At 52.4% G+C, this 67691-nt stretch overlaps 6 protein-coding genes across 9 annotated transcripts in view; all 6 read right to left on the reverse strand.

Moving 5' to 3' along the window:
- Positions 1-10497: 10497 nt before the first annotated feature.
- On the reverse strand, positions 10498-30141 carry HOXD4 (homeobox D4). The gene is made up of 5 exons (XM_059704005.1): positions 29489-30141; positions 19032-19057; positions 16705-16811; positions 14599-16069; positions 10498-14050 (listed from the first exon to the last, which is right to left on the reverse strand). The coding sequence occupies exons 4-5, from the start codon at positions 15023-15025 to the stop codon at positions 13722-13724; spliced, it is 756 nt and encodes a 251-aa protein (XP_059559988.1). The 5' UTR covers positions 15026-16069; positions 16705-16811; positions 19032-19057; positions 29489-30141; the 3' UTR covers positions 10498-13721.
- A 3889-nt stretch (positions 30142-34030) lies between these two features.
- On the reverse strand, positions 34031-36980 carry HOXD8 (homeobox D8). 2 transcript variants are annotated; one of them, XM_059704004.1, is made up of 2 exons: positions 35875-36980; positions 34031-35497 (listed from the first exon to the last, which is right to left on the reverse strand). In XM_059704004.1, exons 1-2 carry the CDS (start codon positions 36422-36424, stop codon positions 35217-35219), a joined length of 831 nt encoding a protein of 276 aa, XP_059559987.1. In that variant the 5' UTR covers positions 36425-36980; the 3' UTR covers positions 34031-35216. The 2 variants fall into 2 exon arrangements, with proteins under 2 accessions (XP_059559987.1, XP_059559986.1); XM_059704003.1 differs by having other exon boundaries at positions 34031-35500; positions 35875-36974.
- A 4873-nt stretch (positions 36981-41853) lies between these two features.
- HOXD9 (homeobox D9) lies at positions 41854-44473 on the reverse strand. The gene is made up of 2 exons (XM_059704008.1): positions 43156-44473; positions 41854-42811 (listed from the first exon to the last, which is right to left on the reverse strand). Exons 1-2 carry the CDS (start codon positions 43928-43930, stop codon positions 42570-42572), a joined length of 1017 nt encoding a protein of 338 aa, XP_059559991.1. The 5' UTR covers positions 43931-44473; the 3' UTR covers positions 41854-42569.
- Positions 44474-46814: 2341 nt separating this feature from the next.
- HOXD10 (homeobox D10) lies at positions 46815-50884 on the reverse strand. The gene is made up of 2 exons (XM_059704007.1): positions 49120-50884; positions 46815-47781 (listed from the first exon to the last, which is right to left on the reverse strand). The coding sequence occupies exons 1-2, from the start codon at positions 50072-50074 to the stop codon at positions 47504-47506; spliced, it is 1233 nt and encodes a 410-aa protein (XP_059559990.1). The 5' UTR covers positions 50075-50884; the 3' UTR covers positions 46815-47503.
- On the reverse strand, positions 47643-60152 carry HOXD11 (homeobox D11). 2 transcript variants are annotated; one of them, XR_009453808.1, is made up of 3 exons: positions 58587-60152; positions 57401-57856; positions 47643-47781 (listed from the first exon to the last, which is right to left on the reverse strand). XR_009453808.1 is itself a non-coding variant. In XM_059704009.1 (2 exons), the coding sequence occupies exons 1-2, from the start codon at positions 59362-59364 to the stop codon at positions 57621-57623; spliced, it is 1014 nt and encodes a 337-aa protein (XP_059559992.1). In that variant the 5' UTR covers positions 59365-60152; the 3' UTR covers positions 55811-57620. The 2 variants fall into 2 exon arrangements, 1 of the variants encoding a protein (XP_059559992.1); XM_059704009.1 differs by lacking the exon at positions 47643-47781 and having other exon boundaries at positions 55811-57856.
- A 4526-nt stretch (positions 60153-64678) lies between these two features.
- Positions 64679-67691, reverse strand: part of HOXD12 (homeobox D12) — a 3767-nt gene continuing 754 nt past the window's right edge. The window contains exons 1-2 of one of the 2 annotated variants that reach the window (XM_059704010.1): positions 66212-67691; positions 64679-66065 (exon numbers count right to left, since the gene is read on the reverse strand). The exon at positions 66212-67691 is cut by the window's right edge and continues 716 nt beyond it. In XM_059704010.1, the coding sequence (XP_059559993.1) occupies positions 65827-66065; positions 66212-66785 (813 nt within the window). In that variant the 5' untranslated portion in view covers positions 66786-67691 and the 3' untranslated portion in view covers positions 64679-65826. The remainder of the gene's footprint in view (positions 66066-66211) is intronic. The other variant, XR_009453809.1, reaches the window with a different exon arrangement.

Here is a 67691-nt window from a genome sequence, read left to right on the forward strand (position 1 = left end):
GAATACTAGGATGTTATGTCTTAGGAATTGTTTCTATTATTGTTATTAAATGTATGTAATTAGGATATCTATCCAACAAAGATGGTCTTAATCTTTCTTTCAGTTCATTTCCTATATTATCCTCTGACTCTTAAAGTTACTGAATACCAAGTAGACAGCTACCTCCTCATCCTGTGACTAGTATTTACATGTGTATACTCCCAGGCAAAAGTGCCAGGTACTCTGGGTTTCCTTAAGTTTTGGTACTTTCCTGGGATCCTGCTTCCAGTCTTAAACTTTGGGCCCTCTGGATGTCAAAATGGTCACATTTGACACTGAGACCACCAGAATCACTGCTGCTTCTGTCCTTCCACTTACAACTGTGGAAGCAAAACATCCCCCTCTTGCCTCCTACGTTGACCAAGTTTATCTTGCTAGGTGGACCAGTCATACTAAACCGCGTCTTTGAGAACTGACCAGGTCTTTGAAACAGATGGCTTTACATATATATATTTGCTCCTATGGCATATTCCTAGAAAACACTGTGTACAGACGTCAAAAGTGCAAACACTGGGCAGCTCCGTGAGTAACCACAGGGTCTGTTCTCTGTTTTCATTATATTAAGGAATTTCAAGGCCCACACAATGATGATTGGCCACCCTAAGGCCCATTTCCCCCAGAAGCTAGGGCAGTAGGCTTCTCATAAATGGGAAGGACTTACCCCTCCCACCACCACCACCAAAAATTATGTAGTGCCCTCCTAAAACAGAACCTGAGAATATTGTTACAAAACTGTTAAAAAAAAGAAAAAAGAAAAGAAAGAAAAAAAAAGCTTATTTCTTTCCAGAAATCCCTGCTCCTTGTGAACTCTGCTTGAACCTAAAAAGCAGGAATGGGTCATAAATCACTTGGACAATGGTCAACTGTTCAGTGGCTCATCTTTTCGATCACCCCCCCCCTTTTTTTTTCTTTAAGGCTTTCTTTTCTCGCCCTTTGGTATCTCTGCTCATTTGGGCTCCGGGACCCAAATGCCTTGGGGTGAAGACAAGCCCTGTAGGGGGAGGGGCAGTCTTCCAAGTCCTCAGCTGCCCTTTCCTCTCACTCCTCCTCCCCTTCAGCTCCAGGACCAGGGAACCAGGCCGGGCAGCCTCCCCAGAACCCTGCCTGCGCCATCCTCGGCCCCTCCGGGGAAAGGAGCGCCAAATGGGGGTCTGGCTTGTCCTTTCTCGAGGTCCCAGGGAATTGCCCAACTTAGTCCAGAGGCCCAACCACAGGCGGGGCTCCCGGGTCCCCAGCGGGAAGGACAGCAGCCTCTGAGCGCCCACCACCGCTCCCCCAGGCCGGGCTGCTTTGTCCCGCCGCGCCCACCGCGCCTCCGAAACAGCTGAATCCAGATACTTGCTCACTGCACTTAATTCTGCCCGAGATCAATACCTAATATGATACCGAATAAATAAAAGGCGCTCACAGCGGCCAGGGGACGGGGTTATTAAGCAGCTGGAGCTCTCACGGTGCATATCAATGCACCTGTCATTGTGGTTTGTAACAAAATTTATGACTGCGAGCGCGGCGGCAGTAAACGCTTCAGTAAGGGAAGAAAAGAAAAACACTTCCCCAGGCCCGGCACTTTTCAGAAGTGGAAAACAGTCTCCGCGTAGGAGGAAGCGCAGCAAAAGAATGCCCTACTCCGCACTTTTCCCGGCCCGCGCCCGGAGCAGGGCGATTATATAAAGTGGCCGGTGCCGCCTCTCGGAGCAGCTCTGCCGGGCGGCCAGACGCGGGCGGGGAAGCGCGCAGCCTCTCCGGGCGAAGACCTGCTGCCCGCCGCGGCCCGGGACGCCAGGAGCCTCGCGGACCGGACCGCGCGGAGGCCGGCCGGGCGCTGGCGGGCCCACGGCGGCCCAGGAAAGGCCGAGGGGCTTGGGAAGGGAGGGGGCGGCCGTCTCTGGGCTGTGGCTAGCGCTCAGCGGTCGTAAATCACGGATGGGTAGAGTGGGTCCGTGAAGTTGAAAGAGAAAGGGGAGGTGATGGTGTGCTGGTTGCTTTTGTTAGTCTCAATTTTTTCTAGGTTCGAGTTGCGTCTCCTCTCCCTGTTTTGCCTAAACCAGGGCCTTGGGAGCCCACAGATCTCGTTCTGGCAGACAGGACTCTTGCTGGGTATCCCCGTAATTCACTGGAACTGAGCGATGATTCTTCCTTCCTGTGGGCCTTGCTACTTCGGGATTTTGTAGCTACTCCTTTTCAGGTTTGCCGGGGAGGGGATATATTTACCACAAAGCTTTCTGTCCAAGTTCTCCTGATCTCTCAGCCCGAGCCTCTTCTGACCTACGGGGAGCCCTGGATGGACCTTCTAAATCACTCTTATTTAGCCCAGATAACTTGGCATGTAATACACCCTGCATTTAAGGCACTGGGCTCACCCCATTAAAGCGCCATAAATATGAAGGCCGATGATCCGTTATCATGTAACGGGCTGCAGTTCACACTGAGGTGATCCACTTCAAAGCCGCCCTTTTGTTTTGTCTTGATGTATGAATCCTGAGATGGCTACTTTGAGTTGCTGGACAGATGGAAATGTAGTGGAAATTATTTTTTTAAGTCATGCCACTCACCACGATTGTGTATATGAGTGTGAGTGTGTGTGTGTGTGTGTGTGTGTGTATGTGTGTTCTCAAATTTTGTCTCTAACTCTTTCTGTAGGCTCTTCGGGTTTCTTTTGATAGTCTGTTCAGGTGGATCTGGAACAAAATGGAAAACTCTCAGTGGCCGTTGGTTCTTACAAACACCTACATGTCCCCCCTTAAGGGTGTCATAATCAATGTGACTATTGTAAAAGGTGCCTGCAGCCATTCCAGGTGCCTTCTATCAGGCAGAAAAGAAACTCCTTGGCTCCTGGTGAGCGAGTAGCCTTTAACACTGAAATCTTTGGCTGGATGGGAGAAGGGGGATTTGGGCCTGAGGGAAGGACCACACCCTTGGGCAGGGGGTGTACCAAGTGGGTCAGAGGTGCAGGGAAACCAGTCCCTCTCCTTCTGCTCCAACCAAGCTTTAAATGCTCCAGGTTTCCCAACCCCCCCGGCCAAGCCCGCCTTCTAAGAGCAAGAGAGGGGGACTGTACAGAACTGGAGCTGAAGGGAGGCTACTACAACAGACACAGCACCAGAAAAGGACGGTGAATATGTAGATGGGCCTGGGTGAGTCCCAGTCAACAGCTGCCACAGCAGCTCCAGTGAAGAGAGTACTGGACACTGTTTCTCCGTTTATACGTTGATGCTTTCCCCGAGTTTATTTTATTCCAGTAAGTACCAACCACCCTTCTGGTCTGGGCTGCAAACCGACTAAGAAACAAACACCCCTTCCACCCTCACCCCCAAACAGACGGTGCTGAACACCACTGCTAGGCATTCAGCAGGTACCTGCCCCCGTCAGGTGAAAGTAGAGACAATCCCCCCTCTTGCATCTGCCCTGTGCAATTTGTCGACTCACTAGTTTGCAAACACTAAACCGCACTGGGAAAGTCCCACACAAAGCATTTCGGGCCCTTCTAAAGACCAGATCGCAAAGCCATAAGCCTTTGAAGTGACCTTTGGCTCACGCGGTAATAACTCACCCTTAATGAACACCCAACGGAAGCGCCTCGAAGAAATCCCGGCCTGGTAGAGATCCTAACATCACGCCTGGACTTCAGCTTCCCAGCCGGCTGGGATCCAGGGGGTCCTCTCCGCTGGGCCAGCCAGAGGGCTACGCGATGGAGGCGCAATGCACTCGGCCCACCGACCGGACCGGACCAGAGAATCCCAAAGCTGCTTTATAGGATACATTCACGTGGGCAGACGTCAGCTTTTGCTGCTTGATTGTTTTTTGTTTTTTATTGTCTTTTAAAAAGGGTTCCTTAAAAGTAGGAGGGCTAAATTGGGAGGCCACCCCAGCCACGATCTCCGGATGCAGGTAGCTAGATTTTGTTTCCCAGCCACGGAGGAACAGGGTAAGTTTGCTCCTGGGCGTTCAGGGGTGCGCTTTGCTCTCTGGGTGCAAGAGGCTTGAGGAAAGTAAAGAGGACCCTAAGGCAGCCAAAGGTGGGCAGCCCAGAGCCCCCACCGCCTTCTCCTGCGCTCCCTCCCCAAACCACCCACCATGCAGCACCAGCGGACTTCAGACCCTGCTTGTCCAGAACTGCAGGCTTAACACGGCTGGCTCTGGGCCACCAGCTCAAGTACCCTTTCCACAGCCAGAAACTGGGGGAGCGGGGGAGGGAACTCCATCTGAGAGCTGTCATTGAGGAGCTAGTCCCAGGCAGGCCTGGCCCTATACCCCATCCCTCACCAGTACCACGGAAAAGACTTTAGGATCGGGAGCCTTTACAATAGGGTGCGGATTATTGAAATTTTCGGGAAGTTATAAGTGAGTGCTCCATGGGGCCAAATGAAATGCTGCTTGTCGTAATTGGATTCAGCTGACTAAGTTGGCAGGCGCGCAGCTCCAAGGCAGCAAGCGAAGAAAAATGTCCAGTGACTTTAAGTTCTGATGGAGCCAACCACAGGCAATTGACAAAACAACTTTACTCCTCTCCTCTCAAGGCAATGCCTCTACAAGTTGGTCCCCCTCCCGCTGGTGTCCAGTCACAACCTGGATGAAGGGAGTGCTTGCTTTCTGGGTCCCTTTCTACAGAAGCCCCGTCTGGGACCTGGCCCCGTGGCTTCCCAGGAGCATGGAGCCCTTCACTCGGACTCAGATCGCTGCTTACTCAGGCTCTGGCCCCTGGGAAAGACCCTGGATGGATTGTCCTGTCCTCCCCCAGCCAGCAGCCACACGACATAGTAAACAAAAGGATGGATGGGATGCTGGAGTCAAAATACAATTTAGCTTTCATTCCTGGTTCTTTGGGGAGAAGGACCCAGAAGCCCTAAACCTTTTCTTTGCCACTCTTGCAGTCAAAACCTTAGATTAGTGAGGGGAATGTGGAGGAGCCTCCCAAACTCTTCTGGGTAAGTTTGGGGGTTCTCTTGAATTTGGGGAGATAATCTTGAGTGACACGTTCACCTTCCAAGAAAAATAATAAGCCAAGAGCAAGAGATAAAGGCGTCTGTATGTGGAGCTAGCTCCCAGAACAATGCAGGGAGCTGGCTGGCCACGGAGTTTATTTTAAATACATATAAATCAACCTGCCTGCGCCCAACCGGGCAGCCCAAGACACGGAATTAATATGATGCTCCATCTTACTTTGGCAGTGACAGTGTAAAAAAAGTTTCTTTTTATTCATTTTCAGCCCATTCTCATAACTGCACTTTTACCCCCAAAATACTTCCTTCAACCCCAACCCCCTCACTGACCCTCTCTTCAAACTGCCACTTTCCTTTCCCCCACCCCACGCCACCACCACCACCCTCCAAGTCTGTCAAGGTAGTGTGTCCTCCTAACCTTTGGGTAGGCGGGGAGCATTCCCACAAAGCGCGCCTTGTTACGATTAATCACCCGTCCTCGATGTATATGTAGAAGTGTATCTAGGTCTACGCGGGCTGCCTCACCAATTGGCAATAATCAAGATCACAGATTACACAAAATAAATCATATTTAGTATCCCGTTCAGGGCAGCAAGCAGCCCGGTGCCCAAAGATTTTCATTTTGTCATGCAATTGCTTACCTGGATCCCAATTTATCATAAACCCGGTGTCCTCGGCCTCAGAGCAGGCGCCAGTGGGGGGCAGAGCTAGCCTTCCCCCTTTGTCTGCAGACAACACTGTCCCAACCCTGGTCTTGCGTGCTCGCTGACGCGGCCATATACCCAGGCACACGGAATTCCCGGTAGAACGGAACCAGGCTGAGGTTCAACTACCAATAAACGCAGGAGGAACGAGTTCTTAGTCCCCGAGCTGGCTTCGCTTGCACTGCGCACCCATCGGTCCTCCCGCCAGCTTGTCTGCTCCCAGGCCCAGAGCAGTGGCTACCCGCGCCTCCACCCACTCCTGGGTTCCTGCCCAGCCCTCCCAGGCCCCCCAGAGCTGGGGGTTTGTTTTGCTTTCAGAATATGGTCCTTTCTGTATTTGGAGAGAGCCCCGGAAACCCCCTCATAGTCCACAAATACAGACGCTGCCTTCAAATGCGAGCATATTTGTTCACGTGACCCAGAGAGAAGATTGTACTGATTGAGGCTGAAACTTTCACACCATCCAGCCCCAGAGCCAGCCAGGCCTGGGGTCTGAGAGGAGGGGCAGGAGGCGTGGGATCCGGGCCCCTTCCCTGGGGCAGACACGGGTGGGTTAGAGTTTGAAGGAAAGCTCCCACCCATCTCGCTGCTCAGGAGAGACCTAGTCCCAGCTTGGCTGATGACAGTGGATTGGGGGCGCTGGGAGTCTCTCCTCCCACGACCTCTGACCCTGGGCTGGCCTTCCACAAGAAGGGATAGAAATTTAGGGCCTGTCTTAGAGACCTCTCGGAGGGCGGCTGTGGTGCATTAGATGTTGTGGGTTCCCTTGGCTCCCCATATGGTCTGCGCCGAGTTGCCCGCATTCTCACGCTCCCACCGCTCTCCCCTTTCCTGGGCGAGGCGATTACGTGGTGGCACAGCACAGGGTGAGGCCTTAAGGTATGAAGGAGCCTATAGCTCACAGACCAGCCCGTCACCTCACCACAACCACCAGATCACCACTGCTTGGGGCCTTGGCTCTGCTCGCAGACGCGGCAGACGAGCTGCCACTTCTGAGCCAGAACAGGCGCATACTCAGCCGGCCGGGATCCGGCGCAGCCTCCCCTTTACACCTTGCTCTCTCCACCCAGGTCCTGCGCGGCCAAAGCAGGCCACGGATTACCGTGACCTGTGCGCCTCCGGATCCAGGCAGGGCCAGTGGATTCCGCAGGAATGGCGACTGTCAGGCCGTGTCTTCCCGCTTCCTGCGGCGCCTCCCAGAAGGCGCGGGCCAGATGGGAGAGGAGGGCACTTAGGTTTTAGGAATATGAAATCAGGACAGGTTCTCGGCTCTCTTCTGGTGGTCGGGTGAAATGTATGGTAACAATTCTGCCTGTGGTCAGAAGAGTTAAGCTCCCCGCTGGCCAGGAGCCTGCGGCTGGCTTCTAGCTCCTGCCTCCCCGCGAGCCCCCTCGCCGTCCCCAGCCTGGCCCACACCACAGAATCCCACCCCATACGGCGTCTCCAGACATTTCTTGAAGTCTCGCTTTCCGGCCAGCTCTGCTTCTCAGCGGCAATGGGCACCGGCGCCGCCGCCGTTTGCAAGGTCTCCGAAGAGCCAGGAATAAAGGGGGTAAGGTCCTCCACACCCCCATTCCAGAGGCCTGGGAAAGTTCCACAGGGCAGGTCGAGGCTCCAGCCCCCAGGCATGCCAGCCGGCCCCTCCTTTTGTTCACCTGGCGGGGCCTGGCTGGAGGCCCACTCCGGACCCCTTTTGGAGCCAGACCGTGGGTGCCCCATTCCACCCCCGCCCAGAGGACCCCGCCCCCTAGCCGGCCACCGGGGCGCAGCGGCTGAAGCAAGTGTTAATCTCCAGCCAAAGAAGGGGCCCCTTTGCGGGGAATTTGTCTCCAGGAAAGGATCTAAGCCTTCCTCAATCGGAGCATATGTTCATAGAGCAATAAACCGGAAAGATTTACAGTCCTCGCCCGGCCCCCAACAGCCTCGCACCCTTTCAGGAATTACTTACGATGATTTATCACACCAACCCGGGCAATTGTCACACTGATAAAATAGCCCGGGCCGGTGCCCGCCAAGCCGGGGCCTTGGGAGGCTGTTGGCTGCCAGGCTGCCAGCGGGACTAGGGAGGTTTTTTGTGTGTGTTGGGGGGGCGGGGGGAGTTCCTCTCCCGGCCTACCAGGAGTTGTGGAGGTGGGTTAGAGTGGGTGGGGTTGGGGTGGGAGGGGAGCCAATTCTCATTGATAAAAAAGTGAGCAACTCAGAGAATGCACCCGGAATCTGCACTGGAGTCGCTTGCAAAGCACATAAACATTTGTCATCTTTGAATAATTGAATTAATGTGTTATTGTTTGAATGTATAATTCATAAGGGAGGAAACTTTGTCTCTGTCTGATGGGGAAATATACATACACCAAAAAAGAAATCAAAACACACCCAATCCCCAAACAACCACCAAACGCAGCCAGCCTCTCCACACGGAAATTACCTTCAAAGCCACCGAGAGGGAAGGGAGGAGGTAAATAAAGAGGCTGTCCTCCCGGGCATCCTGGCAGGATTTGGGGATTTTCGAGCTAGAAGAGAAAAGTGTGCTGCCCACAGCCCGAATATCCCGCAAGCTGGGGGTGGGATGGGAGCGGAGTGGGTCTGGGAGCCTCCTTGGTGTGTGGAAGGAAAAGGCTGAAATGAGAGCACGCAGGAGGTGCAGCCTTTGCATCTGCCCTGGCCTGTCCTGCGCACCCCTTCCCCGGATTTCCACTCACCCAGGGTCTCCCACGTCTGAGGCAGGGACTCCTCCCCCCCCCCCGCCTTTCTTTTATATCTTCCCCAAAACTTATAAATACAAAAATAAAGGGGAAGAAGGCAAAACTCCTTGCTGGGATGACAGAAGCAGCAGAGCCTCGCTGGGGAGGGAGGGCAGTGGGAGAATCAACTCGGAAATCATTATCTGTTGGTTAAAACCTGCCTGGGGTAAAATTTCAACTCGATTTTATAGCCTCCTATTATGACGCGAAGAAAAATTTACGACCCTCGCTTGAAAAGAGGGCTGGGGCCTTTTCTCACCGGTTTAAGAATAGGCGGCAGATGCCGTGACAGCGACTATTGTTCCCGGTAGACACAGGCGACCGGGCAACTTCGGCCGCGCGCGCGCCCGGCGCATCCCCCAGCCCGGCGGGCTTTACAGCCCCTGTTGTCTCCCTGCAGCCCCAGCACCCTCGCCCCGAGTTCCTTCTCTCTCTCTCTCTCTCTCTCTCTCTCTCTCTCTCTCTCTCTCTCTCTCTCTCTCTCTCTCTCTCTCTCGGTCATTTTTCATAAGTGCAAACCTTTGCTGAACCAAAGGTCACCATCCAAGCCACTAACAACTCGCCAGCACGCAGTTCCACATCAAGAAGCAAAGGCAACTATTTGTCAGCGGCCCTGACAGCTAAATTCATTAAGGATTTAAATCTGAAGAAATAAAAGTCGCCAAAATATTTACCTGCCGGCTGCGCTCCCGCGCCCTCCACTGGGCCCGGGTGGAGGCCGGGGCGCCGCGCGGGGGGCCCCTGGGCGGGTGATATTCTTGGGATCCCTGCACTTTCCAAGTCGGAGAGAGCCCTTTGCGTGGCAGATTAATGACGACTCCGTGTTTCTTAAGGGACGCGCTGAATTAATTATTTCGCCAATCACGTGGTCGGGACTTGTAGAAATCTATTCTTATCATCTTCCTCGCACTTTGAAAATTCTCCGGGTTATGAAAGGCCCTCCCCCAGCTGCCAGCGAGCCGGGGCCGCCAGCCCGGCGTGGGGGGCAGGGAGGGCTCCCCAACATGGCGGGCGGCGGGAGGCGCCGGCTGCCTGCCGAGGGGCCGAGTGACTGTACTGTACTCCAGCGGGCTCGGCTGTGGACTCGCTTCCTCCTCGTCCCAGCCCGCGACTCAACACACAGCCCTGTTGATGTATTGGTGGGCACAGGAGGAGCCATTAGCCAGAAGACAGGCAAAGGACAATCATAGAATGTGCCTGAATATTTAAACTTCTGTCTGCGCACTTATAAATACACATGTCCACGCGTCTGGGGCGAGCGCTTCCATATATTAAGGACACATGTCTGATTTTACGCATTCTGCTCATTTCCTGTCTCAAGCAAGTCCCCCCACCCCATCTACTTTGCAACTGCTGTCTTCACCCCTTTTCTAGGAGAGGCAAAAAACGTAAAAAAGCCCTCCTGATAAAAATAGCGCAGGCCACTTGGATAGTGGGGAGTGTTTATTGTCCTCTGGAAGGCGGAGGGGGGGCTGGGGGTAAGGAGGGGCAAGTGCTAGAGGCCCCACCAGGGTTGAGTCCCACCAGAAAAGTAGAAGGAGCCCAAGACTGGGGGCCCGAGGGGTCAGTCCCAGCTTGGCCCAGAACCCAACACCATACACCCTCTCTTAGAGTTGGGGGTGGGGTGGGGTGGGGTGGGGGTATCTCTCACCCCCGCCCCCCTGTCACAAACAGAGGCTGAAGAGGTCTGGGGCTGATTGGGGCCACGAAGAAAGCCAATCTGGAGCATCCTTTTAGGCCAGTAACTTATTTTCCTTTCAAAAAATGATGTCCACCACCCAGCAGCCTGAATTCAACCCCAGACTTCCCAATGTTCACAAAATATGGTGGCCAAATTGGCAGTATGTATGTATGGGGGAGGGTGTAATGATAGAATTGCTAAGTCTTACACAGTTTAACCTTCATATGCCAAGCACATTTCAGAAAATAAAAAAAAATAGTTATATTGAATGTTAGCTGTCAGAAGACTTAATGAAGAATGCTTCTGTGGAGGCACCAAACAGGAGGGAGATTTCGCTATACCTTTTATTTCAAATATAGATCAATGAATTACATCAAAACTACAGGCAACAATTAGTATAAATAATACTTTAATCAATGGCAGCAGAACATTGGTCAATTCTATTTAAAAAGCATCTTGTGTGAACAAACACATGGGCTTACTGACAATGTCATCTCCCAACAAAAGGCTGCAATGGACAAAGTGAGGTGGGAGTTCCAAGAGCAGTGTCCTCAGCAAATACTTCATTCCCCCTAGTCACAACCCCAACACAGCTTTAAAAAACACCACCACCAACACAAACACTTCTGGCTCATATTTGGGGGAACAAAGTGGAAACAAATAAAAGCAAATGGGCACTGAGCCTTTCTACATCTAGCTTTCTCTAGAGCACGTTCCCAGATGGAAACTCATTTCCTTCCCTGCCCTAGGTGGTTGGGGTGGGGGGGTGGGGGTCCTGCTTCTTCCCTGCCCCACTCCTGTGGGCCCAAATGGGTGCTGAGGTCCAGTTAGGACCTCAGGGTCGTGGGCTGCCCTCTGGGCCATCCAAGCTAAATTAACATTTCAAAAGGCAATTCCTGGAAGCTGAGAAGGAGCGCTGAGGACTTATAAACAAAGAAGTTGTTTCTCTGATTAAGTTACTTTCCTAAGTAATGGGGCTATGTTTGAGAATGAGCTTGGATTTTCTTCATCAAAACTTTCCTCTTGGCTTTATATTGGGACGGGGGTGAAGGTGTTTAAGTAGTTTTGGCATTTGGCCTAAAGCTGGGTTAAGTAACCTGAACTTTTGGGAAAGGGGGAATCTATAAATAATCTCTACAGTATATAGGGGTAGGCAAAAGTAGGTTTACAGGTGTAAGTGTGAGGAATAGAATTTATTCTTGCATTATTATTGATTAATTATTGTATCACTTATTTGTATTACACTGTAAATCTACTTTTGCCCACCCCTGTATAGTAGTTGGTTGTTGTGAAAACATACTTTTACCCACTTCCAAGGAGACGTTAAATGTATTCACAGATCTGGGTTTTAAGAAAGAATCTTAGCAACTTTCCAACTTGTCCAAGGATAACTGCTCTTTTCAACTGTTACATCCAAAGACCACTCTCCATGTCAGAGGGGGGGAAAAAAAGAAGAGAAGGGTAGTTAGAGTCCAAAAGGTTAAGGGTTTAGAGGTCAGTCCTCCCGGCTGAAATACAGCTAATCGAACAGAAAATTTGTCCTCTGGATGAACCTGATTCTGTAATTTAGCCCCGAACTTCAGTAAAATACCTTTTCAGCTTCTCAACGTGAGGGTGTCAGAAAAAAGACATCTTGACTATGTATGAACTCTGTGCTTTTTGTCATAGAAACAATGATGTGAATAATGCAGGAATATCCATCTTTAATATCCCGACGTGCCGATATTCAAGTATTGCCATGTGCAAGTCTGAGAGCCAGGCTCACCCCAAAGAGGAACAAAGAGCTGTCCCCAGGGTCTAATACAAAAGACCAAGGCTTGGAAGATACTTTAGAGAAGTGGAATTTCAGCCTAAGGACTCCAGTGAATACCTGCCCTCAACTCTCAGGAGACACTGAACCAAAGAACATGGCTGCAGAGAAAATCTTTTCTTTCCCCTACACCTCAATGTATTTTTAATGACCACTGAAACCTACTAAAGTGTTCAGGAGCACTGAAAAAAAAATAACCCCAATTCTGAGTCTCTCTTTTAAGCTCACCCTTTATCCCTCCCTGCTTTTGTCACTTTTTGATAGCTACAACCTGGGGTTTCTTTTTGGAGCCCCAGGCTTTGGGGTTTAAACTTTCGAAGCCCCGTTTCCTTTGAGTATATAAACCCTGGTCATTACCTTTGACTCTTTCCCCTTAACCCTACGGGTCAACATTTTAGAAAAATGAGCTTTGGAGCCTTCCCAGGCAAGGCATAAGAAAAATGATTAAAAAATATCTCTTCTGTTGTTTGAGAGCGATTGTTTTAAACCACTATTCTCAAGGCAAGAAAGAGGGCCTGAAAACTTTTGTACTTTTACAATTTCTGCTTCTAACTAATGGATTGAGAAAAACTTCCTTAAGGTTTGTTTTAAAAATAAAACCTTCAGGGAAAAACCCTAAGACCAACTTTCGTAGACTTCTAGATTCAATTAGTTGTTTTTTTTTTTCCTTTTTAAAGTAAGACTTCCTCTACTTCCCACTTTCTTCCCACTGCACACCCCCTCCTCCCAAATAGGCCATACACCAGTTCTTATAAAACATTGCTAGATGGGCTACTTGGGCATTTGGAATCCAGTTGGAACAGAAAATTTGGTCATTATCAAATGACCCAGAACAGAGGTTTTGTTTTCTTTCCCCAGAAGGAAAATGTTGGACCATTTGTTTCTTTCTTTTTTTCCTTTCCTTTAACAACCTTTAATACTGGTTGTAGCACAGTGCTGAAAAAAGCACATGTGGAAATATATTTTCAAGAATGCAACTCAGATTGGACTCTTTGCTTCCCTCTAGAAGGGTTAAGGGCCCCTACACACATTTCCAGGGAATGGGGAGGGGGTGGGGTTCAAAATGCCAGTTACAGCCTGAAGTAAGTCCACACATCTCTGATTCTGTTTCCTGAAATTTGGACCCTTTCACCATCTTAAGGTTTTTGGCATTAAGATGTCAGTTATTTCTGTACCCCATTCCCCACCAAATAAATATTTAAGCAAATATAATCTAAACATAAAACAACCCGTTTCCACTTCCTTCTTAGACTCATTTCTTTGGGCATGGGCCAGTGGGAACAATATATATAATTTCACACTGGAAATTATACAGACAACCCAGAAAGTTCAGAAATCCTGGCACAGCTCTCCTGCTTCCATTGAAAGCACCTAGCACAGGGGTGGCTAACCTGCTGCCTGACTCCCCCACATTGTTAAACCACAGCATCCCTGGAGGCGTGGGGTGGGGAAGGATGTTCAAATTCACACTAGGGTAAAGCATTCAACCTTCACTTGTAAATTCAAAATCCAACAGCAGAGATTTTCATGAGTTTAATGACTCGCCAAGGTTTTATGTTCTCAGTCGCTCCTGCCATATGATCATATACTTAGAGAGAGAGTCCCATCCCCCTCCCACCCCCATACCCGCTCCAGGTAGGGGGCTGCCCTCGGGCAGGATGCTAACCTAGTCCAAGGACGGCCTGCACGTCCCAGGTCCACCCTACAGTACCTTAGAGCCCAGCGAGGTGACAGCAGGCCGGGCCTGCCCCTGCGGCTTCGGCTCAGCCGGGAGCGCAGGGAGGGATGGGCCCAGGGTCCCCACTTCTATAAGGTCGTCAGGTCCGTGTGGTGGTCCTTGGCCAACGGCTGCAAATGCTGGCCGGGGGCGGCCGAGGAGGTGCAGGAGGACGAGGAGGACGAGGACCTGCCTTTGGTGTTGGGCAGCTTGTGGTCTTTTTTCCACTTCATCCTCCGGTTCTGGAACCAGATCTTGATCTGGCGCTCAGACAGACACAAGGTGTGAGCAATTTCAATCCGACGGCGCCGCGTCAGATACCTGTTAAAATGAAATTCCTTTTCCAGTTCTAGGACTTGCTGCCGGGTGTAGGCTGTCCGGGACCGCTTGGGCTCCCCGCCGGTGTAGTTGGGGTTCACTGAGAGACAAAACAGACCGCACGGTCAGGTCAGCGCCAGGCGGCCACTAGTTAGGCCCCTGGCCAACACGCTCACTTCCTGGCGCGCCCCAGGCCCTCCCAGCGCTCCCAGCCGCTCTCCCTCCCTCCCGCCCTCTCCCCCGGCACACACGCTCGCTCCTACCACCTCATCACACCAACCCACTCCCCTACGCTGGCAGGCGGGGATCCCCAACTGTGCTCCCATCTCCCCGGCCCACCGAAAGCTCCGGAATTTCCAAGCATTTTGGAAAGCCCCCATTTCTCTCCACCGTGGAGCCTCTGTTCGTTCTGAAAATGGAATCCTCCTCCCCCCTCCATCTCCACCCCCCTTTTTGCCCACAGACATGCAGCCAGCCACATGGTCCCGGCCTGCTCCCTCAGCTATAAAAATTTATGGAGAGAGTAACTGAGGTGCCCACTGAAGCCCCACGCGCCCACACCCATCCGCACCGCCCCCCCCCCCCCGCCCCGGGGCGCAGGCCGCTGGGCTGGGTGAGGGCTGAGAGGTCGCTGGGCCCGCGCCTTACCGGAGTTCACGTGCACCTTCTTCATCCAGGGGTAGACCACAGCCGGCTGCTTGAGTGCCGTCCCTGGGGGCGGCTGCTTGGGGCCGCCCGGCTGGCTGCAGGCCCGGGCGCCTGGCAGGGGCGCGGGCGGGGGCGCAGGGGGCGCCGGGCACGGCTCTCCCGGGGCGCCGTAGTGGCCTGCTGGGTCTTGCGCGTGACCCCTCGTGGGCAGCGCCGAGCCCGGGCCCGGGCCGCCGCCTCCGAAGGTCTGCTCACCGAAGTCGGGCCGCGGATAGAGCCCTGGGGGCTGGAAGTCAGCACCCTGTGCGCCGCCGCCGTAGTAGTCGGCTCCCTGCTCGCCTAGGTAGCCGCCCTGCAAATATTCCTCGCAGGGAGGGAACTTGGGGTCCACATACTTGGAGTTCACCATATACGAACTCATGGCCATTAATTTCAGAAGGTAGAAAATACTAATTTTTCTCGTGTTGTCTTTTTTTCTCCTTCCATAGGGCCCTCCTACTTGCTGTCAACTGAATAAAGTTGGCGGCCATGTGACCAGGCCAGCCAATAGCGAGGGAGCGAGTTTATCACCGGGTTGGTGAGCATCTCATAATTTTCACAAATTTAACTAAATAACATACGTGTAATCAAGTGACTCGCTGTGGCACATTCGAGGGCCCTCACGAGATGTTAATATACTTCAAACCCTCAGCACCCTCATCCCCCCGAAAGTAATTCCAGCTTTTGTCTGCCACTGACTTTGCTAATCTCCGGTGCCCTCTCCACTCACCAACCCGCCAGAAAACAGCCCCCCAAAGTGGGCACAGCTCAAAGTGGACTGAATCCGAATATCCGTTGGAGTGTAGGCACCAAAAGGCAGCTGGGTGAGGCAGCTCAGAGTTGGGCAGAATACCCCAGCAGGAAGAGCTCCCGCCAGCCGGGCCGCGGGAACGGGGACTGCCATACAAAGGCTCAGTCCCGGCTTTGTCTTCCTCAGGGTCACCCAAAAGTTACTACAATCTGGCTGGCCTGAATCCATTTAGGCAATGAGTAACCGCCCAGCTTTCTGTGAGTGCCCAAGCTGGGGTAATTCTAGCCAAAGCCAGGCCTTGCAGGTATGGCGAGAGGTTCCCCCTGCCTCAGCCCGTGAAGCTGAGAGGTGTGCCAGGAAGATGGCGAGGGTACCCCACCCCACCCAAATGGACCCCAAAAGGACTCCGCACTCCTTCTTTCCAGCTCGCCTCCTTCTTACAGGGCACTCAAAGGCCAGTGAGCCGCTCCTGAGGCACCCTCCAACCTCATGCTCCTTGAGGGCCGAGCTGGGGCTACCTGGCCTCCCACCGCACTCCCCAGTCCTCCAAAACCTAGCCCTTTGGCTCCGAATTCCTGCAACCAATTAGGCGTTTACACAGGAGCCTCTGTATAAAGGTGAGGTGCTTCTTGAAGAAAAGGGTGCTTTGTGTCACCAGGCTCAGTGGATCCGCTGATCATCCTGGAGTCCAACGTAATAAAAGAGAAAGAGGTGGTTTACCCGCCCCGCTGTTTCTGGCCTCTCCTTCTGACTCAGGCTATTTTGGAGAAAAGTGAAGTTTTTGCATCGACCATATATTCCCCTAGAATCGAATCTGTGACTATGTGGATACCACACAAATTCGGTTCTACAGGGTATATATAGACAACGTTACTACGTTCACGTTCCACCCAAATTGGGCACCCAGACCGCTGCTAGCCTTGGCCTCTTCCTCGGAGCCACCACCAGCCCGACACAGCCCCTGGCATTTTCAAAGATGGTTCAGGTAGCCTGAAGGGCTTGGTGGCAATTTGCAGCAATGAGCTAGTTCCCCACCCTTTTACTAGGGCGGGGTTACCAAGCAGCCAGGGAGCCAGAACAGTCTTCTTAGGGAAGAAAAAATATTCATCCCAGAAATGGCGGTTTTATTATTCCTCTTTCTCCAAATCCAATATCCCTCCCCCCTTATCAAGTGGTATTTTCCAGAAAGGAGCAAATGCCCTCAGTGACAGAAGAAAGGCAAGAGGGGAATATTCTCCATCCACTATTTTTTTTCTACTGCCGGGGCGAGCCAGGTTGGCTGACAAAGCTAGTTCTTCAAGAAGTCCCGCATTTACCTTCCTGGGCCCGGAGCCTGGCTGGCCTCTCCGTCCTGCTGCTGCTGCAGACCCCGAGGCAGGCGCTGCTTGCAGGCACCAAGCTGCCCTGGGCTGGGGCCAATGCACTAATGGTGAAGGGCAGGGTGAGGGGTCATTCAAAATCATTTACAAACATATCACAAAGTTTCATTATTTTTGCTTTGCCGACAGCAGCACACAAGAGTACAAAAGTTCACGAATTGCGTGCCTGCCCCAGCGCTTCAGCACTGTCTGGGGCTCACCCCTCCATTCAGGGCACCAAGAGAACAGACGCGCCCAAGGCCCGGATGAATTTCGGGGGCAGAGGGATGCTCAGGATTGAGTGGGGCTTTGGGATCCCTGACTGTAGGGCAGAGGCTTTAAAATGTTTTTTGATTGTTTTGTTTTTCCACTCATGTTTCAAAAATTTGTTTTGGCCTGGTGGGGCGGAGCAGGGAGACTCCCCTCTGCCCCCCAGCCTGGCAGAATTGGCTGCCTGCTTCCGCAATGCACTTTGCACACTCCCCGCACCCCAATCCGTTGGTTCCAGTGCTTTAGCGATTTTGTAGGGATTTCCTGGTGCCAATTCTAACAAGAGCTCTGAGGCTGCCCCAAGCCTACGTCCCTTGTCCCAGGGAGAGTCCCCCCAACTACCCCTATTGCCAAATGCTCCCCCACACTCCCCATCTGGGGGACACTGGGTCTAGGCTTTATCCAGGCAAATTGGGGGAGCCTGCTGGGTCCGGTGGGGAAACAGTGAGGGTACACATTTTCATATTTGTTAGACGCTGTGACCTGCATTTCACCTTATTGCTCGACTTGTTCAGACAGGTCAAAGCCAATGAGTTATTGATGAACAAAAGCGTTAAATATTCACCTCCCGCACCACTGCTCATACAAATGCTTTGATCTCCGTTTTTTTTGTGTGCTGTGTTTAGCTAGAGGGTGCCAAATGTGGGTTTTCAAGCGAGGAGCATCAGCAGAGATAAGCACCCCAAGAGCCAGGGCAACAGCAAGAAGGGGGCAAGACAAGAGGGTCCTGAGGATGCCAGACTTTCCAGCCTGGAGCCAGAGCCATTTCACTCGAGCCAGCGTGGTTGTACAGGGAAACTATGTACTGGGTGAAATCTCCACTTCTCCAGTGAGCGTAATCCCCAGGGAGGGAGCTGACTAGGCTCCCCAGCCTGTAGGGCAAAGAAACCTGGCCCAGAGTCAAGTCCCGGCTTCTCAGACCCCGGAGAGAGGGTGTCTCACCAGAGAGGGAGGGTGCCTGGTTCCTACAGCAGCCCTGGCACATTCCATCTCTCATTAAAATAAAAACATCTCCATTTTGCAGTGAGGGAGGGGGCCACTTTTTCCCCCCTTGACTCTTCAACCACTACCTTGATCCTTGAACCACTACCTTGATCTTAATATGGCAGTCTTCCTGAAACTTCAGGGGCCTCCTCAGATATATACCTTTCTTCTGTGGCATATGCAACTCAGAAAGATCCAACTTCTGAGCCCAGGACCCCCAAAATCTATGCCCCGCACCTCACCCTCCCAGCCACCCCCCACCCCCTCATTTTCCTGCAACACCAGCGGCTTTGGCGCAAAAATTTTCCAATTGCAGCTACAGAAAATCGGAGGTGGACCAGAAGGGCATATTCCTCCCTCCTTACTCAGCCCATGTCCCCAAACCAGACCCCAAACTGCTGAGACTAGGGCCGGGGGAGGGCTGAGGAGGGACTTCCATCTAAAGCTCAGAATCCGCAGCCCTTCCCGGAAGCTTGCCCACTCAACACAGCCGAAGAGTGGGTTTTTGTTTGTTTGTTTCATCTCTTTTTCTTTCTTCTTTTTATAAAAAACGAGAGGAGGTTGTTCCTGGTGGGACCAGGTTGAGTTGGGCTGGGCTGCTGAGGCAGATCGCGTTGCCTGGGTATTTGGCAGGTTGGTTCTAGCAGAAGGCGATGCTAGCCGCAACTTAATAGGGCGGGCTGCTCATTAGCTGCCAGCTCTGAGCAGAAGCGTACTCCTGCCGGAGCTGCACCTGTGAGAGCCGAGGAGGCCCGGGAAGGCCGGGCGGTCCAGGGAGGCCCAAGAAGATGTGGGTGAAAGCCCGCGTGGCACGTTCCCTTAGTTAGGTAACGGTGAGCTAGGCCCCCCAAAAAAATCTTTCCAGGAGCTCAACTTAGAGCCTCCACCTCCAAAGCGAGCTCCCCTCCCCTCGGCAGGCCAGGGGCAGGGCCGTCCTTCCACCCGCCCACTCCCGGGCGCGGCCCTGGCCCACCACCTCCCCAGCCAGCAACACCGCCACTGCGATTCGGAAAAAACGGGAAGGTACTCACAGCGGCGGTCTCTGCTGGTCCCGAACCTGTTGCAGTGAAAACGGGGTCACTTAAATTCCACAGGACAATAAGGCAGACATCGATGACACACAGGAAAATGACAAGGCCCAGACACCCCACCAATACCCAGACCTCCCCGCTTCGGCTGCCCGCCCCCAGGAACTGCGCCAAGTTCTCCGCGGAGCGCAGACCGCAGTCCCCAAGGGCAGATCCACGGAGTAGGAGAGTATGGCCCACATCACCTCCCCCTTCCATGCACCCTTGGGCAAAACCTGACTGGTTGTTTGGCCTGACTCGGGCTGCTTGTAACAGGGTTTCCCCAGTGGGAACACGGGAAGCGAGGAGAAAATGGGCCTTTGTGTGTTTCCTTATGCAGAATAGGCTGGGTGGGCGCAGGTCCACTGGGGAGGGGGCAGTCGCTGCATCTGTCCCCCGCTTCCAGTCTGTCCGGTGCTGAGAGCAATTCAGCCCCCTTTTCCAGTTTCAGACTGGTTCTCAAACTCCCAAACTAGTACCCCCCCCCCCAAACTAGTATCCCCCAAACCTGTCTTCTCCTTCCCAAAGAAGGACCAGGCAATACTGGGACTTGCCTTCCCACTTACGCTCCAATTCAAAACAAAGAGCAATTTCCAAGGGAGATGAAGACCCAAATGATAAGCCAGGAGGAGGAAAATCAATGGGTTTCAAAGTAAATGGCAATGCTTTAGATTGCTATCCAGCTCTATGGATGTGGCATCATTTTGTCAGCATTGCTGCTGGAGAACCCACAAAGCAATCTTACAAAGCAGTGGTCCTCACAGAGACTGGTGTCCAGCTTTTTAAGTTTTCAGTCTCCTCAAGTCCTATTCTAGGCTGGCAATCTCCTCTGAGAAATCTGAGCATCAAAGCCATCTCCATGCTCATCCTTTCCACCTAGACTACCACTGTCTTATTCCACTTCTAAAACAGATGCTCTACATAGAGAAGAGAGAGACAGTGAGACCCTCTTGTGAAGTGGGAACTCTCAATTCCCAACTTTCTGTGTCCAGAGGGAGGAGAGAAAACAGGGATTACCCTTCTATTTGTTATTTTAGGTTTAGGCTAAAATTAGAAATTACTTTAATGGGACTTCTTCCCACCCCAGGTGGAAAAGAGAGGCAGAGAAATCCCCCACCCATGGAACTGTTCTGGAAAAAGTAGTAAATAACTTACTGGTTCTCTCTCCTAGTGGGCAGGGGAGCTGAGAGTAGAACGGCCTCCTTCTGAGCACGGCGCTAGCTGGAGCCTCTCACTTTCCTATCGCTGCTCCAGGAACCAAGCATCTGCACTTGTATGCTCTTAACCTAATTTATGGTGGGAATTATATTTTGGCTTGTCAACTCTCAAGCCATAAAACAAAGTTTATTGGAATCACGTGCTCGTAAATAGCCATTCAGGTCCCATCTCTGCAGAACCATAAATAACCTTTGGCTTTAAACTTTTATTCACTAAATAAAGGTTCACTGCAACTGTTCCCTCACATTTAAATAGTTCCAAATATCCAGAATGCACAGGGGTCAGATTCATATCAATACCCCAGGCTTTTCAAATAGCATCTTTTCAGAGAAGTCCGTTTAAGTTGGGAGATAGTACTATTTGGAAAAGGCTGGTTGGTGGGCATGTCTTATGATTCTTTGGCTGCATTCGCTGTGAGTACCTTCAACTCCTTTATTTCAATCATTTTGTAGCTCTAGATGTGGTAAATAAATAAAGAGAAAAGTCAAAGGCCACTTTTTAACTTGCTTATACCAGAAATTACTTGAGATTTTGTTCAAGCTTCAATAGTAAAAAGGGTGTTTTGGAGAAGTTGGGTGGGCTTGGGGGTGGGTGGCAGCTGGAGTTAACACTTGGCTCTGTATTGTTGTGGATGGGCTCAGCAAAGTCTAAGGTAGTCACATGCCTAGAAGTTTCTATAATTTGCTTAGATCTGAAAGGAAAGCCTTTGCAAGTGACCAAACTGCTTAAAACAGCAAGACTTGGGGTTTGGTAAAGTGCGAAAGTAGAGAATAGCTCCATCGGAATCTTTGGCAACTAAAGCTCTAAAGAAGGTTATAAAACAATAAAACAGCCCTGGTGTGAAGGGGAGAGGGTGTGAGGAAGCAAATAAGGCTCTCAAGGAACCCAAGCCCAGGAAGTCAGATGTCCCCACTCCCCCAGTGCCCCAATCACAGGGCTCAGTCCGGGCCCAACCTGGATGGGTCATCTCCCCCCAACTCCTGAACGCCACTCCCACCAGAGAGGGAGAGAGCCTAAGAGAGCTGGGGGGAGTATGCTCTCCTGCTGAGAAAGCCCAGAAAAGGAGTTGGGCCTGAGGGCTGCTCTACTGGAGAGTGTGACATTCTATGCTTGGGGGAGGTAGGGTGGGAAAGAGGTCCCCAGCTCCCAGCAACAGAAGTAAATACAAAGAACTGATCCCCAGCATCCTTCCATAGCCTTCCAGAGTGGCCCCAGTGTGAAAACATGTGTGATTTTTACAATTCTGATGAAAAGAATGGATGTTCTGTGTAGATTTGTAGAGCACATACACATATATAATTTCTAAGTCAAATTCAGTTGCAAAAGTTCTCATCAGCAAGTCCCATCAAGTGCATAAAAGAGATCCCTCTCTACAAAGATCACTTTGCATTCTAATTTCCACCCATTCTACATGCATTTCAAAACCCATTTCCTGATTTGACTTTCACTGGCTAGAAAGCAGGGGGTGGGGCTGTTAGCCTAGACTGTATAGCACCCACTTCTCCTCCCCCCACCATTAACTACTTAGGAGGATCTTTTCTTTTACAATTGGTAGTCTCTGTTTTTAAAATGCGTAAAGATCAACCTCTTAAAAAAATGGTTTCTGATTCTGTTAGTACTGAGTGACCAGCTTCAAATACAGTCCCTGTTAAACCACTCTATAAAAATAATCAAAGTTGGAAGCTTAGGAAAGCTTTTTTATTTTTCCTTAAGTTAATAAAACAGAATTAAACAAAGGATGTATGACTTTCTAGGCAATTGTGATGAACTTTCTATAGGGGCGGGAGGTGGTGTTTGAAACAATGCCTGGCTAGTTGCAGTTTAGTAGATTTTTTTTTTAATGTATGATGATGAAAGATGGTAATTGGGACTTGCTTGTAATCTTCACTGTGGCATACAGAAGATGAATAAAATTAAACAGCCTGCTCTGTATATTCAGATAACAGTAACTAGCTATGCATAGGGGAAGGGAAGAGAGGAAGACAGTGAAGCAGACACCTTCGATTACTTTTCTAATCTTAGAAGAGCCAGAAAACATGATTAAGGAGAAAGTGTCCACCTTCCTACAATATTCCTTTGCCCTCCCCTCCCACGACCCCCAATGTCCTGGGCTTCTCTAGATGAATGAGAGAGTGGGGATGAGGAAGAGCAAACTCTGTCTAGTAGGAACTTTGAGCACCAGGAGGGGACAGCAGACTATCTTGGGCTAATTTGTTGAGGTTTGCCCAAGGACTTTCAATGGTGGTGATAGTGATAATGAAAGAGAAGGTAGGGGAGGAAAAGTTGAAGTTTTCGTAAAGACCTGTAAGGAATTTGTTTCTGGGTAAAGTGAGGCTGTAGACACTGTCCTTCCCCATTTGGCTAGAAAGATCCAGTTCTGAATTCCTCCCAGAGAACTCCCATAAGGTAGAGTCCCTGTAGGGCTCCTCCCAACCTAGAAGCCAGAACAGCTCCCAGGAAGGAGGATGCACCAGCTATACTCCAAATGTAATGAGGTCTGTCTTCTGCCCACCCTAAGAGCCCCTCCTATGTGGCCCCAGGAAAGAGTATTCTGATCTTGACTTTTAAGAGGTTTCTTGCCCAGAGGTGATATTAAGCTCTCCCCTTAAACGAAAAATCTGCACAAGCAGAATAGGTATGGTTGAGACTTTGGATGAACTCTCTGGGCCAGGGACAGAAGGAGAAAGGCCTGGCCCTTAGGGACATGCTGGGGGTGGAGCCAAAGAAGGGCTGATCAGGGAGTCCCACGCAGGAGGGAAATATGATCCCATATTCTTGGCACTGTGCTGTACCACTGAAAGAGGAACATACTCTTGCCACCCTACTCTTACCCCCTACAATGGAATTCATGCATTGGAGCTTTGCCTTGGTGTTCTCTGGGAAGAAAGGTAACTGCAGAAGAAAACTTCAATAGTGAGAGATGAGAGCCAAAAGAATGGACCCTGGGGCAGGATCTCTGACAGTGGGGTCAGAGGCTGAAAAAGGGCCCAAGAAGGGCAGGGCCTGGGTTGGCCATCTAAGTCCTTTGAGAACCAAAAATGGAGGTTATATGGCACAGAAGTTGGGATGGCTGGAGGGCTAAAGTGCTGCCCTATGCCATGGACGAAACTCCACCTGACACGGTTGATAGCAGAAGAGATTATGTGTGTTTTGAGAAAAAATATGATGCAGGGGGACTCCTGGTTAAACCAAGAGAAGCATCGTAGCCAACGGTTGGGGAGGCCCTCACAGGAAAAGTCTACAGGCAGAAGTCATGGAAGCCAGGGCTAGGGACCTGAATGGCGCGCGCGCGGGCGCGCGCGCGCGTGTGTGTGTGTGTGTGTGTGTGTGTGTGTGTGTGTGTGTGTGTGTTGTCACCCGAGGAAGTATTTATATAACTGTTTTTAAAAGATAGAAGGAATCTCAAAAATTTGGAAGGGCTGGAGGAGATTTTTGAGGATAAGGCCTCTCAAAGACTTACCTTGATACCACTATGGCCCAAGTTGGGAGCTATGGCTCAGCTATAGTCCTGGAGCCCAGATCTTGGAACACAAGCAGATTAAGGAGGAGTGGGACACTCCAGCCTCCCCTGTTGTTGCCCACTGGCCTTTTGCTTTTCCACCCTACCCAAGATTTCAAGAGACTGAAAAGAGAGTATTTGCCTGAGGCTGTAAAAGAGGGTTCTTGCCCTGAAAGGTGTGACTGATAGGTGGTGGTAGAAAAGGGCACCTTCAGGAGCTGGAGAGTGGGACCTGCTCTCTGGAAAGGCCTGAAGCCCTTTTTCTAGGTCGAAGATGTGTCTATGTGGTTTTGAGGCTTCCCCTACCTGCCATCTGCCCACCGAGGAACTAGGGGTACTTTCTTCCGGGGTGTGGCCCTGAAGTATACCTGCAGACACACTGAGACCCAAGAGAGCAGGGCCTGTGAGGCCTACTGCAACACTAGTAAGAGTCCCAGAACTATGTGTTCCTGGGTCTACCACTTCCTGTGACCAAGCCTAGGCCTGTCTTCTCCTCTGTAGAATTCAAGGATTGGTGAGTGAATCAAGTCTCTTTCAGCTCTAAAAGTCTCGGCCTGGATTGCTTAGCAGAAAAGAGAAAGCGATGATAAGGAACACATATTGAATGCTTGTTATGTGCTAAAACACTGTTTTAAGTATTTAACCAGTGAGTTAATGTATATAGAGTAGTTGGAATAGTATTTAACACATAGTACTGACATGTAAGTAAAAGTCCTTGTAACACTTGAAGGTTCTGTCATTATCCCTACTTTTCAAATGAGGAAATACATCCCACTTTCCTAAGGCCACAACAGCAGGTAAGTGGTAAAGATTTGAACCATGGCAGTCTGAACCAACTCACTTCTTTGAAATCTCCAAGTTAGCAATGGGTCAATGTCCCTTTCACTAATGTGAGCAATTATTCAACTTATGGGATAGTGACATTAGAAAACCCAATTAGGGAGTGAGCATCAAGAACTATGGGGATACCTGAGTGGTAGAGGGAATTTGACCCCTGGAGACATAATAATCATAAAAGAAGCAGGAGAGCCCTTGATCAAGTGGCTCTCAGACATAAGTGCATCTTAATTGCCCTGGGGAAAGAGTGTTTACAAAATGCAGGCCCCAGATAATATGATTTAATAAGAAATCTGGTGTGAGACCCAGGGACTTGTATTATAAACAAGATTTGAATGCAGGCCTTCATTAAAAACACTGCCCTAAAATGGGAAAAAGAGGGTGAAACTGCATCGCCAGGAGACAATGAAGTTGGATTAGAGCCCATTTTTAAAGTTGGGAGCCACCCCTGGTGCAAGAAATACCTTGTGGAGCCCACCAAAGGCCTGAGATGGGAGCAATGGTGAGAGAAGGGCCTGTGGGTGGTGTAGAAAAGGGTAGAGATAGGCATCTGCATAATTCTTAAGCCAAGAAGTCAGTAAATTTTGCCCTGGCTCTCAAAGGGAGACCCCGGGGAATCCCAGGACACAGGCCTTGCTCTAGGTAGGACTAGGTGAACCAGGGCAAAGCTCCTCAGCCTGCAGGAGGCGGCACCGCGCTGTGCTTTTCAAGGCTGCCCATTCTGGGTACCTGAGGTCGTGGAAGGGTGAAGTGTAAAGCACAGGAGCCCAGCCAGCATGAGGGAGCTCCTTGGGACCCCATGGATTGGGCGCCGCTTGCCCTACCACGGGACCCAAATTTCTTTCCTGCTCTCAAGAGCCAAGCGCGTGAAAATCACGCCCCCTCCAGGAAGGCCAAGAAAGTGAGGTAACCTGCCTGCCACCCCGGAACCGGCCTTCAGGCTCCAGGGCCTAGAGGCAATCTCAGCTTGCCGGTTCCGAGGAGCCTCTCCCTGGGAGTGGGTGCAGCGTCCCGACCCGCCTCGGAGGTAGAACGCACTTGGAGAGCCGAGGTGGACAGCCGGTACCGGGAGGCGCGGGATCACGTGTCTTCCCCTCCCCCACCTTCCCCGGCCCGCTCCCGCCGGGGCCACTCCGGCGCGGCTGCAGCCGCGAGACGCTTGTCCTACAGCGCCTCCTCCTGGACAAGGCGCCAGACGACTGAGCAGGGCGCTGCACGGCCCGGAGCCTCCAGCCGCGGCTTCTTCGCGTGCGCGGAGGTCTCCCCGCGCTGTGAGCTGGTTCGGCCGCATCTCCCGCGGCAGCCAAAGGAGTTCCAGTCTTTGAGACTGCCTCCTACCGCACCCTCTCCAGCACTGACAACACACTCGTGGCCCAGGAGCGTGCATCCCCATTAATTAGGCAAGCCCAGGCCGAACATCCTCCAGTTTTTCAGTTTATTTACTTATTTGACCGCTTTCTGCTGAGCCGCTGGCCCCCCGCAGAGCCCTCGAATGTGTTGCGCTGGCGTAACAAGATCCGGGGAACGGTCTGGCTGAGGGATTGGCCTGAAGTTTGGTGGTTTGAACAGGCGCCAAAAGGAAGGGCTTTTTCCCAAAGCAGAAGCATCAGGTTGAAAAAAATCTGTACACGTCTCTGAGGATCATATACATAAAATCCTCTTTTAAGGGGTGTGTGTGTGTGTGTGTGTGTGTGTGTGTGTGTGTTAACACCTTGAAAGATTTGGTTTCCGTTTGGCCACTAGCTCTTATTTGCAGACTGTTCCTAAGTACAGGTTTAAATTGGGGTGGGTGGTGAGTTGAGATGTTTGAAAATAACGTAGTCAAGGGCGAGATGTTCAGCTATATTTAGATTGAACGCTGGAATAAAGCAAAGATGAGTAGCGAATCCTGAGGGAGGGAGGAGTGGAGAGATCCGGTTCTATTTTCCTGTTCTGAGTCCACTCCCCCCTCCCCCCATCTGTGCTTTGCTGGTTGGATTCCCGGGCTGGGCTATTTCAGTGCACATGCGCCAGGCGCTGGTCGAGCGTGCGTGGCAGGCTCCTTGGGGCTGTGCGGGCGCTGTGCGGGGGTGTGCGGCACCGCGCACTGCTTCAGCGCCTGACTGCTGGGGCGCTTAGACTCCCTATATCAGGCAGCAAACATGCGTTTCTTTTTCAGGAAAACCTGTATTCAAAGTGCCAGCCGTCCTTCCTGATTTGCAAGTCCTGTTCTGCCCACCCAGCACAATCGCCATGTTGCCAATGAACACTCTCAAGGTTGTGTCATTAGGATCAGCAATTTCACATCTAGTGCAGGGGTATCTCCTGAGTGTTCACCAAGGCGGGGGGGGGGGGGACCCTCCGTTCAGAGAGCACAACTTCTCCTTCCTTGTGCACAACGATCAAGTCTAAGGGGCCAGAAAGTTCCTAGAAAGAGGGTATCTATTCACACCAATTCCGGAAAAGTGGCCCTAAATTGGACTTAAATCGGAATTCCGAGTTCTTGGTGGCTTCTCCCCAGCTTCCAGTGCCCCAGTGCCCTGCCCCGCGGCCCGCCGCACTGCGGCAAGGCCGTAAATACCTCTAACAGCTGCCTGCCAGCCCAGAGTGAAATACTGTCTTTGTTCCGATTTCCCCTGCTTCTCGAGCTCAGAAAACAAAATTCTGGCGAAATATATTTATTTGGAAGAGAATCTGACAGGAAAACACGGTTGGTTTTCAGCCCTGGTGCTTGGCCGCATTTGTAATAGCCTAACAGCGAGCTTTGCTGTTTCTCCTGGGCCTCCAGGAGAGCGCAACCCGGCTCGCAGCCTGGCCAAGGCCCGGACGTGCCATGGGCTCCACCACGTGTAAAGGGATAGAGGTAGCGGTTCGGGCCAAGGACCTGGGAGTTACACTCCCCCAGCTTGTGAGCTCTGAGAGTCCAAGTGCTTTTTCTTTCGTTTAATTTTTTTTTTATTGGGTTAACAGGGACAATGGAGGGATTTCCGGCACTGGCCAAAGCGTTAACTAGTCTCCTCTTGGACTAAGTGGCCTGAGTTTAAATGTGATTTGTGATTATTTATTCCCTTAGATGCAATCAGCCATGTAGTTCCAATAAGTTCTTAATGCTACCACCTGGACTTACAAAGAGCCCTTCAGTCCTCCATATCTAACTGCCCATGACATCACCCTCTGCCGCATGATTGGACCTGCAGCCCGCCCAGGTTCCTAGTCACTTGGGCTCGCTCAGCCACCGAACCCAAAGAAAAGCGACTGCAGCTCTGAACACCAGGACTTGGTCAACAGGGACTCAGCTCCTCCCCACCCCACCGCTGTCGCTGATGCCTTTGCAAGGCCAACCTGGGGGCTCCTTAGGCTCCGGAGCTGCCAGGGGAGGGCCTACGAGTCCCCCAGCAGGGCCCTGATTTTCAATATGTAATGTGTTTTACCAATATGAAAGGTTACTCTCAACAGCCATTGTGCCATAGTAGAGAAATACCGTAGTTACAAAATACGGATATTCCACCTTTTAAAATCACTGGGAGTTTCTTATTTGTGAGTGTTCATCACTATTGATCCGTGACAATTCCGCAGACCTCAACTGGCCACAAATCGAGGCCCTCCATTTTGAATCTAGTGTGATTCCATTGTTAATTACTAAAAATACCTTCCTACAAAGATGGCATTTATTTTTAGAAATGCTTGTAGGGCCAACACGGTTACACTGGAATATCTGGGGAAACATGAAGTCAGATTTTGCCTCTGAGTGCTTTGAAGATCGCACTCCGCCATGCGCAGGTCCACGCCATGCGCAATGCGGCAGATTGTCCAAAGGTTTTAGTATTTCACAAGGTGGCCATGGGTAAACAGGCAATAGGATTTGAGAGCTACATTCGCAAGTACGTACCATTCAAAATTGGTGGGAGAAAATAACATTCTTTTTTTCTGCAAAGATTTTTCTTTTGACTCATAATGTTTCAGTTCAATAATTTTGAAGAGGGGAAATGTTGCTATAGAATATTGATTTGTAGAAACCCCCACCCCCACCCCAAAACACCACAACACGACAGTACATCTAGAGAGTAAAATATGTACCCTTTTCTACCCTGGCAAATAAGAAACACACGCGATGTTTGAACATACACATGCTTCGCATTTCTGAAATGTCTGATTGGTTTTCTACCCAAGCCCTGCACCAGATTTCCTGATACTACAACCTCCCCCCAGATGCATCCATTTTGTGATATAAAATAATCCAAATTCACCTTTCAAAGTATTAGCTGTGGGAAGAACCTTTCATCAGTTGTTACAAGCGTTCACTAAGAACTACGAACGGTTTAAAATATTTAAAATTCCATCTCATACACAAGGCCCAATAAACCATAAACCCCAGAAATTCGTCAGCATCACCTACCAAAAACCTAGATGAACAGCAAACCAAGCACATCTTAGATACACAGAATGCAACCCGCGCCCCACCCCAAGCCCCAAACCTCAAAAAACACCTGTCTGCCTCCCAGGTACCTCTGACCCCAGACAAACCGCAGAACACTCTCCTGCAGCGTGTGCTCCAGGGCCCCGCAGCGCTGAGACCTCGGGGAACCGGCTGCACACCCTCCCCAGGGTGGGGGTGGGGGAGCTCTGGATCCAGGCAGGGGGACCCGGTCCGCCACTCTCCACCCCTGCAGAGGAAATGGGGCTTCCCCTCCACTTCTGAGCTCAGCAGGACCCCACCGGCCGGCTCAGAGACCAGTGACTGGGGAGCAGGGGGCGCAGACCGCCAACCCCAGGTCCTGGGCCGGTGTAGGGGGTCGGACCCGACTCACCCAGCTGCCCCCCCAGGCGACGGGCGCCTCAAACGTCCCTCTCGGGGCTGTGCTCGGGCGCGGGGAGCGGTGGCTCTTACCCGGAGGCTGCGAGCTGGAGGCGGGGGTCGGCCGGGGAGGCTGCTGTAATCCATGAGGCGCGGCCGGGCTCCGCGCGCTCCGGGCGTCATGGACCTGCCGGCCTGCGAAGGAGCCCGGGCGGCGCGGCGGCGCGGCGGCCCCCGGGAGCCGGCCGGGGGCTCCAGGCGGGCGCTGTCGGCGCCGGCGGCGGGCGTTCCGGCGCCTGGGGCTCCTTCCGGGCTCTTCCTCCCGCCGGGCTCCCCACCAGCACGCCGGGCTCCCCGCCGGCTCCGGAGGCCGCGGCGGGGCCAAGTCGGGCACCGGGTGGGAGCCGAGGCCCGCGGAGCCCGCACTCCCGCAGCCGCGACTGGAGCCCACCTCTGCGGAGACAAAGGTTACGGAAAGAGGGGGTGAGGCTCAGGAAGGCAGAATGCGGGGGGGAAATTCGCCTGGGAAATCAGGAAAAGGGCCGTGAAGGCGAGCGGCGCCTGCACATGACCAGCCGCAGCCAATGACGACCGCAAATAGGTCATAAAAAGGTCTATTACCAAGTTGTAAATTTTCTTCAAACAAAAAGGAATTTACTGCAATTCCTTGCGGATTTTGCACGTACAGCTCGCAAGCGCCATGTTTTTCCCTCTCTTTCTCTCTTCTCTCTTCGTCCTCTCGCTTCCTCCCCTTCACTTTCTCCCTCCCTCCCCTCGACTCTCTCTCTTCCTCCCCTCGACTCTCTCTCTTCCTCCCCCACCTTCTCGCACCCCCTCTCCCTCATTCCGTCCTTCCTGGCCTCCCTTCTCTCTTCCTTGTCTCCCTTCCTCCCTTCCTCGTATTTCTTCCTCTCTGTCCATTTCCTCTGCTCTCTCTGCTTCTTTTTGCCTCCATGGTTCCTGACTCTCTCACCTTTTCTAGGAATTATTATTATTTTTTTTCGTTTTGGTTTGCCTCTAAACATCTGCTCAATTTGGCGCTGTGGTAGAGGGGGAAGGAGTGCGGCGTGCAGCCCAGGCGCTTGGTAATCCTGGCAGTCACCCCCCTCCAACTCTCCTCTTACCCTCAGCTTCTCTCCCCCGCCCCTCACAAAAGGCCCACTCCCCAGGGCAGCCCAGCACTTTCGGGGTTTGCCCCCTCTCATCTCCTGGCAAGCCAGAGCCGGTGATCTTGCGCAGAAAACCTGAAGGCCAAGAAATCGCATTCTCCTCCCTCACCCGCCTCCAACATAAATTGGGGTCTATCCTATTCCTTGGGGATTCTGGGTTAGGAAAGTCACCAACCAGCTCAAAGACGGGAAGTGCTTTTAGATACCTGTCAACTCCAAAATAATAGTTTGAGCTCCCAGTGCCTGACCTTTATCTCAATAGAAACATCCTCCTGGTCAGTTCTGGGTTAGAGAAGCAATCTTTCTGGATCCCCTCAGAAACCTCCTCCTCGAAGTCTCCCCTAAGTGCAGTTCTAATTTCTATGGAATTTAATTATAGTTCCTCTCCTCTTCCTTTGCCTCCCCGCCTGCCCCCCCAATGTTTGTCCATTGAAAAGCCTGCTCAATATACTATCAAGGAGGAGAGAGGCCCCATTTATTCAGGAAAAGAGCGACTCCCAGTTTCAGCCTTGGTGGGGGGCGGGGAGTCATTTTTATTCAAAGGCAGGAATCACATTCCTTTTGCACTTCTGATAGGAGCTGCTCCAGTGAACCTCAGCTGAAAGTGAATGTCCTTGGCCAGTTCTAGCATTCCCCTCATCATGAATGCATGGGCATGGCTGCCCGGCTTCGGGACCTGCCTGAAAGAGGTACCTCCTTCCTCTCATCCTTTCAAGGACACTGTCTTTGGACTTCTAGTAATGTGCTTGTAAATATTTGCATTGGATCACGGTGTAAGTTCTCTGCTATTAACATCTCCACACACAGTAAGTACCTAAGTGGATGTGCTCCTAAGCAGGAGAGCACAGCACCCTCTGGAGCAGGCCATTTGCATTTCTTGAAAAAGTTTCGATGACCTTGGATGTTTCTGATTAAAGGTCTTATGTTGCCATCTGTCAGCAAAAGTCCTATTCTTTCTAGAAAAAGTCAGTGGGTTTTAACTTTTTTGGAGGGAACTGTAACAGCAGCCAGACTCCTTTCAAATGTTCTCTTCTCTTCCCCTGACCATCCCCTGATGCCCAAGGATTCAGCAAACACTGGAGAAGCACAGGACACAAGCTTGGATGTGAAATCGCAACACATTCTCCACTGAAGAATAATAAAACAATGCTTTTAATGATACAAGAAAATGGGGCAAATTGTTGGGCCCTCCCAAGCAACAACACTTTCCAGCGGTTCTCAACCTGAGGGTCGAGACCCCTTTGGCAGTCCAATGACCCTTTCACAGGGGTCGCCTAAGACCATCCTGCATATCAGATATTTACATTACAATTCATAACAATAGCAACATTACAGTTATGAAGTAGCAACGAAAATAATTTTATGGTTGGGTCACAACATGAGGAACTGTATTTAAAGGGCCAGAAGGTTGAGAACCACTGCTTTAGACCATTCTATTCATGTGGAACTTAACATTGTTCAATCATAAAAATTTCTGATAATCTCAATTGACAATTTTCCTCTCCCCCTCTAGTCAAATAAAAACTGAGCTTTATGACCCTCCTTTTCACCTTGGAGAAGAAGGGCTGGAAAAAGACTCTACACTGAAAAGGCAGCCATATTTGCACTTTTCCCCCAGTGCAGAGATAAGGGTTGTCCTGGGTTTTGTGAAACATCACAAAATGGCAATCCCTGAACTGACTTTTCTCTAGGAACCACTGAGACCTACACCCTCTTTTGTTTGTTTCTGGTCCTCACAAACAAAGAACCTCAGTCACTAGGAAGGCTTGGTTCTTTCCTTTAATGTTAACATTAAAGTGTCGTATTTTTCTCTAAACGGTTTACAGACCTCTCTAAGCAGATTCCCTAAGCAGTACAGTGAAGAGAAGCAGTCGCCTGGGTTTGCAAAGTGTTTTCTGAAGGTTTATGCAAATTTCTGCAGCAAAACTGTTTGTTCAGTTGCCGCAATCCTCGGATGTTAACAGATTTTAGCCAATTAGAAGAGCATCTTCTGCACTCGTCACTGCAAGTCTCATAAAATACCATGATGGGCGGTTTCTAGCTACTATAAAAAAGAAGGTGGTGAGTGTGTGTGATGTGTAATTCCCAAGCTCTTTATTTGGAGACAAATCTATGGTTTTCTTAGCTACAAAAGGAAACATACATACTGACATTTATTACCAACACTTTCTGCACATGTGTAATCTATGTATATGTTCAAATCCACCAAATATTTACCAAAAATTATCAAATCTGTATATGTACAATACTCTCAAATACACCAGTCATTGCAAGTCTTTTTCTGTACATGAGCTACGATTTTACCATGTGGTTAGGGGCAAGATGGGACCAGAAGGTACAGCACTTCCAGAGCAGCACAGAATGCAGAGGAAATAAGGATGTTTTTACTCCCCTTATTTCCACATCCATCCACACACCAGGTTCCCCACCTAATAGAATCTTGCCCGAATTAGTCTCTGAAAGTGCTATCTAGGGAGTATTCTTGAGTGGAAGAAAGCAAATTTTGCTAATAGAGGAGTCCCTTAACTGGAGGGCAGCTGGAGTTTAGCCAGTACCAGTCTCTGGCGAGCTTACCACCACCCCCACCGCACACATGGGTTTTCAGGCGCTTGGCATCCTTGCTCTTTGTCAGCCAATAGCAGTCTCAGGCAGCACACAGAGCAAAATGTTTCCAAATCCAGCATGCACGTTTGCAGCTGTCTCCTCTCCTGCAAATGTTTCTTAAGCCCCAAGCCACCCATGACTTAAAATTGTCTTTCCTGGCTCAGGTCAGCAAATGCCACAGCCACGGTCTCTTCTCTAGATAGAAAGTCAGGCGGTGCTTCGCCTCTAGCCCAATCAGTGACATTTCCCTGGTCCTTGAAGTGGCAGGCAAATAGCCCACCAATGCCTGAGGGGGTGATCCAGGCCTAAAACTCTAGGATTCTATTTCCTTACCTGTGCAATAAATGCCACTTTGGAAATTAAATGTACCTCTTTAATAAGCCATCTAGGAAAAGCAAAGTTGCTTTCCCTTTTGGGGGGAGAAATGTTAGTTTACTTGAATTTCTTCTCTTCTCTCCCACCTCTTTTCCCCCCTCCTCTTCTCTCATAAAATGGCAGCTGCAGACGCGGCCTCAAATGGAAAATGGATATCTTGTTAATAACAGAGCCCAAACCCCAGCATCAGTTCGGGCTCAGCAGAATAAGCTGTGGTGTAACCTGGACTCTGGGTCGTCCCCCACTGGGCCTACAACTTGAATCCTTTGTGAAGTTCAAAGCTTTCACACTATCTTAGCAAGGTTATTTAGAGCAAGATGAAGCTACTGTAGCCTAGTCGGCCCTCTGGAATGAAAGAGACTGCCCCCGCCTGCATTTATTTATTTTTATAGCATGTAACCCCCACCTCTTTTTTTTTTAATCAAATAGCTTTTGCCTTCATGTGAGTAAAGGAAACGCGTTATTTGCGGCGCTCAAAGACACTAGCTCTAGAAAAAGATTCATTTCTTTATTAAGGAGCTAGCTTTGTTCTGGAGCGGTTGTTTACACTTGGATTTTTCTGCATTTGCTCCCAGGGTTTGTTTCAAATAGGTGAGGCCATCCTGGAGAACAACAGAGGACGTACCAACTGACATCTGAGATGCACATAGTAAGTTGGCTCAAAATGGGCACGCAAACAGAGAGAAGAGAATACAAATAAATATGGCACCTACTCAAAAAAAACCCACCAAAAACACCAAAAAACGAATCACAGAGGTGGCTACAGCACCGAGACCTAAATTTCAGTCAATACCAAATGCAGTTCAAAACAAAAGCAAGTTTTGGAAGAAGAGGCATTCCACAAAGTGACTTGCTAGAGTGAAAAATTAATGAATGAAAATGTTATAATTGGCTTTTCAAGTATTCATTCACTCTAGATTAAATTGCCATATTTGTATAGACTATAGAAAAATTATTAAATGTCAACATTGACATTGCCCTGAAACTTTTGTCACTGGCCCAACATCTCCCCCAAGTTTAGGAAGCTGCAGAGCCGGGACTACACATTCCACTCTTCAATTAACATGTGCTTTTGAAATATTTGGCCCACACTCGTCCCAGAGATATTACGTTTACAAAATAAAGAGTCCTCTTAGGAGTAAACAAAAGGCACCTGAACTCACTATTATAAAAGCAGAAAGAAAAATACATAAATAATACATTTTAATCAAATAAAATAAAGTAAATATTCTGCAGGCATAATTTTTTTAAAAAAAATTATAATAGATTTCTTTTAACTTACTCACCATAAAGAAAAGATTTAAAATGTTCAAGTGCACTTGTTTGATTAATAAAGCATTTTATACTCAATTATTTAGTGCTAGTTATTAGGAAGTTTACGTTGTTGAGGCAAATCACCAGCTCAGACATTAAAAACTACCATTATAAAAATTTTGCTATAGTTAGTATCAAATTACCCTTACATAGGACAGCTCAAGAGCTGTTTCTATGTGATACAAGAAACGTTTTGAAACACCCAAGTCCCTCTCAAAAACCAGAAACCTCAAGAGCAGTGACATGAAGGTAGCTTGAAATACAGGTAAAGTCCTTCCAACCAAGAAAATAGGTGGTGTCCCCCAGCATATGTTGATCATTAGCTTTAATAGTCTGTGGTAAAATTTTAAAGGTAGAAGTTAATTCGTGGGGCCTTCAGTTCTGTCTTCCTCCAGCTCTTGGGCTTCCTTTTTAGTTTTCCCATCCTTCACCTCTTGCAGTGTTTCCTTGTTGTTCTCCTTTTTCCATTTCATTCTCCGGTTCTGGAACCAGATTTTTACCTGTCTTTCCGTGAGGGCTAGGGCGTGGGAAACCTCGATTCTTCTCTTTCTGGTCAGATAAGGATTAAAAAGGAATTCCTTTTCCAATTCTAGGGTTTGGAAACGACTATAGGTTTGTCTTCCTCTTCGTCGACCAGGAGCTGCTGATTAAAAAAAAAAAAAAAAGAGGAAAATAAACGTTTTTTAAAAATGTAATGGTGTCTCTGCAGGTTGCTGGAGGTTTCTGGAGTGGGTTTAAGGGATGAAATATACACAACTCTCTTTAGCTCTAATATATATATATGATGTGCAGGCAAGAGAGAGAGAGGTCTTCACAATTATTCTGTCCCCATCATCGTTTCGTGGTTTCTACTTTAAGGGGGAAAAGTCAGTATTACTTTATGAATAAGAGCCACTGTAGCAACAAAAGAAGGAAAAGGAGAGGGAGAGGGAGAGGGGTTTTAAAACTAGAACGTGAGAGGAAAGCAGATTTCTCCCCCTCTCCCCGCTTTAAAAAAAAAAAAAAATGCATCCCAACCTTGCGGTCTCATCCAGGCAAACATTTGAGAAGGAGACGAGCTCTGATTTAAGTGGTCTGGGTCCTCGCCAATATTACCACGGGACGATTTACAGTCAGGATATTGTACCAGCTCGGCTTCTTGCTGGGTCGTAAAAATCGGCTGTCTCTGTAAGTTATCGTATCCGTAAAACTTCGCGGGCTCCCCGTGACAAGCCATCCCGCCGCAGGGGGGAGGCGGCGGCGGCGGGTGCGGAGGAGGAGGGGGGCCGGCCTGGTAGGCTGCGGCCCGGCTGCCCCCGCCGGGGTGGTAGTAGTCCTGGCCGAGGCCCGGGCCGCCCCCGCCACCGCAACCCGGCCCGGCGGGCCGCGGCGGCGGGTGCGGGTGCGCGTGCGCCTGCGGGGGCGCGTGCGGGAAGCCGGCGGCGCTGTTGCCATAGAGTTGCAGGGCGGCGGCGTGGCGGCCGCCGACCTCAGGCGCGAAGTGACAGTCGTAGTAAGTGGGATTGATGGCCTCGCCCGCCGCCTTGTACTTGGCGTACGGCGACGGGTTCACGAAGTACGAGCTCATCGGCGCGGCGGCGGCGATCCGGGGCCGAACGAGGGCGGCCCTGGGCGGGCGGGCGGCGCGGAGCAGGAGGAGCGCGCCTCGGCCCAGGCGCACGGCCGCGGGGACCTCTTGGGGCCGCTGCTCGCGTCGCCGAGCCGCCGAGCTACGCCGCCGCCGCCGCCGCTGCCCGCCCGCGCGTCGCCTCTGAGGCTCGGCCGCCCGGGCGCTCGGCTACTGGGCGCTCATGCCCGGCTGCGGCCCCCGCCGCCTCGGCCTCGCGCCGCCTCCCCTGTGGGTCGCGGGGCCTCCCCCAGTCCCCGCGCTCACCGCCCACCCGGCCTCTCCCTGCGCGCGCCGGCTCGGCCGCAATATAATCGCCGACGCCCCGGGTGACCTGCCCCGCTGCCTCCACTGTTTCCTCTCTGCACCAGGCGGCCCTCTGCACACCGGGACCAGAAAAAAAGTGCGCCCGGCCCACGGGACACTCTTTGGCTTCGATTTACAAACCCCCGCTCTGGAGGGAAAAGAAAAAAAACCACCCTCTGCCCGTCGCCACCTCTCACCTCGCCCCCCCCGCGGCCCCCTCCCACCGCTCTCGCCGCCGAGGCTGCCGCCCCGGTGCGCCCCGGCGAGGCATTTTCGCACCACGCCACTGCGCGGAGAGGGAGCGAGATGGAGGCGAGATAACCCCGCGGAGGGATCCGCGCGGAGGCGATGCCGCCGCTCTCACGGGACTCTTCACGCTGCCCGGGAGATGCCTCCGCCGGCCTTAAAGGGGGCCCATAAAGCCGCACTGCCAAGGGCTCGCGGTGCCCCTGGGGGCCGAGGGCATGTGGACTGCGGCCAACGGGCGGGGGCGCAGCAGAACCTTACACTTGGGGGGAAGTCGGGAGGCCACTCCCAGGAGGCTGCAGAGCCAAGGACTCTCTCCCCCGGCCCCTGGAGCAACCCCGCAGAAGTTGGCCGCGGCTTTGGCACCTTTGGACACGTGGGCGCAGCCCAGGGAACATGGGCAGGCTCTGTAGACGGACCGGGCCGTACTTTGGGGGTTAAGTCCTATCCAAGTAGCTTGATGAAAGGCCACAAGGGTGACCCCGAAACCTGGTATTATCAAAGCGAATCTAAGTCCTTCTTTTCCAGACGAACAGGCCTTGTAGAAATGAGATGTACATTTACCCTTGACGCACTGCACGCCTGGCTGAGGCTCCCAGTTTAATTGATATTTAATGGAAATCATGCCCATGAATATAGTTTCCATCATTTCACCCTTGATAGACGTCAGCACCAGGCGCAGGGGGGAGGCTGAAGAATGTGGGGAGGGAGGCATTAGCATTGCTGAGGGAGTAAATAGAAAAGCGGGCAAAAATGTTCCGAGGCGGGAAGGAGGATTCGTGCTGGGGTGCGTGGTATTTCCTCGGGCAGGACGGGCGGCTCCCCGGTCTCTGCCCGGTGCGGAGCGGACCAGGGCGGACCGTGGCCCCGGGCGGATGGGGGGGCCGTCCGGGGGGAGGGGCTCCCGTGAGTCTCTCCCCTGCCCAACCCCCAGTGTGACTGGGAGCTGGCCTTGGGTTTGTGCTGGTCCCAGGCAGCTGCGGGCAGCGCTGGTCTCCTGCTAGCGATGCTAGCACATCCGCCAAGCCTGTGCCATGACCGCCGAGAGCGGGCGCCCCGCTCAGCTTTGAAAGTTACGAATTTTTCCAAAAGAAAAGAAAGAGAAGGCTCAGCCTAACTTTGGAGTGACGAGGAACACAAACGTCCCGACTCGTGTGGGCAGTCGAATGTGATCGCAAATATGAAGGCGGCTCGAAAGCTGCTTGGAGTCACACCACTAACCGCCTTCTCTCCCCCACCTTCTCCCCCCCAGTAAACGGGATAGGCCTCTGGTTGAGTGAGTTTTCCCTCGCCAATCCGGCTTTTTTTGTGGGTCCTTTGGGTGACCCAGCCCCTTTCCCTTGCGGATAACCCCATTGCTGTGAGGGCGCCAGGCCCACCTGCCTTGGGACCAACCTCGAAAACCCTGAGTCTATCGAGCATGCTCCCGCTAATACTGAAACACACCACGCCGACTTTTCACGCCAAATGCAAAGCTCTAAAAACCCCAGGTAACCCACAAAGGCGCAGCAGGCCAGTGACTTCGACTACCCCACTCCTTGTGGGTTGCCCCAACCTGTGAGCGCAATCCCGAGGTCAGTCCGGGTGGACTGAATATCATATTTTGCAAGTGGAGAGAAAAAAAGGTCGAGGAAAGGCATAACAAGATGATGTCTAAGACTCTCAATTGTTTTTACAGGGATTGGCTGGAAATAGTTAAGGTAAACGAATTGCTAATAAATCTCCAGATGATAAAGGCATCCTTTAGTTTTTAAACTAGCAAACTGCAGGAGACTTTTGTTGTGGGATGTTGAGGGTAGGGGTTTGTTAGTGTTTGTTTTCTGTCGGTTATCACCAGGTGAAATCTACTATAAATCCTAAGGCGAAGGAACGAGGAACGGAGAGTAACAGCTAATTTGTATTTCAACCTTGCAAATACCCAATTAATAGAGTATTATTTTCAACAAAGCCTTGGAACTAATTTTGTAATTGTGTCTTTTTAATTTCACTGTTTGGAGTGCATGTGTTTGCACGTTTAAACACTGTGTAAAAGAGTGGATTTGGAATGGAATGGGGGGGGGGGGGGGGAAGAAGGGCGAGCCCAGATCTCAGTAATGCAAGGCATCTTCTAGAACTGTGTGGTTCCTAGGTGTGAAGAAAGAAATACAAATACTACAAAAAATAATTTCTACACATTCTGGCCTAATGAAGAAAACATTGCAATACAACATTTTCTCCTAGGACAAAACAATTTGTTTTTCTTTCAAGCATTTTGTTTATAATCCGAACGGAAAAAGAGCACAATTAACTTCATAAATAAAGATGTATGCCTTTACACACCTCTGTTTTGATAGAATGCATTAACTTAACGTTTATAGTTTTAGCAGTGGCATAGTCCAAATTTTTCTGAAATCCTGACTGAGCCAAAATTTCATCCCTCACAACGCGACTGCAGGATTTAATAGTGCATATTGTTTCTTTTAAAAAAATAAATTTACCCTAATTTGGAACTTAAAATAATATTGTAAATATTTTTAATCAAAACCTTCCTTCACCACCACGCCAGCTTTACGAGATCACAAAGTGGAGCGAGGGCGCTCTCTAGTGGCCAAATACCACCTCGAGCCGAGCTTAACTTCTCTTTATTAGACTCAAACCAATTTCAATCTACTTCTTCAGTTTGGGACTTGGATCGCTGAGGCTGATATTGCTTCATCCCTTTGATTGTCAACAAATCAAGCGCAGCAAACAGCGGCTCCTAGATGCCAAGTATTTCTGTGCTCCCAGGAGTTTCCAGTAGTGTCTTTCAAAAGTTTTCAAGCCTTCTTTGCCAGACACAGTAGGTTCTCATTATGTAATCACTAACAATTATAGGATGGACTAGATTTAACAAAAAATTGCAAAGTTCTAACTATCAACTGCAACAGGATTTTTTTTTTTCAGAGAAGCCAGGAACTTCAAAAACTAAAAATGTACAAGTTAATTTAGTAATCTTTTCTTTTAAGGTGGTTTCTCTTCGCATTAAATCATGAGTATTTGCTGCTTTAATTTTGTAATTTTAATACTTCAGGTCCATTTCGCTGGGCAATGGGGTGGAGAAACCAAATTAAAAACTTTTTGCTAGATCTCTCAGTGGTTGTCTGGAAAAGCCTTATTGGGCCCGTGTTCACGGGAACGTGTATAGACAATAAATGAGATTTTAAATGTGTACCAAAAGTCACAGAATGAAATGAATTGACTAAGCATTCCACTTGAAAATTTTAAAGAAGTAAAGAATTTAATCAGCTTAGGTGTTTCCTGCAAGATTCCTCTTTTTTCAAAAATCCTTTCCTCCAACGCAGCAGTAACTATTATTTTCTATAAGCAACTAGATATAATTTCCAACAATATTTTCACTGTGAAATTTGGAGTGGAGGGCCAGATATTTTTGTAAAAAGGCATTTAAGTAACTCCATTTTTCCTCAAGCACCATTTGGCTGGGGGACCCTCAGCCTGAGTAAATGACCCAAGATCACTAATTCTCCCACCTCCGAATAAAAGGCCGCTTTTAAAACAAACAAAAAGAACAAGCTAGACCTCGACCATAGTCAAATATTATAAAGAGCCACCCACCGTAGGCTAATTCTAATACCTAGACCATTTAAAAAATCAGAAATACGTCATCTCCTCCTTCCTATCCACACACCCCCGTTTTTATTTCCTAGGTGCTCACAACCTAACCGGGCGCTCCCAAGGCCCCTGCCTTGTTGGTCCAACGCAGTCTTGTTTATATTTTATTGTCCAGATTTTAAGACCCAGTTTTTGTCTGCATTTTTCCTTTTCTCCTACAAACACAAACATCAAAATGAGACGGTTTCAAAGCGAAGCGCCGGGCCTATCGTAAACCCATTACCTCCAGACGTCTCGCCGGCTGGATGGCTTTATGACACCTTGGCTCTTCCTGTTTTCAAAGAGCCCTTAGGTATCGGGTTGGCCGCAGGGGCGGGGGTACGCAGCACCTTCGGCCGGATCTGGGCCTTGGCTTTCCCTCCCAGCCCCCCTCTGCTTTTCCTTCAAGTCCCCTCTTTCATCAGGACCAGCCCCACGCCCCCCCCCCAACTTTGCCATTGCCCCTGCCTTCCGCCCAGCCCAGGCCGCCCTGGCGCCTCAACCTCTCGGGCCTGCAAAAGCTGAGGGCCCGAACCCTCACTTACAATGACCTTCATTTTAGCCCCTGAATGCGGCCCTCAGAGGGCCTAGCTGGGAGCTAAATGCACACAGAAGCTGGGTTGGGGGAGGGGGGAGGTCCTCTGCGGAAGAGAGCCTTGACCATTTTGATCTGCTAAGGTCACTTTGGGGCTCCAGTGGGGAGGGGTGGAAGCTTACAGACAGCCCTACCGCCTCAGGCCTCCCGGAGCCACCAGCCCGGCGGAGCTGGAGGAGTTGCTCCCCAGGGCAAGTGCAGAGTTGGCCTTTCCCTTGTTTGTAAGGGGGTGGGGGGGATCAATGGCTGGGACCCCATGAGCAGAGGGATTCATGGGGTATGGTGTGCCAAAGCCCCAGCGAGTGAGGGCCTGGCTTCTGGGGCTCTTCCGCTCCTCTGGGCACGGAGGTGAGACTGTCGCTGGGTCCAGGGCACAGAGTTCCCGAGAGGTGCTGGAAGCAAACCGGGCGGGGGAGGGATGAGCTGCCAAGGGCCACCCAGGTGCTGTGTTCTAGGCCGGGTCCGCTCACACAAAGGGAGACTGGGGAGCACATGAGAGAGACCCCTGAGGTGGAAGGTCCCCGGATTTTTAGCAGCGTCTCCCTCCCAGGGATGGGGGAGGCGTCCAGTGAGGATGACATTTTGCAGAGACACAGAGAAGCAGACACACACAGCGTTCAGGGGCAGTCTCTGGGCTCTGTTTAATCAGGTCAGCATTTATTGGTAGGAAGCGGTAACATTTACAACTGGTCCTCAGGCAGGAACCGGGAGGGCCAACGCCCGCAGCCGCCCACGCGAGCGGAGCCCTCCCGTGACAGCGGCTCCTCCAGTGCACTGACAATACCTCCCTCCGCGCCCCTGGAGGCCCTGGGCTCCTCTTTCGGCTTCCTTCCAGGTCTCAGTCACAGGCTCCCCGAGGAAAGGGGGCTTTCATAACCGTTGGGCTACCCGGCCGGGCCTCTTCGGGCCTCCGCGCTGTGGTCCTCTGCCTTCATTCTCCCAAGTGAGGCGCGTGTGGCTCCGGCTCGAGCAGCGCTAGGGGCTACACTACAGCACTTTTCAGAAACATGGAGGGCATTTACAAAGGACAGAGCTGTTCAAGCCAGCGTGCACTCACAAAACACAGCATTTTCCAAGGAACCAACGGGGCAGGAAACGGAGGGTGCGGGGCAGGGCAAAACCCCCAAGCCTCTTGGTTTCTCCAACACATAAGCGAGCAAATACAGAGTCCCCCAAATACCTCACAGAGACCGACCACACAGTCACTTCTACCTAAAAACGGGGTAAAATGTCCGAATCACTGGAGAGTTTCTGGAAATCAAGCACCCACAAAGAAAAAACCCCACGGCCTGTGCCAGGCAGAGCGGTCCTGCCGGCACCTCGCCGGCCGGGTCAGTCTCCTTTGGGGCATTTCTCCTTGCTCATCTTTTTCATTTTCATCCTACGGTTCTGGAACCAGATTTTGACTTGTCTCTCTGTGAGGTTTAGAATCCTTGCCACCTCATAGCGCCGGTCCCGGGTGAGGTACATGTTGAAGAGGAATTCCTTCTCCAGCTCCAGCGTCTGGTATTTGGTGTAGGGACAGCGCTTTTTCCGGGTGGAGCGAGCGTGGATCCAGTTTGCGGCGGGGTTGTCTGTGAAGAGGGGGATGGAGAGAAGCGGAGAGAAGGGGAGGTAGGGAGAGACGACAGGGTGGGTGGGGGGAGAGAGGTCGTTAAATTAATTTCACCAAGGATGGTCGCTTTTCACAACTTGGGGGAATTATCATAAAAAGCCTTAATGCCGGCGCTCTGTTTGCCGTAGGAACCGCGCACCCAGGGTAGGTTGTTATGGGAAGCTTTTTTATGGATGCGTGTTGCTCGCCGCGGCTAGGGTAGGCGGCTAGACGTTTTTATAGGTTAGTAAAACTATCAGTTTTGCACATTCGAGCCTTACAGGTTTCAGCAATAAATCAGGGGGCAATTTCTTTTGCACTTACTTGGGTCAAGTTGCTGCGGTGGCGGCTGCGGATGCTGCTTCTCCTCCTCCTTCAGCGGGCAGCCCGGGCTCGGATGGTCGCTGCAAGCCGAGGGCTCCGACGAGCCGCCTGCCCCGGGCCCGATCCCTGCCCCCGGCCGCGTTCCCCCAGCCGCCGCCGCCGCCGCCTTGTCCCGCAGGAACGAGTTGCAGGAGAACTCGGGGTCGCCGCTCCCCTGGGACTCCCGGGCCGCAGAGCACTCAGTCTGTTTGGAGGAGGAAGACGAGGAAGTGGAGGAGGAGGTGGCGGCGGCCGCTGGGGTCGGGGCCGCTCCGGTTTCAGGCTTAATCCCGTAGTGGCGCCTGTTGGGTGGGCCGCTGGGGCCGGGGTTGGGACCGGGGCCCGGGCCGCCGCCGCCTCCTCCGCCGCCGCCGCCGCCCGCGCCGCCCGGGAAGCCGGGCAGCGGTTCCATCCAGGAGCGCATGTAGCGGCCGGGCTCGGAGGCGGCGGCGGCCAGGGGCGGCGGGGGCACGTACGGGTGGTAGAGGCCGCTCATCGCCGCCGCCGTCGGGGGCTGGGCGGGCACCGCGGACCACGAGGCAGAGAACACGGTCGATTTAGGGGCAAAACTACACGAGGCAAACTCGGCGGCGGCGGCCGGGCTGTCGGCCACACCTGCGGGCCTGCCCTGCGCGCCGGGCCCGGGCGGTCCGAAGCGTGCGGCGAACACCTCGTCGCCCTCATGGCCTATGAGCGAGTCCACGTAGTAGTTGCTGAGGGTGCCACTGGAGGACATTTTGCGGCGCCGTGCGCTCCCACCCAAGGTTACACTGCCCGCCGCGGCGCCGCTCCCCGCCGGCGCCCTCGCCGCCGACTAGTTCGCAGGCTGCAGCCTCCACCATTGGTCGCGCGGCCCACGTGATCATATTTACCAATACCGGGAGTAAATCAGTCCGCTAAACCGGGGGCTGCTGTGATTAAAAAAAAAATCATCATCAACACAAGCGCCGCAATTAGAGCCTGCGGGTCCCGGCCCGTGCGCCGGACTGGGCCCCACCGAGCCCGGCCAGCCCTCGGACTGCGGGGACCACACGCCTGGCTGCGGCCGGAGGAGGCGCTGGGACTATTTGTTCGCCGCCTCTGGCCGCCCTCGGTCTTTCCGTGCGTCCCGGCGCTGCCTCCCCAGCTCCTGAGCTCCACGCGGCCGGCCACGCGCCCGGGGCTCCCCGAGCGCTTGGCCAGAGCCGGGACCGGCCGGGGCGCGCGGGGCGGGTGCTGGCCCCCGGCAGGGCGGCCTTCCGAGGCGGCCCCTGGCGCCGGAGGGAGCCCTTCTCCCTGTGCCTCTCTCACTGCCCAAACCCCCTCCCCGCACAGACCCACACACACGCTCTCACAGCTTGTCGTGTTGTTTAAAACAGGTGGAAGACCTTTGTAATGATATTATGCCTTTCAATAAAAATTTTATGAGGTGTATTTGATTATAGATTAATGTGTCCCTAATAAAACGGACGGATGGAGCAGCTCGGAGGGCCCCCTCCCCCCACCACACTCACACACGCCCATGCGGCCACATGCACCCCCAACGGGAGGCTGAGCACACGCCGCGGCCCGACGGGTGAGCTGGGGTGGCCCCCGGGCTGGGCGCGACCGTGGCCACCGCGGCCCAGGCTTCTGTCTGCCCGCAGAAGGGCTGGCAGGAGGCGAGTCGGACCCGCGCGGACAGTTGCGGCCGGGTGCTGTCTTCTCCAGGACTCCGGCAAATGCCCTGCAAGAGAACACGCCACGGGGCAGACCCCAAATCCCAGCGCGAGACCCGCGCCCGCCAGCCACCCGACCTCGAGGCCAGGGGAGCCGCACCCCCCAAGGCAGGGCGTCTTCGCGTGGTTCCCACTTAGAGGCCTCCAAGTGGATGCCTGCGGGGGTGTCTTTAAAATGGCCTGGTCCTGGGGCCACTCTCATCCGATTTTTTTTTTCTTTCCCTCCAGAGGTAAGGCTGGGCAGCCTTGAATCTGAGGGAAATGCCCATTGTCACTCCCAAATCCATGGTACAAAGCCTCGGAAGCCTGGCTGGGAGCGGAGACAAAAGCAGCTGGGTGCAGGCGGCGGGGGATGTGTTCCTTGCTCTATAAGTTGCCCAGCGCACCCTGGGAAGGCGCCCAGCCCACCCTGAGCCCCGGAAAGGAAGGGGGTCAGTGGCTTATGGCCTGATTGTCTTTGCCAATGGCTTTCTGATTTTGTTCCAGAGGTGCTGCCTTTGCCTGGAGCACGGTTTTCCTCCCAGACATGGCCCCCTGTCAACAACTAATGGTGCTCCCCACATCGTGGGGGAAACGGAAAAGTTAAAATTGCCCTCCTCCTGCCCAACCAATGAAGGTCTGGGGCAAATTGATTCCAGTGTTCCTAACCTGGCATTCATTCAGACCCACTCTCTCCCACCCCTAGGAAATAGCTCCCCTAAAAGGGTTCTGTCTTAGAACTGGGGAAGGTTCTTGATTTTGAGAAGGAAGTTTAAAACTCTGAATAAATACAGAGTCTGCCAGACTCCCTGGGTGAGGTCTCCAACTCTTAGAGCCCCTAAAAAATTGTTTTTAGGGGAAAAAAAGGCAGGGATGAAAAGAACATGTTTTGTGGAGCTGCTTGAAGCTGTTGGCGACCCTTTGAAACTGCAGCACAACCTGAGGTAACGGATTCTCTGTCCGCAATTCTTCCCAAGGCCTCTCTTTCCTTCTCCCTGGCAGAAGTAGATTAAGTCCGGGCTCTCTTGGGCTACAGATCCTCCACTATATATACTGGTGAAAGCTGGGGTTTTTCAAACCATGGCAGCAGCTGGAACAGTGGACTTCATGGGCAGTCATGTTCATTTGCAAATTCTCTTTCAGTCACCCTTTGTACATTTTCTTGCCCCCCAGATACAGTGGCTCTAACTAGCATTTTGTAATTAAATAGAGGGAGAATTGGTGGTGGTGGTGGGGGGGAATATTCTCTTCCCTTAAAAAAATTTCATGTGGACCACTGAAAGGTAATGACTGAGCACAAAATCCTTCCACAAGGAAACTAGGACAAAGTGGATGGAAAAACTCACCCATCCTCTGCTTCGCTGTGGCCTGGCTGTCTTGTGCTTGGGATGGGTGAGAATGAGGGAATGGGGGGGCAGAATTGGATCCGATGCAATGCTAAGCTGCTGCTTGTCCTTGCAATGGAGGCCCCTTGGCTTCCAGGTGGGCAAGACTGGTTTCAACCCAGCCCCTGATGATGATGGCACGCCAGCCAGAAATTGCCAAGACCCACTGAAAGCATTAAAAATAACACAACCAAAACCAAAGAGAAAGACACATAAGTGGGGAGCTTTGAGGAAAAAGCAGCTTGGGCACAAGCTTACTTACTTACCAGGCTCGAGCTAGAGGGAAACTGATAATTCAATTCAATTATTGAGGAGCTAGGGAGAAAAGAGTTCCCTTCTTCCCAACTATGGAAATAGCACCCCCCTCCCCCCCCACACACACACACACACTGCCAAATTTCAAGACCCTAGGCCTCCTCCAGCTTCTCTCTCACATCCTCTTCCTTCTCTCTATCCCCCCAAACTTCCCCAAACAAGCAGATTAACAGGAAGATAATCTCACCAAAGGCTTTCATTTCCACTGTAACAAATTTTCATTTTAGAAAGCAGAGGGAGCGAACTTGTTTCCAGAATTTATTGCATTATACATGCGACCAGAACATGCACAGAATGGACAGGTTGCTGTTATACTCTACCAAACCACAGATGCACCACAAGGGAAAGGCTACAAGGCATAAGTCATCAATATTCCATCTCACCAAGGACAATTGCTAGATTCATTTGTGAAAAGATACATTGTAATGTGCTTTTTAGTCCCCCTCCCCCCAAAGCTTGTGAATTTTCTTAATCTTTTTTTAAATATATATGTAATTTAAGTACTTTAAGTACTGATGTATTCAAAACGCCATGGGCTCATGGACTAACCACACACAGACCTTTTGTGTTAGGAAAAACATGAAAAAAGTCACATTGCTGGATAGATGAATTGATTGATAAATGCTCTACAGTTCCAATAAGTTAAGACCCAAATGAAAATGCGCAGTAATAGTTACCCTGCATTACGATGAACAAAATAATAAATTACACGTGCTAGTTTTTAATATATATATGTATATATATATATACTCATAGGGATTACAGATCACTTGCAGCACGAACAGAATAACCCCAAAGTCACATTCTAGCAGGAAAACAAAACAAAAAAACAAAGAGCAAAGAAGGTTTTGTTTCCGCCTTCCCAGTCTTCCAGCACTGGGCCCTGGAATTCGGTGCCCCCTCTCTGATCCTGGCCTCCCACGGGCTTCGGACCTAAGAGAAGGTGAGGTTGGCGGTCAGTTCTCGGATCCGGTTCTCTCGGCTCATCTTCTTGAGTTTCATGCGGCGGTTTTGAAACCAAATCTTGACCTGCCTGTCGGTGAGGTTAACGCTCTTACTGATCTCTAGGCGGCGCTCGCGGGTGAGGTACATATTGAACAAGAACTCTTTTTCTAATTCCAGCGTTTGGTGCTTAGTGTAAGGGCACCTCTTCTTTCTGCCACTCTTTGCAGTGAGCCAATTGCTGGTTGGAGTATCAGACTTGATTTCCTCTAACAAAATTAAAGGGAGAAGAAGAAGACAAAAATCAAGAATTTTTTTTTTTTGGTCTCTCAGTCTGTTCAAATGTACCCTTGGCCATGACCCTGCAGGCAGCCAGGCTGCTGTGGGAAATACTAGTATTAAACATTACCCACATGAGGTGGGCCTTGGAAGGGATTAGTCAGTGATACCAGATTAGTTTAAATGCCCCAGATGATAGGATGGGCGGGGACCTGGCCTTCTGTGTCAGGGTTCTCCCTCAGCTTTCTGACCTGCATCAAACATTAGCACAATAGTAAACTTTCAGGGTCTCCCCAGCAACATTCTAAGTGGTCAGCTCCTAACAGGGCTGGAGTGGAAGAAGCAAGCCGCAGCCTGGACAAGGCTGCCAATCCCACTGCTGCCTCGGGTCTCCAAGTCGGCCACTTCTTCCCCACTTCCCCTAGGCAGGTGGGGAGCCACACAGCCAGGTCGACAGGTGCCCATTTTCCTTTAAAACATAACTGAGTACACCTTCTCCACCCTGCCCGGGCATTCAGAATTTCCTGAATTTTCATGCCTTCTCGCCCCCACACAAAAGCATTGCCCAGAAATGTAGCTCCTTACGGTGGCCCACCTTTAGGCACTGGAAGAGAGGCACAGGGGCTGGGTTCCATCTCCAAAAAACAAACCCCAGAGCCCCTGGCTCTCTGCCCTAGCCCAGCCCTAAGGCTGCCTCTGCCGGGTGGGCCAAGCAGATTCTATTCTCCCCCCTTCCGCCTTTGCCCCCTCTGCAAATGAACTGCAAAGCTCGAGGCACTTTCCCCAGACAAAGCCAAGGTTACCTAGCCCCGCAGAGGCAAAGAGCCCTTGTTTCCCCCGCTCAAGCGCCAAACAACCAAGCCATCTCGTTCCCCTGGCCGCCCCCAAGCTCGCAGGATGCGGGGTGCATACACTTAAACACGAACACGGTGTCTTGGACCACCTTAAAATCATAACTGGGTCAAAGTTGGGGCTGCAAATCTGAGCAAGAGAGAGGAGGTTCTGGGGCTGTGTTTATGAGCTGCAGGTCATTTGCGCTCTTTTGTTGCATTTCAGATCTAGCTCAGGAAAAATAAACCCAGCAAGCCCTTCCTCTGGCGAGACGCCATCAGCGTGGAGCCAGGACTAGCCAGGAGGGCCAGGGCAGCGGGGGAGAAGCGGGGACGAGCTGGGGACTGAGAATGCCCCTCTAAAAGCTGGGAGGAGCAGCACCGGCCATCGGCCCCGCCTGAGCTGCCAGGGCTCTGCGCCGGGCACCCAGGTGCTCCCTCTTTGCCGGGTTCCCGGGCTGCGCGCCCCGCTGGGGTGGCAACCCTGCTCATACCGACCTTTGCTCTCCTTCTCCTGCACTTCGGGACTGGACACGGAGACCTCAGCCAAGCAGCTCCTTTCTTCCGGAAGGCCACCCTTGGCCTCAGGGCTCTCCACCTGGGAGACTTTGGTGGGCTCCTGGCCGCTTGCAGGCTCGTTCATCTTCTTTTCCATCTGCAGCTGGGCGGCCGAAAGCTGTGGCTTGGCCGCGCCGCGAGGGTTGAGCTGGAGCATGACTGTGGAGCTGCCTTCGGGGCTGTTATTGTACTCTTGGGTTTTCCCGGTGGCGTAGGTCTGACTCAGTCTAAAATATCCAGGGACAGGAACCTCGGGGTTCTCAACGGGACAGGACTCAGGGACCAGCCTCTGGTACGAAGGGACCTCGGCAGAAATGAGTTTGTTGCGCTTATCAGAATACATGCAGCAATTGGATTCTTCCTTAATGTTGGTGGTGAAGGAGCAAGTGGGGACTTGCTGTGTAACAGGTTGCTCTATTCGACAAGATCTGTTCGGGTCTGTCCAACTGTCTACTTGAGGTATATAAGGATGCACATTCATACCCATATTTTGGTGGTTCACTTCTCTTTTGGCCAGAGACGGGAGCAGTCCACAGGTTTGCATTCCATAGGTCCCCATGTCTGCGCTAGGTGGTGGCATGTACATGCTGGCGCTGCTCGAATAAAAACTGTCACTCCTGCAGGCACTGATCAAGGAATCTACTAAAAAAGTATTAGCAGCAGGAGAGCTGTTGGGAAAGGACATTTTGGGGAGGAATTTGAAGAAGAGAGATTGTGTCCTTTGTAGGCTGACATCTCTAGGAAAACATTCCCCGTGTAATTGTGGATGCCTCTGCCGACCACATGACAACCAAGCCAATGAGATTTGAAAATGGCCTTGAGCCGCAGCCTCCTCGCAGGTCACGTGTTCCAGAGCCAGGCCGGCCGGCCGCGTAAGCACGGACAACAGCGACATCTACTATGCGCCAGAGATAGTGCGCGCTGGAGACCACCGGCCCAGCGCTCCCCGCCGCCCGCCAGCCTCCCGGCCTCGGCTCGGCCCGGCCCGCCCGCCCCATTTGCGTCCCCCACTCCGGCCGCTGGGCCACGAAGGCGGAAGGAAAGGCTCCGCCGGAGGGGCCTCGGGAGGACACGCGCGGGGAGGGAAGCCGGAGCGTCGTGGCGCCAGCACATAGAAGCATTCCACGCACACACCCAGGCAGAACGCGCCCGTGAGGGCCGGGGCCGGGGCCGGGGCGCGGGCGGGGGGTGGGGGCCCAGGCTGGTTAATTTTGTCCCGGGCAGCCTGGGAAGGTGAGTCGATTCCCTGGGGCCTGAGACCTTCCACCCTAGGAGTCCACAGGGAAGATCTCCCGCGCAAAGACGCGGCCAAGGTATCCTGTGGAGCAGAGGCGATAAGCCACGCAGCTGGCCGGCCCCTGAGGCGGAGGCTGAGGCTGAGGACCGCTCGGCCCGGCGCTGCCCTCTCCTTCCGCCTGGCCGCCCGGGCTCCAGGTTCCTCCGCGGAGCCGCGTGCCTGCCGAAGAACCACACCCGACCTTTAGGGCTGGTGCTGGGAGCTTTCAAACCGAAGGCAATCCCTCGCCGCAGTTCGTTATCCGCGAAAGCGTTCCCATCGGGAGAACTGAACCGATGTTTCCCTCCCCACACACCCTGATCATAGAGGGCAACGAGGAAGAAAGAAAATAATTTTTTCAAAGACGGAGGAAAACTCTCGCCCTCAGACTCTAGAAGTTTTAGAAAACTGACTGGGCCAAACAAGAGAGAGAGAGAGAGAGAGAGAGAGAGAGAGAGAGAGAGAGATGCAAAGGTGTCATTTGGTTCTTCTGCAAAGAAAAATGTTTTCCTTTTATGGATTTTGTAAAAGCATTGGTTTCTGACAAGTGCAAGGTACAAAAGGTTGTGGAATTTATTAATACATATTAAGAAGAATCAGGGCGATCAATAAAATTCTCATCTACATTCTTGGGCTACTTGGTAATTTTCTTGCTTCTGAAGGTTTTTAAAGAGTTATACCCGCTGTTGCCACACACGGGAAGATATTTTATTAACAAATCAATCGAGACTTAGTAAAGGATAAGATTAATAGTTAGGATTTAGCATAATGGCGTTCGCTTTATGAATTATTGAAAATTATACTATTGATTTTTCCCCTTCGGTACTAACCAAGAAGGTCAATTTTTGTTTTAACACAAGTTGTCAAATATTAAAAGCTATACTTTTGTCAAAAGTAGAGTTTTATAGTTTTGGACAATTCCTCAAATTATTTGACACGGTTTGGCTTGGGTAAGAGGAGGGAGAGGAAAGGGAGGTGGGGTAAGAACCTTCGTCCTCTGTTTCCTTTGTGAGGGAAAGTTCTATAAAGAGGATTTGGTCTGGGCTTGTGGTTGAACTCATTAAAGAACACCACCATCACCGCCATGGAAACTCGGAGTTTTATGAGAAACTTCTCCAACAACTTCCTCTCTCCTTCTCTAGTTGCAGGCGGCTGAGCCACACTATGGCAGCTCCGGCCTCCGGGCAGAAGCAGGGAGCTTTAACCTTGATTCCTTCCCAAAGGCTTGCCCTGGCCAGGCCAGGTCGCTGGAGCTGTCCTCGGGCTTCCGGGTCCCCTTCACTGCATCCGAGAGAAGAAAAGGGCCCCTGGCTCCGATGGTGAGCCAGCGCTCTGTCCCGAAGGAAGGCATCGTGTTTTCTTCTCCCCACGTTGCCTTGTTATGGGCTGGCCTTGGATTTCAGGCCCAGAGACTGAACTTGTGGGCAATTTGGGTTTCCATCTCAGCAGAACAGTTCTTTGGCGCCTGATACTAAAGAAAGCACATCACCATTCTGGGGGACCCGCTTGCTCCATCACAGAAACCTTTTCCAACAAACCCTTTGTCAGCCCCTCCCCAAAAGGACTGTCCCCTGGCCTGGTGGAAAAGCAGGGGTTGGACATTATTTTCAGCCTTGGGACGGCTGCGCCTGTCCCCTCGAATTGCCCTCGCCCAAACAATAACCCCTTTTAAAAAACTGCGGTGGCAATGAGACAGACCTTTTAAACCTTTAAGCAGCTGTTCAAATACAACATCATTGTCAGGTTAAAAGCCTAGAGCCTCTCACTGCTCAGACTGCAGGATGCCCTGCCAGGGAAGCCGGAGGGTTAAACATTACATTACCTTTTCACAGGGTTGTCTGATTTTAAGCAGGGGGTGGAGGGGGGGGGGTGAGGGAGAGGATGAAGAAGGCAGGAAAAAAAACACCAACTTTTTACTCTAGTCTGCTAAAGTCCTATTCCAAGCTAACCACCACTGATCAGCACCTTGAAAATTGCTTTCTTCAAAGGCGGAGATGATCATCCCAGCCACGGCAAAACGTGCCCAGGGCTGGACAAAATGCCCGCTACACGCACTCTCGGCAGGCGCCCTGACGCCAGCCTGGCGCTCCAACACTGTCCCTTTCCATCTCGGCCAGGAACTTGGTTGTCCAATTCTCCCTATCCCACGCAGAAGGCAAGACTGTTCAGTCTAACTGGGAATCAAATGCCCTTTCATAATATTTGTTTACACGAGAAAACAGCCAAGCTAAAGAACAACGATTCCTCATGGAGCGCAGTCTACCAGAGCAGGCGGAATCTGCCTTCCGATTTGAGAGCCTTTCTGTTTCAGCTCCCGGTGGCTTGGAGTTCAAAGTCACCCCCACAGTGGATTTGGTTTTAAATAAATCTTCACTCGCCGAAATAAAAAGTATATCAGATATAATTTTGAATTACCACAAAATTCAATTTTATTATTTTTCAAATTTCTGCCTTCAGACCAACTCCCGGAGGCCAGAGATTGCCAATATTTCAAAGAGATTTTATCATAAAAATCAAGCAAAAATAGTTTTAATACAAAGAATCATCTGGGCAGAGGAGGATGCAAAGTTTGTCTAAGACCCTAAGGCTGAGATGAAGCAAATGGAGTGAAAAGACAGTGGCTTTCAAGGCCAGCCTTTATTTTGCTTACGAGTATTTAATATAGCTGCATTGCCACTGTTCTCGATCATCTTTAGATCAGTGGGAGCAGTTACCATTAATAATAAATCAATATTGCACCATCAAGGAGATGAATATCCACGCTTCTACCAAAACATCCTTCTCCCTGGCACAGCTCTTTCCTCGAGAAAAATTAAAAGGGTCGCTTTGTCAGGAAATTAGCATTTGTAATCAAGAAATGGTTTGCGTCTGTGCTTTCTTGTCACTGGGAAGAAGAGCAGGGGCCCTGGGCCTGAGTGAATTTGGGGGCCCCTAGGTTTGCCCTGAAGTTTGGGCCCTGCGTGGCCTGCACCTTTGGGTGCAGAGTAGATGGAGACAATTTTAAAAGGCTGCTTCCTTAAGGCGCCCCTTGGCGTTGTACTGTGCACCTCCCAACCAATGTGAAAAGAAATCAAGGGAGCAAATGGGGAGGCTGGGGAAGCCATCACCACCTGGATGAGGGGTCTGTGAAAACAGGTAAAAGGGCACTGGGCCAGGGAGCCTCTTTCCCTTGCAGTCACAAAGATTCCTTATTTAGCGCATTTTCCCTCCACTTCAAGATCTGAGACCCCAGAGACTCAAGACACATGACCACCCTCCAGGAGCCCCATAACCCTGACCGATCAGGAAGGGTCAGGTCCGCAGCCCTGGGAAGTCCTGATCCAATCTCCTGGCCTTTTTCAAGTCCATCTTGGGAGCTACCAGGAGGGAAAGAACTGCAAACCGATGAGCACCCGGGATCTTAGGGAAGGCTGCCGGCCCAGGCCACCCCTCCACAAAGCCACACGCACAACCCCCGCCCCCCAGCCACTTAAAGAAGAACACAACGACATTTGGGGAGGGGAGTTTTCACCCCCAAGTGAACCGAGGCCCCGGCTAGGCCCTGCGAAATGTCTCTTCAAAATATCTAAGCTGGACCCACAGTCTGGCAGGCTGGAGCCGGGGTGTCCGCAGGGAACACCCATGCCTCTGGCTGGCGCCTCAGGGGGTGCTCATGGTGCCCCAGCCACCCTGGAGCCACCCATGCCAGCTCCCAGGGGTGGACCCAGGGCCCTTGGTCCAGGGTCTGGAGGGAGGAGACAGAGACAGCGGAGCCGGCACTAGTTCCGGGATTTCACGAGCTTCACAATGAACTTCGACGAAGAAGGGACAGTTACCCATCCTTAGAAACCCACGTCTTAGTGAACTCCCTGTAGGCCCACGGCTGGTAACACAGACCCTCCCCAACGTCAGGGACTTCACAAAGGGGGCGGGCTGGGTGGTAGAGAACGGCAGGGGGCACGAAAATCAAAGTCTGTGCTCAAGGCCCGCAGGCGGCTAGGAAGGGTGACCAGAGTCTGTCAAACGCACACCCCGTTTGCTTCCTAGCGTTGCCCACCCCGCGCCGCCCGGGAGCATAAATGTTACCCAGGACAGGCGGCCGCTTCGCTTCCCGCAGCCGCGTCAGCCCCGCCTCGCCGCCCCGGCGCCCCAACTCATAGTCCTGCTTGTGCCTCCCGGTTGCTGCCCCACAGCCCCTGGAGCTAGGCTCGACCTGGGGGGCAGGGGGACTTCCTCGCCCAGAACGACCTCCCTCCTTAGTTCCGACGGGTCCCATCTTTTCTGGGACCACACTCAGCTACTTTGCTAGCGCCCCAACTGCCTTAAACAAAAGCCTTTTAATCATCTCAGGGGGTCGGAGAGCGCTCAAGACGAAACGGTTTTGGGGAAGAGGTGGTCCTGTCCTCATATTGCTCTCTGCATGCCAGCTAACAGGAATATTGATTTCCCTGATTTCATTGACTCGCAGTGGCATGACCTATTTCGAAATGCACATATTAGCCTTTTCAAAATCTCTCCTAGACTCCTCCAGGTTATAACAAGGTACTCCTTGCGACATCTTTATCTTTAAAGAGACAACGATTAGGCGATCGCTATTTTCAGAAATAGGGGCAGTTCCCTTTTCTCTGTCTTTATACAACTTCCAGCATCTCATAGCTGCTTCGGACAAACAGCAAACGAATGCCTTAGTGGCCGCCTGTTTCTAATGGGGCTGAGATTGCCTATTAGAATCCAGTAACGGACAGATACGGTGCCGCGGCCTCTCCGCCAACCACGGCTTCTGGAACGTGAGCACGCCCCCGTGTGGCTCTCCAAGGCCATACAAATGGAAAACGCTATTTCTTGCCTAAGGTGTGGACATACAAGCTTGCTACATTTAGCCGCAATAAAAAAAAAAAAAAAAAAGGAAAGAAAAGATAGATGGAGAGAGAAAGAAATAAACCAGTTTTAAGCTCCTGGAACGATCATACTAATACTACTAGGGCACTGACATTTTAACGTACGCCCATAATTCCAAACAAAGGAATCCCTTTCCAAACGAAATTACTCAACTGTAGACTTTGTTTCTATTGCATCTTTCACCAAAGGTTGTAGGATGCTTTTGAAACAATATATTTTCTTTTGTTCCATGTTATAGAAAGTGCAATAATTTATTTGACAAGGTGACAATTTTTAAAAAATATAACGAAGGTGTAAGTCTAAATAGAACTTCCTTTTTCAAATGCCTGCTTTTAAAACTGAGGTTCATTATTACAGCAAAGGGGACAACTATCTATGACTCCCCTCAAACCCCCCACCATTTTGTAGCTGTATTAAAAGCATGCTGATAGATATTTTAATCTAACTAGTGTGTGTGTGTGTGTGTGTGTGTGCGTGTTTTAAGTCAGTTGCTATTGAATTACACAAATGCTTGAAGGGAAATTAAGATTATTGATTCTGAAATTAGGAATTTGCTTAGATTTATGGTGAGCCTCCATTTGATTCTGTGTGGTCATAAATGTGTGTGGGGATCTGGATGTGTGAGCATGTGTGTGAGAGTGGGTGGCGGATGAATATCACAGAAGAACCTTAAGGCGCCTAATTATTCAGAAAGGTTAAAGGTGATGACCTTGACATTTTGGAAGTTCAAAGGCGTACACTTATGCACTTATGTTTTTCCTTGCCTCCTAAAGCTTTGGCAATTAAAAAAAAATTTTGCATTTAGAAATGCATGCTTCCTCAGAAGAGGCATGTGGTGCTGTATATCTTATGGATTTTTTTTTTTTTTTTTTTTTTTACTTTGGGCTTATGAGAGGTTAAAAGTCACAAGATTCACTTTACTCTTTTCAGAGAAAGAGAAGCTTTTCTCACTCCTCCAGTTTATTGCACATTGCGGAAATCTCTTTTGGGCCCACCAGAAGGTGTATAATATAACCCAATTAAGCTGTTTAGAACTTTGGCTTTTATGGTGTTGTCTAGACAGTTCAAGGTTTTGTAAACAGCTTGGCCTGGTCCTGCAACATAAAGTGCAGTACCACCCCCCCACCCCCACCCCAACACACACACATTCTTTAACTTGAAGCGATAAATGTGGAGAAAACTGGGTCTGCAGCCCTGGGCCCTATTTTAGGAAGATGACTTATCTTCCTTGTTCCAAACCCGCTGTGACACCAGCAAGCGCCTTGAGACCTCTCTGCCTACTTATAATTTCCTTCCTGCAAACTTTTTTCCCCTATAAAGTGTTCTAATATTGGTTTCTTCTTTTAAGGGACCTTGTATCTTTGACACTTTGTTAAGAGTGACTTTGGATTTTCTAACCAGTTTTTTTAAATTTTTTGTTTTGTTTTGTTTGTTTGTGTCCCTCCCCCGCCCCCCCCCCCCCAAATTCCAAGTTCACTAGACTAAGGCGAAGGGAGTGTTGCTACTTCCGTTCCTGCTGCCCCAGCTCATCCTCTGGAGACATCAGCACCAGGGTCACATCCTCAATTCAGAAAGCCATCCCTAAAATGATTTTAACAACCAATGCCGCATACCAGTGGGGGTGGGGGTGGGGGTGGGATGAGAGGGGAGGACAACTCTTATTTTGACGGAATTAAAAAGCATTTCACTTGAATTTCAGTTGCATGGGGGAGAAAATTTTGACCACTAAAATATCCTAACCAGACACTAAAATTATTCAAAGAGGAAAATCCATACAGTGTATTGAAGCTGTAACCTCCATTTTACTAGAAACCATTTATTCACACAAAAGACAGTGACTCGTGCCTCGATCGGACAAACCAAAGGTACATTTCCCAAAGTTTAAATAATCTGCATTCACCAAGGGGGGAGGACAGGGTCCCTTAAACTCAGAACAAAAACAAGTGCCTTGCAGCCCAGGCCTAACTCTCTACAGATCCCACAGCGTCCGCACCGGGACCTGGAGAGAGAGAGAGGGTAAACAACAGCACACTGGCGGTAAAATTGTAAAGGGACGTTTGCATTTACCATTTTCCCCATATTAGGATCCATTCGGCCAAGTCCCCGGCCTCGTCCGCAGGCAGCAGTGGTCGCTGGGAGGTCCCGAGTTGACCGTGGGAAGGAATGGTGGAGTTCCACAGAGAAGAGGCGTCATTAAACCCAAGGACATTGGGCCTACCGAAAGCAGGCTGGTGGGGAGGAGGGTGAGTGAGTGGGGCTTGGGGGGCAGGGGCGCTTGCTGGAGCTCTCAAAACAAGGGATTTCCAGTGAAATACTGCAGACGGTCTCTGTTCAGTTTCTTTTCCTTCATCCTGCGATTCTGGAACCAGATTTTGACTTGCCGGTCAGTGAGGTTGAGCATCCGAGAGAGCTGGAGTCTTTTCTCTTTGTTTATGTACACGTTAAAGAAAAACTCGCGTTCCAGTTCGCGGATCTGGTACTTGGTGTAGGGACAGCGCTTTTTCCGGGACCGCTGGGGGGCTACTGCAAGGCAAAGAGACCAAGGGGTGAGAGAGGCCGCTGCCCGCCAACCTCCGCCCACCCTCCCGCCCAGGCCTTCGCGGGGGCCAGGCCTCAGCCCTTTGGGGACGTCCCCTGCCGCTGCTGAAAGGCCCTGCCTTCGTCGCGGGGGATGACATATGGGCGGGCACAGGAGAGTGCGGGCGAGGACGGGTGTTCACACCCTGACACACGTACAGCCTGGCACCGAGGTGGGGGAGCAGGGCTGCAGGCCGGCTCTGAGCTGGAACCCGAAGGGAAAGAAGCGAGCGCGCCGGGCATCTGCCTGACGCCAGCCAGCAGCGCGCTTCAGCCAGAGGCTTGGATAAAGTCCAGGTCCAGGATCAACACCCCCACCCACCACCACCACCACCTTCATGCAGGAGGCGCGAGTGTCCACACTCACAAATGGGCTTGAAATCTCCCCTCCTGCACGCCTCCCTCCATGGTCTCTAGCACATACACACCCCAAACTGGGGAAACGCTCTCTGCGGCGATTAAGGTCCTCCTCCAAGTCTACCTTAAGCCCACCTAAATTGGTTTCCTATCGTAAACACGCTTTACAACGGCCCGGGAAATCTTATAGGATGTATAAACCTCTTCGAACGCTTATAAAGTAGCACATAAAACGGCGCAAGCAGAGGGAGGCCCCCGCCCCCCCCCCCGCGCCCGCGGCCCCCGGGGCCCAGCCGCCCACCCCGCGCCCGGTGCCTACCTGTGCCGCCGCTCTTCTCAGCCCCCGCCTCCCCCGGGGGTCCCTCGCCGTCGCCCCCGCTGCCTTCTGCCGCCCCCTTCGGCTCCGAGGCGGGGGTGGCCTTGGCGCAGGGACTGCCCCCACCGCCACCGGTCCCCGTCTTGGGGTCGCTCTTATCGGCAGCGCCCTCGGGCTGCGGGGGCGCGGGCGGCGGCGGGGGCTGCGGCCCGGAGAACGGGGGCCCGGGCGCGGCCTCGTAGAACTGGTCGAAGCCCTGCGGCAGGATGCCGTTGCGGCCCACGGCGCTGTAGAAGTTGGAAGCGGCGCCCGCAGGGCCGTGTGGCGGCCCCGGCGCGGCGCACACCGGCTCCGGCGCCTTGAAGAGCACGTCCGGTCGGCGGCCCGCGGGCGGCAGCAGCTCGCGTTGCATGGCCGCCTCCTCGGCCGCCGCCGCTGCCGCCGCCGCCGCCGCCGCCGCCGCGTAGTAGGGAGCGTAGCCCCCTGCGCTGCTGCCGCCGCCCCCGCCGGGGCCGCCCCCGCCGCCGGCCCCCGCGCCACTGCCGCCGCCGCCACGGTACGGCCACTTGGCGCGCTCTAGGCCGTAGTCGCGGAAGGCCACCTCGCGCACGGGCTGGACGTGCGGCGCCAGGTTGGAAGAGTAAGGAAAAGTCATCTGGCAGGACGATGGTTGCGACAGGAACGACGGCTTGCTGGCGAAGTCCGACGGGGCCACATAGTAGGCGCAGCCGGGCAGGTACATACTAGCTGCGCTCGGGCCGCACTCGTCAAAGTCGTTCATGGCTCCGCGGCGTGCGCGCCGGCGAGCCCTGGGCCGCTCCCCGCGCCGCCAACCTGAGCCATTGATTGCACAAGAGGCTTGGGCCAGGATCAACTAAGCAAAAATCCCCACCGGGCGCTGACGTGCAATTCATCTTGATTGATTCTGGTGGTAATTATGTCACGTGACGCCATGGAGAGAAATGTCCTTATATCTATATCAGCGCTCGCCAACACGCCCCGGGACGGCTCCTGGCGCCGAGACACGCGCGTTGGGGGCGGATCGACCTCCCTCTCCAGCCAGATCTCCTTGGGCGCCCCCGGCTAGGCTGCTCCGCAGACTGGTCACCTGTGCGCCGCCGGTGGCTGCCACTGCTGGGTGCATCTGCCACCGCCCGGCTGGGCCGCCCGCCCGCGCCGCTTAAGTACGCGGACCGAGGCTGACGGGGAGGAGGAGGGAGGAGGAGGAAGGGGGAGGAAGGGGGAAGGGAAAGAAGCGGAGAGCAGAGGGGGGAGCCCCGGGCCCGGGGCACTGGGGACTAGGTGTGAGGGTGTGAGGTTCCCACTCTCCACACCCCTTCCAGCAGCCGATCCCTCCCCCCGCGACGCCACCACCCCTGCAGCGTGCCAGCAAGGAGCTTGTTGCATCTCCTTCAAGGGGCGTGATTGTGCAGCTCTCGGGGCGCAAGGAGTCTGATTTACATATTTCTCTGCCAAGCGCTTTCGCTGCAGAGTAACTTGGCTCTCATCACTCCTGACCTCGGGAGCGCCAGTGCCAGCCTCGGAAAAACCCACTCCAAAACCCTACCAGGCGCTCACCCAGGCTAGGGCCTCGGTGCCCACTCGGTCCTGTCGCCCTCTCTTCTCCTCTCTCTGTTCCTGTCTCTTCTTTCGTCTCTCTTGCAGCCTTCCCATTTCTTTCTCTCCTGTCCTAATTGTCTATTCCCCTCTCTTGTTTCTTCTTTTCTCCTACGTTTCTGTCTCCTTTTCTCTGCTCTGTCTCCTGATATTCTCTCCTCCTTTCCCCTCGCTGTGTGTCACAGCCTCTACCCGGATCCCTGTCGCCTCTGCCTTTTTCTCTCCCGGCGCTAAAGCAAGGAGGACACCCTGATGGCCCCTCTGGAAGCTGGGGGGTCTGATGAACAAAAGGACCTGGAGTTCTTCTCTCAGGGAGCCCAGCCTTCAGCTCTCCCCTAACCAGAGACAAGCCACCCGGCCTTGGCCCTTCCCACCCTCTCTGCTTTCTGGCCTGGATAGGGACCAGCCGGCCTCACATACAGCCCAGTCCCTGTGTGGGGACCCCATCAAGGCCTACGTATCTGCCATATCTCCCCTGGTCTCCTTTCTGTCCTTGGGCCTACACAGTCTCTGCACCACCCTCTCCCCAAGTCCGCTGATTTGGGGGGTGTCTCTCAGCAGCTCTTGCCTCCTTGCTTGACTGGGCCCTGAGGACCTCCCCATCCGCTCGCCCCAAGGCCTCACTCTCCTGGTGGCCACTTCGTCCCTATTTCTCGCCTAGGGACCCAGGCAAGGCCTGGGCTCCCGCCTCGGAGGGGCCAGCGCTTTCCAAACGTAAAATCAGACTCTCAGAAAGAAGCTCCTGCAAACCCCAATCCCAGAACCCAGGGTAGGAGGTTGCTGCGTTCCCCAGGATGCCTCTGCCCAGGCAATCAGAAACACTGAGCCCTGGGACTTAGCCCTCCACCCAGGGCGGGCTCAGGCTGTGGAGCGGTTCCCTCCCTGGCTCCGGCCACTGCAGTGCCCCTGAAGTGAGCTCTGCCCACCTCCACACAGAGAAAAGGCGGCGGGCAGAGCTCATATCTATTTTCTGCCCAATGTCCCCCCTCTCCCTCTTTTTCTCCTCCCTTCCCTTTTCCCTCCCACTCACCCTTCTCCGCCCCCACCTTCCTACCTCTGCGTCCCTCTGAATACAGCGCAAACTGGTCGGTGGCGACTGGAAGGCAGGGAACCTCCCCCGCCCCCCCCCCCCAGAACTGCCCATCCTTTTGTGCACCTCCTCAAAGCGGGCACCTTTACCCAGATTCCAGCTCGACCCCTTTCTCCTCAGCCCAGAGCGCCAGCACAGTTATCTGCCTCCCCATCTGCATCCCGGCCCAAGCCTCCTTTTGGGCTCGTAGTCGACGCCCCTGGATCTTTCTCCTAAAATGGCTCCCGGGACACTGCACACTAGCCCTGCGGCAGCTCAGGACCCTGGGCAACGGCGGCGGGGCCCCCAGCCGGGTCTGTCTGTGTCTGGGGGCACACAAAATTCTCGCGCCTTCTCTCTGCATGGGGTGGGGCGCAGGCATCCCTCTACCCCCCAAATAGAGTCTGCTGGCTGCCTGAGAGGGAAATGGGGAGGACGAACCATTCAAGTTCAACGACATGGCGATGGCGGCTCAGGCTGGAGCCGCGCTTTGGCGGGGGAGGTTCGCCATCTGCAGCGGCTCACGGGTGTAAAGAGAAAAGGGGGTGGCGGGACCCTCTGCGCGTTTGCACGGACCCCCGCCCCCACACCCAAGCCAGGGCTTTCGTTCTGGCACCAGCCCGCTTAGTCTTTGGGCCCCAGCTCCCTTCTCAATCTTTATCCCAACCCAAAGAAAACCGCAACCTCCCAACCCGCGCGTCCCGCTCGAGAACCTACCGTGAAGCCCCTGGTGCTGTGGCCTCGTCCTTGCCTGCGCGACCCCACTCGAAGCGCAGGGAGGGAGCGCACCGCACCCTCCCGCACAGCTCGCAGCTCCGCGAGTGGTAGCTTTCCGAGCAGCGCCTGGACGCTCTGCGGTGATTTTGAGCCACCCAAGATAAGACACTAACTTGACCTTAACTTTGTCAGGGCGCCCCTGGTATCTGGAGAACGTGAACAGACACTGTCTGGCAGCTCTCGTAAAAGCTGACTGGGGAAGGGATTCTGAGTCATTTCATTTATTGCCACTACAGTTCTGCAAGAAAGCTTTTCCTCCCTGCCAAACTTTAATTATTTATGCTCTTTTAGGAAACGAAAGAAGAGGAGAAACGAGGGGAAAACACCCAGAGCCAGTCCCTTCCTGCAGAGCCTTCGGAATGGGCTGCCTAAGTCGAGTGACTGGAGAGCAACAACAACAAAACAAAAAACTGTGGGTAGACCACCTTTGTCCGAGGATGATCGGACAGGCACCCCCACCCCCACCCCCACCGCCACTAAGGTGGGTGGGTGCAGCTGGGAGAGGCGGGGTGAAAGGGCACCCCCTTCCAGGCACACACATGAATATTTACAACAGTTCTGGATTTCTCCTTCATCCCAACCCCCTGCCTCCCGGAAGCCTCCCCAGCCCGCCTCCCTTGGGGAGAGCCCCAGGCCTTAAAAGCGTCCCGGTAGGCTCCCTGAGTTCGCAGCCATTGAATGCCAGACGAAGCAGTTTTTGTTTTGTTTGTTTTTTTTCTCATTTAAAAACCGTTTTCTTGGTAAAGAGGCCTGCCTGGACTGCAGCATTTCCCAGTACGCATTTGTCTTTGTGCGAGGGAATGTTGAGCACTCAGACTTCAGCATCCTTTCTCTTGGGCGTTTGTTTCTTATGAATTTCCTCGTGGTTCCAAATCCCCGCCGGGATTTCAGCCACCGCTGCTACAGGAGAGAGGGCACCGCCACCCCGCCGCCTTTGTATTTATTCGGATCAGTAAAAGGAGTAGATTTGAAAAGCATTGCCCAAGCCATACGCCACAGATAAGATTTTACCCTTAGAATAATTTCAATCTGTTTGGGGAGTGGTCTCCATGAATATCTCCTCCCACCCTACGTGCCAGGCTAAAGAGAAAGAACAGGATGCTTTAATGATATATATTAGAAAGAAATGGCCTCCTGCATGCGGTCTCAGGTCTTGGGTTTACGTCTGGCTTCCTGTTCCTTTATCCAGCCCCCCGAACCTGAGGTCTGAGAATGGTCTCCTCTTTTGTTCGGATGTTTTTGAGAACCAGCTCCAGGTACCAATGCCTTCCTGAGCCCCACAAAATGGGGAAACATTTCTAAAGAGAGGTTCTCCCCAGCCTCTTGGTTCCTTTTTCCTCCGTTGTATTTTTTAAAGGAGCAGCTTTAAAAATATTTTTAAAGTACACACCAAATTCGATTGTGGGAAGGGGAACTGGAACCATTAAGTACTCACTATTAGAGATTTGGCAGTTTTGTCCATTGTCCCACTTGCTAAAAACTAGAAATTCTTTACTTTCCATCTCCAAGCTAGCTGGAGCTGGGGTCTATAAGAGGACGGTGAATACAGCAGGCCTTTCCTTGCTTTCCCTGACTGAGCTACAGGCTCGGAAGGCCTAGGGTGCAGAAGCCACATTTCCCAAGGGAGTTTGCTGGGCTGAAGGCAGAGGTGCCACAGGGCATAGCCTTTTCCAGGGAAGGCTGAGCAAAACATGGCAGGGCGAGATGTTTGTATTGAAATATGAGGAACCTCATATCTTGGCAGCCTCCATCCCCCTAACAATAGCAAGCTTTCAAGTTTGAGAATTTAGGCAAAATGCAGAAGCCCCTGCCTGCAATAAGCTGAGGGTTTGCTTCGTGTGTGAGACACACTCAAATCTGTCCACGAATCCCCCTCTTTGGCTATTTCACACACATTTTGTTCATACATCATTTCCTGACTGACTTGGAAGACATCTTCTCATCTAATGAACAATCAAGTCAATAACTACAGTGAAACGGCAACCAGGAAAGAAAAACTGGATTTCGTGGCCTGAAAAACATTAGGAGGGAAATCCGAAACGTTTTGATAAATCAACATCAGTCCCTTGACAGCTTGGCTGGGACCTGGATATTTATTTCCACTCAAAACATTTCTATGTGTCTGATATATACAAGCTATTGTTTTTGACAAAATCAAAACAAAACAAAACATGCATGACAACTATTAGATAGCAGAGAACATGCAATCAGTCTAAATAGCAACTGAAGCCAGTTTGGCTGAGGCTCAGGGGCTCCTTGTGAGGTGCCCACTCTAGATCTAGGGCCTGGTCCTCCACTGAAAATAAATCACTGGGCTTAGGGAGGGAATTTCCAAGCTCTTAGGCTGTTATGCATCTTGCTAGGAGTTGGGGGCGCTAATTCACAGACGGAGAGGGAAAAGAAGCAGAGATGATAAAAAGGAGTTTAGGGGGCCCTCGGGTTCAATGAGGTTAAGGCAGGATACCCCAGCACATGTGGAACGACCCCTTTTGGCATCCTGGAACCCCAGCCTCCACAAAGTAAGCCTAGCAAAGCACAGGGCCTTTCAGACTCCATGGAGGCAGGCCAGCAACGGCCTCAGAAAGGGCACAGTGTTTGGGCCCCTCCTGGACTTGGATTGGTGGTGGTGGTGGGGGGGTGCGGTGGAGAAGAAGAGGGGAACTTCTACTCCTCTCTACTTGGTCAAGAGCAGCTATGAGGGGCCCAGGATCTGAGGGAACTCCTTCCTTGCCTGCCCCCTGACTGATGGATGGAGGAGCTTTCACTTCTCCTTGCAGTGGCCCGTTACTATAATTTAAGGAAGAAAGACATGTTGACACCTTTACCCACCTTGACAGGAAAGTCATATTTATATTCGGAATGTAGGAAACCCCTCCTCCTTGCTCACTCCATTCTCCTGCCCCTGGACATTTCTCCCTCCTTTTACTGCAGCCCAGCCCCAAAGCAGCCGAGCAGCTCCTCATCAGAGCTCACCTCTGGGGGACCAGTTACAGAGCGCAGGGCTTTGGCCTAGGCGTGTGTGAGGAGGTGAGAGAAGCAGGGGAATTTTACCAGACTTGGCTACGAAGTGCAGTTTGCCATGGAGCCTGGCCTCCCTTGTCCCATTCGTGGGAAGGAAGTATCCAGTCCATTCCACCAAGCTGGAGGAGCCAATCCAGCCTGAACTCCGAGGCGTTTCTGAGTTTGTAGGGCCACACTCCTTCCCCTTTCCTCCCGAAGTCTGGAGATCTAGGGCACGTTAGTCCTCCCAAACCATCCAGGGCAGAGAGCAGGGAGTGGTGGTGGCACCCTTTCCTTTCTCCAAAATCAGGATTCCGGCTTTTCCACAAGGGGCTTTGGCTGCAAAGAGACGCAATTGTGCCCCCAGCCCTTTCCATTCTGCCCTGGAGACCTTCCTAAATTCAATTGCCTGCTAAATGTAGAAGGAATTGGGGAGGAGGGGGAAGGAGACTATGTGAAAGCAGAAATCCAAGTAAAAGGGAGCTGGAGTGAGCCCAGGTTTAAATGCTAAGACAGGTGCGCCTAGGCCCCCACCGGGGAAGCCTCAAGGCCAAGGTTGTGCCGCAACTTCCGCAGCCCCTCCGGGGAAAGGGGAAAGCCTGGAGGTCTCCAAATCTGACCAGATCTCCAAATCTCCTGCTGGCTTTGGGGGCTGCAGACGAGCGGGAGGGTACTTAGGACCAGCTGAGAAGGAGCAGCAGGAAAAGCCCCCATCTCAGCCCGTCCTCCAAGCCAGGCTACGGCTCAAAAAGGAAGGCCCGGCCATGGCCAGGCCCCGGGCTAGTACAGCGCCAGCGCCTGCTCGCGCAGCACCACGCGCTTCTTCTTCATACGACGATTCTGGAACCAGATTTTGACCTGCTGGTCGCTGAGGTTCAGCCTGTTGGACAATTCCTTGCGCTTCTGCCGGTTGATGAATTCGTTCAGGAGGAATTCGTTCTCCAGCTCTGCAATCTGCTGCTTGGTGTAGGGTTTCCGCTTCTTGCGGGCCCTCCCGGGGGCCGCCCCCCACGGCAGGCCTGCAACACAGCCCGAACCCTAGTCAGCCCAGCCTGCTCCCTATAGCCTGCCCGCCCCCGGAGGCTCCCTCCCCCTACACACTCTCCCCTGCACCCCACCTCCCATTCCGGCCCCTGCTGGCCCGGGGAGCACGGCCAATGTTTACCGTCGGGCAGCGAAGGTCGCAGGCAAGATGCGACGCCCGCTGCCTGCACTGTCATGTTCAAGTTGAGCGGGCCCTTGGCGTCGTCCTTGAAGCCGGCGGCGCAGGGGGTCCCCTCAAGCAGGGCCGCAGAGCCCGGCGCGGCGCGGCCCACACCCGCGTAGTCGTACTTGGCCGATTTGAGACCAGCGGCTGCGGGGGCCAGGCTAGGCTCGGGGGCAAAGGGCGGCCGCGCTCGGCCACGCTCCTCAGGCCCGGCGACCGCGTCGGTCGTATAGAACTTGGCCTGCTCGTCGGGTCGGTCCTTGGCGCCCAGGGGCTGCAGGCCAAGAGGCCCGGAGCCAGCCAGGTAGGGCTGCGAGAAGCTGCCGAAGGCGGTGGCACCGGCAGGCTGCGCAGGGGCGCAGGAGGCGGGCGTGGTGGCCCAGGGCAGCGCGCCGCGCGGGTATGAGATGGGGGGAAGCGCGGCCAACTGGCCTCCATTCGGCCGCAGGTTGGAGAAGTAGAAGGAGTCGGGAGACTGCAGATTCAGAAGCGAGCCCACATAGCCCGCTCTGTAAAGACTGCGCTCACACATCTCCAACAAAGGGCTTCGGCTACGCTCGCAGCAGTATTTAGTTACAACCGGGAATAAGAGGACAGGCTCAGACGATTGGACGAAACTTTGCCTGCAGGTTCTTCAAAGCCGGTCATTTCAGCACCGCCTACATCCCCCGACCCGGTTTCCCCCCCTTCAGAGTATTATGATAACACCCGCAATATTTGATGGTGAAGGACAAGGCTGCCAGGCAGAGCCAAGGCAGGTTGAGGGGAGGCGAAGCCTCCATGAGTTTCCAGGCCCAGTGCAAGGAGCTGGGGGCATCGGGCATAGGGTGCCTTTGCCCGAGTGTCCCTTGGGACCCTTCTTGGTCTTGATTGGCTTTGCACTCCCGTTTCCTCCGCTTACCTGGGCCAGGCTTGCTTCTCCCAGCTTTAAGCTGCAGCCGAGGCCTTTTCCAGTACCCGGTGACTCTCGGCTTGCCGGAAGATCCTGTGGTCTGGGGCGGCCACCAGCTCTCTCCCTAGGCCTGAGCCATGCTACTCCCAACCCGTTCCTCCCTGTCCGTCCGGTCTCCCTGGAGAGGACTCTTCACCGGTGACCTGGCAGCGGAGAGCCACGCACTGCCCGAGTTCGGGGGCCGGGCCGCAGGCACAGTCCCAGAGTTCTGATGATGGAGAAGGGCATCACAGACGCTCCCAACTCTGGCGCCCAGGAAGGAAGCTTCACACCAATCCTGGGTGCTTCCTCACGGCCAAGCCCTCTGCTCCGGAGGAGGCCCTGGCGGGGCAGCTGGATTGGCCAAGGCTACATTCCTTTTACCGCAAGGAGTCACCTTGGCGACTACATCCTGCAAAGCAGAAGTCCAAGGTGTTTATCCCTCTGTGGCGGGCAGAGCAGGCCGAGCTCCCCCAACCTGGTGAGGAAGGAGAGCGGAGCCAGAGC

Source organism: Myotis daubentonii, chromosome 7 (assembly GCF_963259705.1).
Source record: "Myotis daubentonii chromosome 7, mMyoDau2.1, whole genome shotgun sequence".
Classification (NCBI taxonomy): Eukaryota; Metazoa; Chordata; class Mammalia; order Chiroptera; family Vespertilionidae; genus Myotis; species Myotis daubentonii.

Bases quoted from the DNA above. Each gene is read 5' to 3' on its own strand.
- HOXD9 (XM_059704008.1), bottom strand. From the start codon at position 43,930: ATGTCCTCCAGTGGCACCCTCAGCAACTACTACGTGGACTCGCTCATA. The intron at 42,812-43,155 runs GTAAGTGCAAAA...CCCTCTTCACAG, and splicing joins ACCGCAGCAACTTGACCCAA to ACAACCCCGCCGCAAACTGG.
- HOXD10 (XM_059704007.1), bottom strand. From the start codon at position 50,074: ATGTCGCTGTTGTCCGTGCTTACGCGGCCGGCCGGCCTGGCTCTGGAA. The intron at 47,782-49,119 runs GTCGGTATGAGC...TAATTTTGTTAG, and splicing joins GCAGGAGAAGGAGAGCAAAG to AGGAAATCAAGTCTGATACT.
- HOXD11 (XM_059704009.1), bottom strand. From the start codon at position 59,364: ATGAACGACTTTGACGAGTGCGGCCCGAGCGCAGCTAGTATGTACCTG. The intron at 57,857-58,586 runs GTAGGCACCGGG...TTTGCCTTGCAG, and splicing joins TGAGAAGAGCGGCGGCACAG to TAGCCCCCCAGCGGTCCCGG.
- HOXD4 (XM_059704005.1), bottom strand. From the start codon at position 15,025: ATGGCCATGAGTTCGTATATGGTGAACTCCAAGTATGTGGACCCCAAG. The intron at 14,051-14,598 runs GTAAGGCGCGGG...TTTGTCTCTCAG, and splicing joins GAAGGTGCACGTGAACTCCG to TGAACCCCAACTACACCGGC.
- HOXD8 (XM_059704003.1), bottom strand. From the start codon at position 36,424: ATGAGCTCGTACTTCGTGAACCCGTCGCCGTACGCCAAGTACAAGGCG. The intron at 35,501-35,874 runs GTTGGGATGCAT...TTTTTTAATCAG, and splicing joins TGCCTGGATGAGACCGCAAG to CAGCTCCTGGTCGACGAAGA.